This window comes from Psammomys obesus, unplaced genomic scaffold, assembly GCF_907164565.1.
Source record: "Psammomys obesus unplaced genomic scaffold, mPsaObe1.curated_primary_1811, whole genome shotgun sequence".
NCBI lineage: Eukaryota > Metazoa > Chordata > Mammalia > Rodentia > Muridae > Psammomys > Psammomys obesus.
This window is the reverse complement of record NW_026590405.1, coordinates 2,482,117-2,552,732: the sequence shown is the minus strand read 5'-3', so window position 1 is coordinate 2,552,732 and position 70,616 is coordinate 2,482,117. Positions and strand designations below refer to the sequence as shown.

Below are 70,616 nucleotides of genomic sequence, written 5' to 3'. Positions count from 1 at the left end.
GCTAGCCCCGTTGTGAGCTTGACCTCCATCGGTGGAGGTAGAGGGAGAGAGGGTGGGCCTGGATCCACCGGGAGGGAACAGCCAGCTCAGGAAGGCTGCAAGTGCAAGGGACAGAGTAACAGGTGGGAAAGGAGAGGCCTAGAAGGGGCCAGACACATTTATCTGACTTTGGGAAGGAAAGAGTGACCCAGAATAGCATGGCTGAGGCTGTGTGCGAGGCCTGGAGAGCTAGGAGGGGCTTCTGGGAGGGTGTGGCATGGTTCTCAGGTCTCTACTAGACAGGCTGGCTGCCCAGCAGCCCCCTGCAGTACAGACAGAGTTCCCATTACCTTCCCCATGCAGTGCTGGGAAGCAAGAAGGACCAGAGATGACTGGATTCAGATGACTATCCAGCCTATGCTCAGGAAGGCACAAGGCCAGTAGTAGAGTATGCTGGAGGCCTTCCTGACCTGTGCATTTTAGGATGAGCGCTTGGCCTCTCTGGGCTTAGCTTTGGCTTTGTCTGTTTGCAACTTGGAAGGAGCCCTCAGTGAGTCCGCATAGATCCACTTGCTAACTGCTTCCCCAGCTGCCTCAGGAAAGCCTGGCACCTGTCCCCAGGGTCCTCCACGAAGAGCTGGCACTTCCTCCTGACCCTCCCCAAGAGCCTTGCAGCATCCAGGAAGGGAGCAGGGCCACCTGGGCATATGGTGAGGGCTGAAGAAGCTTGATGCCGCTCCGTGTGCCTAGCTGTGGTGCAAAGCCTGTCCTGGGTGTGAGTGACGCTCATGCGTCATCTGTCCGTGCAGCTGTCATGGTGTACACATTCCCCTGCTATATGTGTGTGTACAATTTGTATGTCTGTGAACTTTGTGTCTCTGTGGTGTTTGTCTATGGTGTGTGCGCCCAGTTGTGTGTCAGTGGAGTCTATTTGTCTGTGGAGTTGCCCCGCCCACTCCAGCCATGTCTAGCTCTGCTGGATTGGTGCCTGGCTCTCCTAGGGCCCTGCCAGGGGCTTTCCTGGCTGAGGGAGCTAAGCTGTGGAGGGCTGGGCCTCCAGGGTGAGGATTTTTGCAGGCTTAAGACAGGCTGTGGGGGATGTTTCTTGGCAAGATGGGAGAGTGTCTTCCAAGTACCTCAAGCCCATCTACCACGTGAAGATAGTTGGTGGAGAGGCTTTCTTGACGGTGAACCTGGGCCCAGGCTGGGATGTTGACCTAAGCGCCTTCCAAATGATGATCTGGACCTCTACCCAAGCTGGGCCCAGGCTTCCTCGCGAGCATGTAACCCAGCCCTTAGGCCTCCCCTGCCTCAGAAACATAGGCTGTGACATCCAGACCTGGGAGCCCCTTTCTGCCCCACAGCCGCAGAGCCAGGAAGCTGTCCCAGCCTGCTCCATGGGTCAGGTCCCTTGTTGTCACTGCTGCATACTGGACATATGCCGGGGCTATCCAGGTTTGATCTCAGTGGGGTTTGGAAGCCACCATGGCACCCTCAAGCCCAATCCTGATGGCCTCAGGGGTCCTCGGGATGGTCCATGTCCCTGTCTTCCAGTGACCATAAAGTCAGAGACACCCCAAAAGTTATTCACAGGGCAAATGCCACAGATCTCACCCTGTGCCCTACCTTGCCCCAGAAGGCAAGAAGAGACCAGGCATTTGTTTGGGACAAAATGTGAGGCTACTAAATCCTTGCTAATCGAGATCAACAATGTTTTAGCACAATACTGTTTAAAATTAGGACAAAGGCATAATTCATGATGAACAAACCTCAAACCTCTCAGCAAGTCAGGACGCCCTGCTCCCTCAGCCTCACCCCAAACTGGCCTCAGGGCCCAGGGAAGCCAGGCGGAACCTGCCCCCGCCTCTGCAAGACGGTCTCCATAGTGACCGGTTTGGGGAGGTGGATGAGGTGTCCCTAGGAAGGGGAATCCCTCTAGGAAGAGGCTATGGACTTCCTCCCCCAGGAAACACATGTCAGGATGTGACAGGAAATCCCCCAAGGGGCTTTCCCAGGTCAGACCTGGGCTGGCTTCATCCCAATTTGGATGTGAACATAGTCCGCAGGGCACAGGATAGAAACTCCTGCCTTCCTGCATCCCAAGGCATGCCCAGTGGAAGCCTCAGCCCTCCCCCTGAGGAGAAACATGAAAGATACCGAATTTCCTGTTTGCTCCTGAGTCCTCTGCATAGCTGCTATGGAGAGCAGCCTTCAGCAGGAAGAGAGCCAAAAAGAGTTTCTAAGCTTCTGGATTGATCTCTTGGCTAAAAGTCTTCATCAGCCTCTGGGACGGTGGAGGAAGAGTGAAGTTGTTTCCAGATGTCAACAGCTTGCAGAGGCCTGGGAAGTCTCCTCCATGGCAGTTGGCCTTCGAGGAGAGCAGGACTTCGGGGGAAGCAGGCAGGGAGGGAATCGCTGCTCTGTTCACACTGGAGGACTCGGGCTGCTGCAGGCCTCAGTGTGGATGAGGGAGCTGAGGGGGTCAGGTCTGGGGATTTAGTACTGACTTGTGAGCCCCAGAGACCAGTAGGAGACCCCGACAGCAGCTGTAGCTTCTAGGGAAAGGACGCTAGCAAGCCCCTACCCACTGGAGTGCAGGCTAAGATGCAGGGACCTCCAGAGAAATGAGCCACATGCCTGCCATTGGTGGCCCTCCCTGTCTGTGAGTGGGTTCACACAGTCAGACTCAACCAGCCGGATGTTCAAGTCATCCATGTAAACTGCCAGTGTTTGTTCATGACCCACGCTCGCTGTCCCACGCCCTTTGAAGCTCACTCCATCCACGTGGCGTCAGCGTCAAGTCACTTGTCAGCCTGCATTGTTGAGCACAATTACGAGGAAACAGAGGCTGCACGCACGGCCCCAGCACCCCGATTGCATTCTCCTTCCCTGCCTGGTTCGGTGTGTGGATGCCAAATCGCTGACACCTAGGACACCTTCAATGCACATTCGAATGACAGGAGATGAGATCAATTTATTTTTAAGGGCCTGTGAGTGGGAGATAGCAGAAGTCTGAAGGCCAGATTCTTTCCTAGGAGAAACCTGGGGGTTGCTCTTAGGGTCTCTATTGACCGAGCCATGCCCTGCCAAACACTGGAGGCTCATCCCCTTTCCTAAAGTTGACTGACAGCAGGTGAGAATCTAACCTTCCCAAACAACATCTGGCTAACTGGGTACTATAACTGGGTACAATAGCCTGGCCCTAAAGACCCATTAAATTAAATCATCTCATCCCAATTTTACCTCCCCTGTCCTAGGTTATTCAGGTTTCCTGTTGGCTAGGTACAAAGGAAGTCAGAGGGGGAACTCCAATACTGTTTGTCTCCACAGCCTCACGGACCAAAACATGGCGAGAGAGCGGTCAAGAGGTTAGAGCTCCCAGGAACACAGGGGCTCGCTTCAGATTGACCCAGAACGGCGTCTTCAATAGGGACTCGGCCGGGAATTCTGGGTCTATAAAAACCACTCAGAATAGGGTCACCTGCTGGAGACCTGCTGTAAAAGCTCCTTCTCTCCTGAGTGTGCAGGGTGTGGTTGGGGCCCAGGTGCCTGCTCCTGCCTCCCTCACTTGCCTCCCACCAGGCTCCTGCCTCAGGCACACCCTCGTGTATCAACGCAAGGCTGGAACAGGTCGCTGGCACAGCCAGCCTTCCTGCCAGAGCTTTGAGACAGCATCTTAAAAACCGTTTGAGCCTGCTTTCCTGCTGAAACATCAGGAGATGGGCCTCGTGTACTAGCAAGCTTCGGTGACCACCGTAATCTGCTGTGGATTAGTCAGGAGAATCTGGGTAATGATTCAGTAACTAACACCTCCAACCCTATGGCTCCACGCTGTTACAATGCACTCCAAAGGGCAGTATGGACAGGTCAGCGTTTCCTACACTGGGGACTTAGGAATCCTGATCCCCCTATTTGTGATACTACCCCACAGACATACTTTCCAGAGGCCCACAGCAGGAGTAGAAGATTGCAGTCCAAGAATATTTTAGAAAGAAGGTACGTGTACTACTTTTGCTCACAGCTCATTGGCCATGGCTGGTCATGTGATCCCAGTCTAATCCCAGGGGAAGTTAGGGATCGGATCATGAAAAAGACTGGTAGATATTTAGTAAACACTACTGCTCTTCCTCCATACAATGGCTGCAGTGGGGCCGGGGAGAGGGAAAGGAGAGCTTCTATTACGGTATAGCAAATCTCTCCAAGCCTGTTGGCTCTCATGCTCTGAGTTTGGAAGCCGCCAACTCAGTGGGCCTGCTCGGGGCCTAGCATGAGCGTGTAGCCAAGAAGGCAGACTACATTTCTATGAAGTGTGTCGTGTGGCTGTTGGCTGGAAGCTTCAGACTATCATGGTTGATGGCGGTAGCTCATCACCTGCCACATGGTGCCTGGCATTTCCATAGGGTTGACTGGGTTTCTTCAAATGACAGAAAAACTTCCCTCTGCAAAGGGATCCCAGGTGGAACTAGGTGGAAATCAGAGTCACGTGTGACCTTGTGGCGGCCATCACCATTGTCACATAGAGCAGCAGCCCCTCTGATAGAATCCTACAATGTGTGGCATATTATGTGTTAATTTCCCTGAGCCGGGAGGCACCTGCTTGGGTAGGCATTGCTTTGGGTAGTGAGCTAATGAGGTGGAAATCGAGAGCTGAGAGAGGTGCAGGCTTCCTCACTATGAGGGCCTCCTTCAGTCTGCTGGGGCCCTGGGGTAGACCCAATAGCTGGCCGAAGAGACTCACCTCGTCCTCAGAGTCCTTTAAGGTGGAACATCATGCTTGCTTCTCTTCAGCCTTGGGTTGGAGCCACCCACGGGCCCTCCTAGGTCTCTGGGTGGCTGATTCTGTGTCTAGAACCATGTGCAATCAACCTTTACGGCAGATAAATACATAGCCCGTTGGCTCTGTGTTCCTGGAGGATCTGACGTGTTGTGACGAACACAGGTGAAGAGCCCAGGGGCCATTGTGGAAGACACCCCAAGTCTTGACTTTTACTAGGGCCCAGGAAGTCAAGAGTCCTAGCTAAAAATGTCACAGGTGCCGAGCTACAGGTGGCCCCCAGGACATGTATAATCAGTTCCCTAATATCATGGGAATCCCAGAAAGCCAGCCTCACCTGAAGGGCTCCTCTGTGGGACCTACTTCTGCCCAGCCCATGTGGGCAAGGGAATGGCAAGAGTCTGCAGAGGTGGGCAGCCTGAAGGGGCCAGCCCAGAAGACGGCAGAAGATGGGGGATAAGGGCGAAAGCAGTTGTGCTTGTGCTCCCACACCATGTCTGCAGAGAGTGAAGGCTAACTCCAGAGGAGCCAATGGATGAGAAGTGAAAACTGGACCAGTCCACACCTGCACAGTTAAAACCAGATGTGGGCTAGGGAGATGGCTCCGCGGTAAAGTTGGTAAAGTTTGCCATGCAAACATAAGGACTTTAGTTTGATTCCCGGAACCTGTGGGGGAGAGGGAGACAAACTCACTTCAAACTTGTGCTTGTTCTGAGGTATCAAAGGCAGCTCCCTGTAGCCTAATTCCAGGCCAGTGAGGGAATCTGTCTCCAAAACCAAGATGGATTGCTCCTAAGGAGTAGTATGTCCAAGGCTGATCTCTGAGCAACACAGATGCAAGCATCCACACCTGCCTATGTTCTTGCATGCACATAAACATGTACATGTGTGTACACACACAGTGGCCAGATACTAGGGAAATCTGCCCCAGGAGAAGTTAAAAGAGGGGGAGAGAAGGTTGGCTGGTTGCAGCCACCCCAAAATACAGTGGTTCTGTGCTCTCCCCAGCACGGTTGGTTGCTCTCGTCCTCATTGGCACTATGGGAGGGTCAAATTGCTGCATTTGTCTGTGCCTTAAGGAGAAATGGATAATGAAGAAAGAGGAGGGGTCTGAAGGGCACTCCAGAGAGACAAAGTGAGCCAAAGAGGCTTCTTGCCTCTCCTTGTAGTCAATATTGAGTCGAACTTGGCACATCGTGGCCATTTCTGTCACTGTGGCACCATATTTGGTGCTACACAAGTTCAGTAGCTTGTGTAGAACTGGGAGAACCCGGATGAAGAAGTCACCACTCATGAAGAAAGATTCACTCATCAAATGAACCCAATTCATTTGTGTTCTCTGTTCACCCTGGGGAGTGGCGTGGTTCGGCCACCACAGTGCCTGCTGGGGAAGCCATTTCCATTTAGCCCATAGAGTTTGCCTGTGCTGGCTCCTGGGCTGTGGCATTTGGAATAGCAATGCAAAGTCTTGGCTTCACAGCTTTGCCAAGAGCAGAGCTTCAGGCACGGCCGGATCCAGGAATCCAAATCCTGGTCTCAAGAGTCTGCCCTTATACCCAGGCTGGCTGCAATGATCATGGCTACCAGTGTCCAGGGTCCCTTTAAGCTTGTTGTCCAAGAGTGGACTTTGCACACTATGGCTTTTGCATATGGGCGGTGGGGGTGGGAGGTATGGGGGTCAGAGGTGGGCATGGGGTGTTTGGCTAAATTGCTCTTCACACTATTTTTGTTTTGTTTTGTTTTGTTTTGGTGGTTTGTTTTTTGTTTTGTTTTGTTTTTAGAGACAAGTTCTCTCACTGAGCCTGGAACATGCTAATTTGGCTAGGACTGCAGGCCACAAAGCCCCAGGAGTCCCCTGTCTCTGCCTCCCTAGAGCTGGGGTTATAGCTTCGTGATGCCTCATCCAGCTTTTCAATGCATACATACCAGAGGTAGAACTCAGCCCCTTGAGCATAGCAAGCACTTTACAGCATGAGCCATCTACCTGCTCAGGCCTCGGCTCCTGACTGAAAGATTAGGAAAGATAGTGGGACGGCCCTAGGGCAGGAAGCCCACCTTTTGTTCGAGGTTCGTTCTGCTGCAAAGCTGAGTCCATCTCCATTCAGACCAGCAGGAGAAGAGCAGAGAGAGGTCTGGAACTCCACCTGAGAGTCTTTGTGCTTTCCATGTTCCCAGGCCACAGGCTCAGTCTCTAAATAAGACCCTCCCCAGGGTACGGCGGGCGGGGAGCAGTGGGTAGGTACTGGGCAGGGGCACCGAACAAGGAATCACTTCCAGGGGCTGGTTTATACCCAGGGGTGTGAGGAGTCCAAGCTGGGAGGCCCGGGACATTGCAGAACCTTTTCCTGTGGCACCAAGCTGTCCTGGTCATAGCTCAAGAAAGCTATGACCGTCAGTACGGTATGGATGTGGCTCCTATTACAAGCCTCGAGGCTGTTGGTGTCCTCAAGCCAAAGCTCATCCTGAGGCCAAAGCAGAGCTTTGGGAAGAGAAAGGGCAGCTTTCTTCAGACCTAGCCTGGCCTTGTGGCTAATAGCATGGGTCCAGTCAGTTGCCCCCGGTTCCCAACTCTGTGCTGCTGGCCTACAGCCCAACTCTGTCCCTCTGTCCCTCTGGGCTCAGGGGCCTAGAAAAGAAACCCAAGAGATGGGTTGCCACGTACTTTCAAGGGTAGGCATCATGTCGGAATAAAAATTGGGCAAACGAAGAAGCTAGAACTTGCTAGCAAGCTCTTCCTGGGGACCCCTAGCTGAGCAGGAAGCTGCCCTCCCCAGAGCCTTTGCCGCCCTGGTTCCCTCATAGGAGCCCCTCACAAGCAGGCTTTGTGACAGAGCTGAGGACACGGAGGCTGTAGGAACCAGTTTTAGTTCAAAGTTCCTCTTGCCTGAACCTGCAGGATACTGCTGAGTGAGAAGAGAAAGTCCACACTGGTCTCTGAACTCAGTGGCTGTCCCCCGGTGCTCTCCGTCCACACAGGCCCCAGCCTCCAATTCCCACTGAGTGGCTGAGCCTTGCCAGCATCCACGATGCCCTCATTATCGTGATCAAACTGCCCGGCAACTGGGCAGTTATGTTTGCAACTTGGATTCTTTTGTGCCTTGAGGGACGATTGGAGGGGAGGGTAAAGGGCAGGAAATGAAGCCTGGACTGCAGGTGCCTAAACCACAAACCACTTGGCATGGCGGAGGGCTAAGGGCCGAGGGGCTGGAAGCTCTAAGGTTCCAGGTCGTGGTAGTCACATAGCTTCAAACATTTGCAGACTGGGAGAGGCGGGGTGCGCTGCCCACAGCAGCATTTGCCTCCGCTGCTTGGCACACAGGGCCTTTATGCAGGGAGAACACGGGGCGCCCCCATCCTGCTCTGTAGGACAGACGTCATTTCCCCTGTGGCTGCCTCACTCTGTGGTCACTTGACCCCGTGGTTTCTTTTCTTACCCCAAGATCATCCCCTATGGTTACCTGCTCTGGGGAGATACAGATATGGTTCTCATTCTAATCATCTCCCCTCCTAAGGTCACTTTCTCCCTGGGGTCAGCCCTCCAGGTCACCTCTGCCCCAGGTTCAAGCTGACTACCAGAAGAAAGGAGCCCTTCTTGCCTTTGTTCCCCCAGAAGCTGGCCCTCCCCAGCTCTGGGACACCTGACCTGGGGTCACATGGCCAGCCTTGCCTGGCAGGCTGGATGATCTGCTCTGACTCACTCCTCTGTGCCTGAGCTCCAGCTTCCTCCACAGCACGGGGACAAAAACATTTGCCTTTCCACTCTGTTGTGGTGAGCAAGCCAGAACAAGAGGGAAGACAGCTGGCTGCTGTGTGCCCAGGTTCTTACATGTGCGCATGTGCACTTGAGCGTGTGTAAATTACACACATCTCTAAAATGCCCACTGGTGACTGGGTTTCCAGGCTGCTCTAGGCATGAACCTCCCAGTCCCCTGAGACTCCTGAGAGAAGGGGCTGCTAGGACCTGCATGACTCTGGTGGTGGTGGGCACGCATGGACAGGTGGCCACACGCTGTCACTTCTGCTTTCTGCTGGCTCCACCCAGGACCAGCCTCTGTTCTTCCTAGGGCCTGCATTGGTGTGTGGATTGGCATTGAAGGTCCTCACTGCAGAGACCCCTTTGCTGACAGCCAGGCCAGTCGTGGCTATGGGTCAGCTCTGAGCTCTGCAGCAGGGCAAGCAAGCTGGGGAGCTGCAGGCTGTAACACTTGTGGACTTTCCCGATGATCTCTCAGGACCCACAGCCACAGAGCGCCCGGTACCCCAACTGGACCAGATCCCCTCATTATAACCCCGTCATCACTCTGGGTCCAGGCTTCTGCCATCTGCCTGGGTTGTGCACACTGTTGCCCATCTTCCAGTCTCTCAAAAGGCAGAGTCTCCGTCTCTGGAGGGTGGGTTCTCATACCACCAGGACCTGAGAGGCCCGGCTGAGTCATCAGGGAGGTGGAAGGCAGAGGAGCTGCCTGATAGTGCCCAAGTACTTTCGGGATCCTAAGCAGATTCTGCTCAAGGGCAGACGGGCTTTGGAGACAGAATAGCAGCCTGAGAAAGTATCTGTCACCTTTGTACCCTGTGTCCTCCTGCCAAGGACGTGACCCCAGTTTGTGGCAAACTACTTCTCTCTTCTGCTTCCATTTCCCTTTCCCCAGGAGGGCACCAATACTCTCTGCCCAGAGGCATGGGAGGTACTGTGGGGTCGTATCTTTTCTAAATTCATGTTCAGGAGAGGCACCCCCCTGACCACGGACAGGAAGGAAATGAAATGCAACAGTTTAATTGCAGCTAGCCCTTAGCAAGGGCTATAGAGGTGTACCACAGGCATGATTCCCCAACCAGCCAGGCAATCAGTGCTTTGGAAAAAGAATGGGGACAGCTAAGACTCGGAGATGCAGAGAATATTGCAAAAGGATTTCCACTGAATGTCATGCCCAGGTTGCTAGGCACAAAGCCCAAACGTGGGAGTGAGGACAGGCAGCCAACCCCACTCCTGCACAGGTCCAGAAGGTGGCATGGCCCGATGCCTCCCCCCCAGGCATCTCCTTACAGCTCCCCAACTGTCTGCTTTGCCATGCTCAGGAGATCCTCAACTTGAGGAGTCTACACTGAGCAGGACCAGGACAAATGTCAACAGCACCTGGCCTTCAGCTGATGGGAGGAGGCTTTGAGACTCAGGATCAGTGTCCAGCATAGGGTGAGTGAGCCACGTGCCTTTCTGCTCCTGCCTCCAGTCCCATACGTACACAGTGGCTAGGAACTCCCTGCCAGCTCTGCAGCACTGGCCGCTCACCGAGGTAAGGAGTCAATGGCTCTGCAGCGATGGCTGGAGTGTCATCGGTTCCCTGGGACTCCCAGCTCCGTACTCAGCAGCTGGCCTGACTCACTGCCCCTGGGTGTCACTGCCTGCTCCTGTGACTGGATGTAGTAGGCTCTACCTGGGCTCTCCACCGCACCATCCCAACTCTTCCCATGATTCCAGATACTCACCTTCCACTATACACAGGCCTTCCCCCCGGGACTATCTATCCTACCCTGTGCTGTCCTGTTTGCCCTCTGACCTAGGGTCCAGGTGTCAGGGCTGCCATTCTGTCACCATAGCTCCAAGGCAGAGGGCCCAACAAGTCTGTAGACACTCCCCAGAGAAAGTATTTCCTGGGGTGAAGCTGGGTCATGCACAAGGAGGAACAGACACCATGTGGGATCCGTCCTTCTGATGGTGGGACAGGACAACCCTGCCTTGTCCTCAGGAAGCTGGAGCTAGAGCTCCCAGGCTGCAGAGGACAGGGGGGAGGCCTACACAGGGGCTGAGCTGAAGCGCATCCCTCTTTTCCTAAGTTCAGCCTTAGGAACTAAAGAGTAGAGAGGTCATTTCTGTGGCTGCGGGATGGGAACTCGCTGGCCCCAGTCCTGGGAGAGGCAGCAGGGCACCAGGAGGGAGGTGGGCGGGCGGGCGGGTTTGCTAGTCTGTTTTGCTCCATCTGCCTTTGTCTACTCCAACAAGGAGGGTGTGTTTGTTTAAAGATGTCACTCTTCTGGCAGCGGAACTCAGTCTCAAAGCAGAAACACCACAGTGAGGGGAAGGAGGAAGAAGACTCTCCACTGGGGAAAATATTTCCCCTTCACATGTGAGGACCCTGAAGTCTGACTTCACTGAACCACTGAAACCCAGAGAGGGCATAGCATGCTTGGGTCCCCAGACCAGGGTCAGGGCCAGCTAGCTACTGGAATTTTATACCAAGTTAGTCCTGGTGTCCCCACGCTATACAGTTGCAGATTCCTCACACCAGGAACTTTAGGGTTTGGGCCCCTGTAGGAGTCTCCTGGGTTGAGTTACCACAAACCCTGCGGCTTGTCATTACAAAGATTCGTTCTGCCGAGTCCTACAAACTCGATGTCTGAAAACAAGGCTTATGGACAGGCCGTGCTCCTTCAGTGGCTCGAGGGAAGGGCCTGTTTTGACTTCTTATCCGCTTTATGGTGACCCACAGTGTTCTTTGGCTGGTAGGGAATCACTCCTGCTCTCCCTCCACCGTCACAGGGCCTTGTCTCAACGTGTTTACACAGCCACCTTCTTTCGAAGCCACCAGATATATTAAGCTTAGTGGTCCCAGGCAGGGCTCAGAGCTAGGGAGGCTCCATAGGTTGAAAGGTCAAGGCAACCTGCTGTGCCCAGGGCCATGAGCTCAGCGTGTCACGGAGCCTTGAGACCCACGAGTGTTCTCTACCCTCCACTCTTGCATGACCAAGGGCTTCTGTCTCCGGTTCTTTTTTGGTTAGGTCAGGTGGGAGGCTTGGATACACAGTCAGGGAAGCCCGTGGCCACAGATCCTCCTTCCCCACTAAGGAAGAGCGTGGTTGGCTCTTATTGCCTGCAGAAGCCAGATGGCAGCTCCGCCTCTAGAAGTGGCCTATTTGCACTTCCTCAGTAAGCTCTGAGGCTTCAGTTTCCCCATCTCCACATGAAGGTCATAAGGTCTATTATGTCAGGGGAAAACAAAAATCCATGAGGGAGTGGATGTGCCCTGCTGTCTCCAACCCCAGGGTTCCAGCCTCTCAGACCCATGGTGTCTAGGGACATTTTCTCCCGGAGAAGGGAATGGGAGTAAGGACAACCTTACTCCCCCCCCCCCACCTGTTTCTGACCTGTCAAACAAGGGTCAGCTATGAGAACCTCAAGGTGGAAGGCACCAGGGGCCAGAGACCAGTACTGATGACATGGCTCATGGTGCTCATGGCTTAGGGGCCAGGCCTCTGAGTATAGGGACAAGCCTCTTCCCCTAAGGAGTGGGGAAGAACCTGGCCTCTGGGCTTGGGAAGCCATGGACAAAGTTCTGACAAGAAGGCTACCTGTACTGGGCATGGTGGCTCATGCCTATAATCCCAGCACTCTGAGAGACTGAGGTGGGTGAATCTTTGTGAGTTCAAGGCCAGCCTGGTCTACAAAGTGAGTACAGGACAGCCAAGGCTACACAGAGAAACCCTGTCTCAAATAAAACAAACAAACCAAACAAAAACAAAAAAGAAGGCTTCCTGGAAGCACCTCAAAGCAAAATGAAGCCAGAAGCTCTATGGGAGCTCAAGGGAACAAAGGGGGACCTCCATATGTGCAGCTCCCACACAAGAACCCAGTGCTGAATGACAAGGTTTGGGCTAACAGACAACTTGGCTCAAAGCGCAAGAGGTAGCTTGAGGCTGCGTCCTCACGCAGGTAAAGGGGTCAAGTAGCTGACACTCATATCCCCAACACACAGGGTCACCCTCCATCACATTCTGGCTCCTGCTCCTGTTTGTGACTAACCCGCAGTGGTCATCAGCCTGACCTCACTGAAGCCCAGGAATCTTCCCCCTTCTTCTCATGGGTGGCACACTGAGGTTCCCTTCTCCCTGGCAGCGCTTGGCCCCAGATTCTCACAAAGGGCAGTTCCAGCTGCCATTGCCAACTTTATGTGAGTCCCCCTTTGCCAGCTTGTGACTTCTGTGTGCCCATAATTGGCCTCCTCTAAACCTAGAAACTGACTCTTATCCTAGGACTCTGGGAAGAAGCTCTGAGCAGGGCAGCATCTCCTTTACCGTGTTGTGCCTCATGCCCTGGAGCATTCCAGCGGGCCTGGAGAGCCGAGGACCTCCAGCGTGCCTCCTGAGTGGCCAATAGCGAGCCACGCCCATGAGAAGCGATGATCTCTGTCTGACTCAGGTGGCAGGGACGATGGGCTGTCACGCTATTTCGGGAAAAATAATTATACCCATGCTAAGGGGGGGGGGAGGGCTGGCCTATAACGTGTCTTATGAGCATTGCTCAGATGCCCACCTGCAGCTCTGGGCATGAGTGAAGGTGTTCCTGGGAGCCCCAGGCATCTGGGGTCTCTGAAAGGTGGCAAGCGCATAGCATCTAACAATAGGGCCAGGAGTGAAGTTCAGCCGCTGAGGCCTGAAGTGCTAAGCCCAGGCACCAAGCTCCTCCTGACTCTTCTATTTCCTGTCAGGAACTGATGTACTCTGATTTGAGCCTGGCCTCATGTGTCTCAAGACGAGCTTTATAATACACAACACGGTCCAGGTTGCCAGACATTCCCCGTACCTCATTCTGTTGGGCCTGCCATGTCTGGTCCTCAGGCAGCTGGGCACCTGGAGCTATGGTCTGCTGGCTGACAGGAGGAGTAAGCTGGAGTTCTGCAGCTCTGCCTGGCGTGCGTGCATGCGTGTGTGTGTGTGTGTGTGTGTGTGTGTGTGTGTGTGTGTGTGTATACCCCACCTACATTTGGAGGATTCAGAAACCACATGGTCAAAAGGCCAGCCTTTGTGCTGGGGTCTGGAGGGGCAGAACACTTGAGTCTGACGCCATGCCTTTTGATGGCATCTGCTGGTGGGCTTAAAATGTTTTTCACTGTTATCCTTGGGGTGGTCATAAAAACAAATCTTGTCAGAGTATCATTCTAGAAAATATGATAAGACCTGGTGAAACCCGCAGCCTCTGCCCTCAAATCCCCACAGCTTACTCGAAAATGAAATTGAGACTCTAAATAGCTGTAGATGTATTTCTTAAATTGAATTTGAAGTTTCAAGCCTCCTACAAAGAAGTGCCTCTGGTGACAAATTCCACCAAACATGAGAAAAAAAAAAAAAAACAGAAAGAAAGGAAGGAAAAAAGGAAGAAAAGGAGGCAGGAAGGAAGGAAAGAAGGAAGAAAACCACTTTCTCAGACATTTAAATTCAAGTCAGACACTGGCAAGATGTCGCTAAAATTTATACAAAGGACCTAGAAATAAAACAACAATAATAATAATTCTAAAACACATCAGAATAGACACATTTCTTAAGCAAGATACAAAATCACTATACAAAAAAAAAAAAAAGAAAAAAAAACCAATGGATTTGAATTTGTCAAAACACACAAGTTAAATTTACTAAAAGCTTCAACTCTTTTCAAACAAAAGGAAAGCCTCACATTGAAAGACTGTCCTCCTCTCTCTTCCTACAAATGTATTTGTATACACACACCCACAAAACAAAGAGAGACTTAAGATGATGAATATATAAAGAACTCTAGCAAGTCAATAATAAGGGCTCAGGTAAGCCAGTGAAACACTGGCAAGGAGCTAGGCACGTGGCCCGGTAGCAGAGAAGGGTTGTGCATGACGTGTGTGAGGTTGGGTTCGAATCTTAGCACCTCACAGAGGGAAAGTAGCAAATAGATTTAAATAAACCTGAAAAACAGGGTGGCTATTGATCCATTACATGATTTTAAAGGTCCCCGGTGAAAAAGGAACACATAATGGCTGCGTTGGTGCACATCCTAGATGCCAGGGATGGGGAAGGTGGTGAAGGAGGGTCCTAAGTTTGAAGCCAGCCTGAATTAGATGTTGACAAAAAGGCAAACTAACATCGCACAAAGGTGGTGCTACCCCTCTAGTAGGGACAGCATGGCTAAAGAGAAAAAGGCTGACCATGCCAAATGTTGTGTAGGGTACGAGGGCTGCGGACTTTGTCCGTTGCAGGTAGGGATGTGAGTTGGAGCAGGACAGTGTGGCAGCTTCATGTAAGGTTGGCAGCTGTCGTGCCATACCAGCCATCTGTTGCCCTTTGACCTATATCATCCAAGAGGAATGAAACCATCCCCAGCCCAGACTGGCACACAAACACCGCAGCAGCGTTACTAATAGCCCCAAGCTGGAAACAAACCGCGCTCCAATCGCCAGGTGACTGGGCAAACACACTGTGATGTCTGTGCGCTGGGGATGCCTCTCAGCAATTTAAGGAGGGAGCTAGTGACCCATGTAGCTGCGCTCAGTGAGTTTCCACCCAGTGATGCCAACAAACAGAGCCAAGCCCAGAAAGCCACACTGTTGTGGCTCAGTAGAAAACTTTAGAAAATGCCAACCAACCCACAGCGACAGGAAGTAGGTCCTCTGGCACTTGGGGTGGGGACAGCAGGTCTTACTGCCCAGTGGGAACGGTCCACATGTGGTATGCATTGGACCATCTGTGGTCTATCCTCTTGGACCATCAAGTTAGGACAAAGGCTTGGGGTTGCAGTACAATTTGGCCTCAGTCTCACCTCTCTTTCCTCGGGGGGGGGGGGGTTTCTGGGGTATTTCTTCTGAAAAACTTCAGTCTTTCTCTTCCCTTCTGCAAGCTGGGTGGGGGTGGGGTGGATATGTTCTTGCTTTTCATCCAACCTCTTGCTCGAGGCTGGACAGTTTTTTAAAACGCATCTTTGGAGGCTGGGGAAGTGTTGCTCAGTTGGGAGAATGCTTGCCTAGAAAGGATGAAGCCTTGGTTCAGTCCCCAGCATGGTATTAGCCAAGCGTATGACTCACACCTGTCATCCCAGCATTTGGGACACAGAAGTTCAGGGTCATCCTTGACTACACAGCATGGGTTTAATAAGACGAGATCATGTCTCAAAACAAACAAAAAAAAAAAAAAAGAAAAGAAAAGAAAAATGCATCTTTCCTGCAGGTTGCAAAGAAAACTTCTGGCACCTGTGGGGAAGCCTGGTTCCAACCCACCGTGGAGTTATTCCAGGTCAAAGGGGAAGACCCCAGTGTCACTGGGGCTGGCCACTGGGTCTCCTTAGTGTTTTAAAGGCCTTTCAGTATTTTAGAGGAATCACATTCAAATAGATAGAATACCAATAACGAAAGTGGGTGGAGAGGCAAGCAGTTCTCTGAGGAAGGGGAATTGAAATGCCTCAACCCCACTGAACAACCTCTGCCCCTACCTAGCCACAAGCAGTGGCTGGCCCAGATTCCCAGGCCTTACAGAAACCCTACCAGATGTTCTTCAGGGCCCACACTGCAAGACCAAGGTCATATTTCCTGAAGGCGGTGCTTGGCCAACCACTTACCAGGGTGTCTATCACACCCCACTTCATTCTAGAAGCAAAACTAGTACATCTGTTTTGTTTTGTTTTTTGTTTCTTCTGCTCCCCGGCACTCAGTTCCTCCTCAGGCAGATTCAGTTCCTGCTCTGAAGGGCCCGCCTGGAACACCCTCACGTCCTGGTGCATGCTGAGATATAGGGAGAGAAGAGGGTCCCACTCCTAGAAACTGCCAACAGAAATCCTCCCTGCCTGTCATGTTGCTGAGATGGCCAGCCTGCAGCCAAGCAATAAAAACACCTAATCGTGTCCGGCCAAGGAGCATCTAGGGGCTGCTGAGTGAAACCTCCTGACTCCCGTCAGAGTTGGCACTCTCGGTGTGAGTGTTAGGACAAGTAGGTGGGCCTGCAGCTCTGTGGCCCTTTGACAGCCCTCCTTCCCGAGGTGGGGGGAGGAACGCTCTGTCCTGTCCTTGCTTCTGTGTTTGCTTAACGCTCACTGCATCCAGGCAGGCGCTATGCTGTTGCCTCGGTGTGTCATAAACTAGTCAGAACCCACACGGCCCTAAGATGTGACTCCGTGACCGAGTGTATCACGTTGCAAACAAGAACAGTAATAGTACACAGCCCATCCAGTTCATCTGTCCGGTGTCACAGGACTGGAAAGTGGTAGAGCTGGGATAGTGTGCGGTATGTGACAGCAAAGACCACGTTCTTCGCTACTGAGACACGGTGTGCTGAGTCCCACGGGCACAAGGCTCTATCTCTCGTAAACAGCTGCTGGCTCTGAAGTGGTCACTGCTCCAGGGTATGCTGGACCCTGGCCAGAAGGATCAGGAGGAAGAAAGCTGAAGCACCCCAGCACACCCTGAAGAGCAGCTGTGCGGTGAGGGGTGTGTCAAAGCACCACTTAGCCCCTCTAGTTCCAGGACAGGAACGAACATGTTCCTGATGTAAACATCTTGTGAAACTCCCTGGGAAGGTGGGGCCATTTGCAGAGCAAAAATGTTGGCAGGGAGACTGGGCAGGGCTGGGAAGGGACCTCAGCCACCCACAGCCAACAATGGCTGCTCCTCTTCAGAGTGCCTGGAAAAGGTTGTGAAGAGACCATCTAGCCTGGGACAGAATTCTGGAGTCCCACAAAGTTTCTACAAGTTTTCCAAGGCTCTGATTTCCAATCGGAGAGATATAAATGACATTTTATCATCTCCATCACCCTCCTGGCACACCACAAGTTCTCGAGGAAGCCATGGGGAAAGAGCAGCTGACGAGAGCTACACACATGGGATTGTATTCAGTCTTTCTGGGGCATCATGACCCACATATCCTTGTTTCCCCATTAGGGGAGGACCACCTAGGTGAGGAGCTGAGACATATATATCAGTATACGACTTAGCAAGAATATATGTTGAGAGCCAAATACACAGGAAGGCCCAGAGACAAAGTTTATTTGGAGTTGGGTCAGTTTTCCATTCAATAAGTGGGTTATCTCATCACATTTGCCATGGAGTCAAGAGGAAAGCCTGAATGGAGCCTACAGTCTCAGCCACAATGCCACCAAGAGCGCACAGGGTTGAGATGGCCCTGCCATCCCTCCCAACCTAGGTGCCATGCCAAAGGGCAGCATGACTAGGAATTGGCCCTGCCAAATTTTCTTGGAGGTGTAGTCTGGGTTGGCTTTCCTCATGGATGATTGGCTTAGCAAGTCTGGATGTGGTAACCATTTTTAAACACAGAATGAGCTGCCGAGGCTCACCAGAATTCAAGGAGGCACCCCCATAGCCTCCTGTACGGTCTAGCAGTCTGAGGGGCTGGGCTGTCCCCTGGGAACAATGCTCCTCATGCAGACATTCGAGGGCCCTGGCTCAGATTCTGCCTTCTCACTACCTGCAGTGTCCCTGTTTCGAGTCCATTGTGCTCTGCCGAGGCTCCTTCTGGCTCTTCCTGGAAGATACTGTCCATTCACTAAGTCTTTTCTCTTGAATACTTTTGTTATGGCATAACAAACCCAACATGAAAGTACAGTTCGGTGGCATTAAAGCTCACGTCTGTGCGGCCATCACCTCCAGACGGCTCTCATTGTCCCAAGCTGGATCTGTGTTTCTGTTAAAAACAGACACTGTCTCTTCCCTAACCTGCCATGCTACTTACTGAGTTTGGCTGCCCTAAGGCCCCCCACAGAAGTGCAATCATTGCCTCTGCCTGCTGTGACTGACTTAACTCACTGGGCGAGGCCTCGGGACTCACTCCGGCCAGGGGCTTCACTTTGAAGGCTAAATACTCCACTATGGGGAGGGATCACATTTTGCCCATCCACAAATGGACACTGGGCTCGACCTTCCCCCCCCCCAAACTTTGACCTCTGACTGTGCTCCTGTGAACCCCGTGTGTAAACATCTCTGAGACCAGATTTTGGGTATAGGCCCAAAGAGGGTAGGAACTGTTACATTAGCTTCTGTGAAGTTTACCCACTGCAGGGACCCTGGCCTCCACCCCAGGGCCAGGCATCTACTTGTGAAGAAGTTGAAGAATTTTCTTTACCCAAAGGAGCTGCTGTATGGGACTGCCCTATGCTGGGAGATAGTAAAGACTCTGTTCGGAGGGCTTTTCCTGCGAAAGTCTTCTAAACCTGTAAAGGCTTAAGATTTCTAGAATTTGTAAAGGGATTCAGAGAACGTTTGGAGGAAGGAGGGAGGCCAAAGAGGGTAATGGCCATGAAAAAAATGCCTGCGGTTGACCTTTCGCTAAGACAGGCCACTGTGGCAGTCCTGCACAGCCCAGCCTGCTGAAGACAACAGTCCCCAGGCCTCTGGGGCCTCCCAAGTGTCTCAAAGGAATGCGCTCCCAGAGGTAAACCAATGGAAAGTCAAGGTTTCCCCCCAAATATTTTATTTAAATATTAAATTAAAAAAACATACATCAAACTAATCATTTGGCATACGTTTCTCACATTAACATGAGAATTGAAACAATTCCATCATAGTAAAAAAAACAAATTAAAAAAAACCCATTCTATATACATCTGAGATCACGTAGTGTCTTTTAAATAGGCGATTCCATTACAGTCCAGGACGGGGCTGCGAGGATCTACAAAAACACACCACACACGCAAAAAAAAAAAAAAAAAAAAAAAAAACAAAAAAAAACCAAAACCACACACACACAAAAAAAAACCCCAAAAAACGAGAACTAAAAACCATGACGTTACTGTTCCCTAGGAAGGGTTGACAGCAACTAGAAGACACAAAAACTGCCAGAAAGTAAAGTGCTTGTCGCTTCTGACACACAGCGGTGCCCAGGCCTTTGATCTGTGGTATCCAGACAGGAACTGAGGGAGACGAGGGCTGGCAGCCCAGGATACTGGGGTGCTTCCCCAATCCACACATCAGGTCGGCAGGAGGGCACCAGTTCTGACCCAGAACGGTCTTTCGAGTAAGCGGTGTAAGACAGGGCCACGGGGCCAACAGGGATGACCATGCTGTGACGTCAGGCTGAGCACAGCAGCCTCTTCTTGGCCTCAGGTAACTCAGTCAATCTTTGGCTTTTAGAAGTGCCTCCTTTCCTCTCCCTTAGTAACCTCAGGTTAATACTGAGGTGGCGACACGCCGTAGTCGCGTGGGAGGCAGAGGGATAGTCGCCTGACACAGAAAAGGTGGGAGGGGGTGACGCCCCTGGTTCCTTCCAGAGGTTTTCGGATGGCAGAGCTGTGCCTGGGCCGACCTGCCGAGGTAGACTGGTCAGGTGGGGCCACTCCCTGACCCTCTACCCTGTGCTGGGGGTGGGCAGCCTGCAGCCCCTTCAACACAAATGTGGTGCAGACGGGGACACATCTTAATGTGACCAAGAGAGAGTTAAGCCAGGAACGTAAGAGTGTATACAAAATAGAAAAAATAAGTACTGTCTCCTATTTATATACATATACAGTATTTGCTTAAAAAAGAAACTTTACAAACACTGAACTATACTTCTCATATTCCTGGAATGCGAGCCAGACAGAGCCCAGGCCTGGGTCCCAGACCAAGGGCAGGTGGTTATAAACAAGATGCCCGCTGGCTGCCTGGACCCCTCTTGGTCACAGCCCCTTGGTATTGCACAATTTCCCCAAGTCAGGTGTTCTTGTTGGACCCTGATAATGAAATGCGTAAAAATCTGATAATTAGCAGCGGAGTCGAGAGAGATGGCAGGAAGGAACTTCCTGGCTTTCTTGAGGTGTGAGGGGCCCTGGGCTGAGCGACCATGGGACAGAGCTCCTACCTGCAGGTCCTAAACCCCTTCCAGTCCTCTGAATAAGCCTGGCAAACTGACTTGAGCAGCTAGCTACAAAGTCCAAGCTACGCTACGATGAGGCCGTCCACGGGCTGACAGGAAAAAAAAAAAAAAAAATCCAGATTCTGTGCCCGGCCTTCCCCTAGGCCGGTCCTACTCGGAAAGCAGCAAGTTCACAGTTTTTGTTAAAGCACGAGCATTTCAGAAGTGGAGAGCTGTGAACCCAAACCCAGGACAGTGACAACCAACACACGGGTATGTGCCACACTCGGTGCCGCTCCCCTCCAGGGGTGACCAAGCTCGCCATGTTACGGCGATGAACTGACAAACGGGAGTGTAGGTCCCTGAGCAGCATGGCCCCCCTCTTCTCCTTCACCCCAGCTGCATGGGTTTTTCCTCTCACCCCGCTACCCCTCCCATCCACCCGCCTGTATGACACACCCTCAATTATTATTTTTCTTCAGAAAGTTTCAGTCCCTACTCACCATTGAGGTCACTCAGTGCAAGGAAAAACAAACAACAACAAAAAAAAAAAAAAAAAAAAAAAAAAAAAAAATTTCCTAAAAAGCCCATACACCAAACATATTGCTTGTTTCACGTCTAGAAAGTTCTTGGCTTTGAGTCCGAAACCATCTTCACATACTCTGAAATTATTGCTTGGAAGAGTCAGTCGGCCACGGCGGGGTGCGGCAGGCAGAGCCACCCCCACTCACTGTACCAGGACAAATGTCCCCCGCTGGCCAGAGGTCAGGTCCTCCATCTCACAGTCCCCCTGTGGCAGCCCAGCAGGATCACAGCTTGGGGCCAGCCTGGTGAGGCACTGTGGCAGGGGCCCGGTGGGTAGGGCCACTGGGCCAGCACTGATGTGCAAGTGGGCATCCAGGAGCTGTGCAGCAGATGCCACGGGGGACATGCCAGCCTGGAGGAGGGGTGCCGGCAGCAGTGGGATCCCAGACATGAGGAGGCCATCACAGGGTGCGAGCACGTATGGGACAGGGGATGGCTGGGGGCCCTGCTGGCAGCTGGATGAGGTGACTGAATGGTGCTGTAACTGGAGCAGCCTGAAGAACAGAGAGACGGGGAGGGAAGAGGTCACTCTGTTGGCTCTGCCTAGAAGCTCTCCGGTTTCCACACTGCCCAGGTGGGTCCCGCCCACCTCAGAGCTGCTCTTGGCAGATGAGCTTTCACACAGCTTTGCGTGTGGCGTGACACATTCCTGAGCAGAGATGCCAGCTCAACAGGAGAGTCTTGGTCATCACGGCCCTCCACCCACAGAAGGTTACTAAACCTGCCCACTGCCTCTCCTCACTCTATCCTGAAGGTCCCAGGCTGCAGGGACCTCAGCGAGGGGCCACATGACAGGGGACATCTCAGCACACAGGGAAGGGGGGATGCCTGCTTCACGAGCTCCTTAAAAGAAAGGGTGAAGAACACAGGAAGGGCGTGGCAGGCCTACCTCTGCTGGTGCAGCACCTCCTCGAGCAGGCTCCTGCCCTCCCGGCTGCTAGCTGTGCAGCCTTGCAGGCTTGAGCTGGGGGCTGGGGTGTGGAAGGTACTCATGCCTCCCCGGGAAGCACGGATGGAGGACTGGCACACCTGGCGCGCCAGCCCTTTGATCTTGTTCAGTCCCAGGAACCCCTTGGTCCTCGCATTCTTTCTCAGCTGCTGCCGGAAGGCCTTCAGCCCTGTGGAGACAAGAGCAGGGGTTAGCAGGCCTGGCTCTAGGTTACGGCCAACAGCCTTCAGCCTGCTGGAGTTGCCATGCCCTGAGGTGGAGGGAAGGAAAGGATAGCCGGGCAGCTATGGCTGAGGTTCCCTATGGGGCCTGGCAAGTGCCACCTCCTGACCAACATCCACGCCTCCTCCATGGCCAGCCTTCTTTGCAGGTCTGGGGCTGTAGTCCCTCCCACAATAGGACAGGTGTGTCTAGGTACTATGCTATGGAGGAGGGTGTGTGCAGCGCACTGGGCTCTGGAGGCTCCCAGGACTGACACAGACAGAGAGGGCCTCACAGCTACCCCTGACCCTTATGTCAAGAGTCTCTCCTTGGCCCTCGCTCTCCTGCCAGGCAGGAGTTGTTGCCCCAAATGGTTGTCCCTCACACTCAGGGCCAGGTCTGAGTCCACCCTGCAAGACAGGCTGCCTAGAACTGGGGTGGGGCCTCCATTCTGTCTAAAGGGCACTGATGGTCCTCTCATGCTGGGGCTGGGGCAGAACTTCCACCAAGAAGAGAGACGGCCTGCCGAGACAGCAGCACTACCTGGGGCAGGAGGGATGGGTAGGGAAGGGGGCCTTACCTTGAGTGAGTGAGGTATCTGACGCTCTCCGTCCCTCCTGGAAGCTGACAGGAAGTAGGACAGCTGTGCCCAGACCTGCCTGAGCCTGTAGCACAGGGGTGGCTGACTGTGACCCCAGGAAAGGGGAGGCCAATCTGACTGGAGAGCTGGTGCCCAGCAGCCCTGGAGTGGCCAGGCCGCCACCGAGCCCTGCAGGACCTTCACTTGCAGAGAAGGGGAGGCAGCTGTCAGAGCTAGTTCCTTCTGAGGGACTCGCTGTGGCAGAGGAGGAGACGATTATGCCTGTGGGAAGATCAGCTGCCTGAGAAGGAGACCTCATACCCCAGAGTACAGCCTGAGGGACGGGGTTCACACCTGCTAGTGAGGGGTCCAGTAGCAGTGGTATTCTGGGCCAGCAGAGTCCAGCGGCCCTGGATATAAAATAAGCCCATGGATGCAAGCACAGATGAAAGGCTAACAGCATCACTCAGACCCCAGGACAGGAAGAGGCCCTCCAGTGCCCGGGCAGCCAAGGGGTGGCCTGTCACTGAGAAAGGTACATGCATGCCCAAGGATGAACCACGGGGTCACTGAAAAACCAACAACAAAACCCTTTAACTGGAGGAGTGTGGCAGGCAAAGAGCCCACTTCAAGTGAATTCAACTTGGACTTGACCCTCAACCTGGATGCCGGGTATTTGGACTTACAAGGAGGATTGAGTGGGGAGAAATGGGTGGAGACTTCAGCCAGCGTGTGCCTCCGGCCTGTGCTGCCAGGCAGGGGTCCCTGGACCTCCTGCTCCTCCTCCAGACCAGGACCCTGCCTGGCCTCCTCACTGATGGCTGTGTCCAGCAGGCTGCTGGGGGAGACGGAACGGTGACGGAATGCTCCGCTGCAGTTGGTATCCACGGGGAAGAATAAGGGCTGCAGGAGAGGGACAGAGGCCGGTAACTTCCAGGGCCCTAAGACCGATGCAACCCGGCCACCAGGAAAGGGCGAGTCACCCACAAGGGACCAGCACCCACACACCTGAAGGGAACTGTGCAGGTCACAGTCCATCTCGGCCTGCAGGACAGACTGAGCCAAGGCCTGGGGCTGCGGACACAGCAGAGAGGGCCGGAAAGGGTCACACGGGAGAATTTCTTGAGGCACCTGGGGCCAGAGAGGAGGGAGGAATTGTTAGGAAGTGATTCCAGGGTCAACTATCCGTGGCAGCAGGCTGGTTCCGCAGATGAAACCGACAGAGGCCAGAAGCTAGCAGAACGGGCTTCGGGCTCGGGATCCGGGGCCTTCATCTATGACCATAAGCATGTGCAGGTGGCCAGGACCGGGTGCTAGGAATGGGCTGAAGGGCAGGGCCTGGCCTAGAGTGCAGCAGCCATAACCCGTCCCCTGATCCCCAAAGCCCCTCTTTTTCCCACAGCCTGTGGCTGAAGCACAGCTGGGGGTGCAGTGAGGTCCAGGGGCCTGCCCTGAGAGTCAGTGCCATGTCTAACTAAGCAAGGGGCTGCTGGCTCTGAGGGGACAACAAAAGGGACAGGAGCAGGGCTTTGGGTGGGAGCTCTTCCTCACCTCCAGACTGCTGAGGTCCGGGCTGCGGATCCTGGGCTGTCTGGGAGGTGCAGGGCCGGGCCGGGATGAGGACTGGGTGCTTCGGTGCTCCTTGAGGCGCTCAAGGAGGAGGTAGTAAATGGCAGCGAAGTGGTTGTAGCTACTGTTCTGCAGGGACTGGGGAGCAGGGGCAGTGGGTCAGACCAAGGCCCCGGCTGCCCTGGCCACTAGGCTTGTCTACGAGACCGTCCCGAGGTAACTTCCAGGGGGCCAGGAATATTCTTAGAGAAGGGGACAAGCGGCCCTTAAATTAGACTGGACTCCCATTTTAATCCTACAGGCCTGCTTTGCCCGAGAAAGCCCATCCTGTCGCCACCCCAGGACGTGAGGCCTAGTCAGGGCTAAGCGCCGAGTGCTCACCTCAATTGTCCTCTGCCGGTCGATGCCTAGGGCCAGCATGATACCCAGCACCTGCTCGTTGTAGTCGCCCAGGTTGGAGGTGTAGCCCTGCATGGAGAAGGCGGGGTCGTCCTGCTGCAGGAGGGTGGGGTCGGCCTGCATCCACCGGTGCTGGCGGATCTGGGCGATGGTGATGCGCTTGGCGGGGTCCACGACCAGCATGCGTCGGATGAGTGTCTCGCAGTCTGCGGAGGTGAAGGTCGCACACTGAGGACAGGGGTGCTGAACCGGGGGGCTTATCCCCACCCCCGTGAAAACCACCCGAGTGATAGCCAGGACGCCTGAAGCTGCCACTACAGTCTTCCCCCTGCTGCGGAGAAGAGCCACCGAGTGGGGGGCCAGACCCAGGGGACACACTCTACTCTTTCTAAATGTCCCCTGTGGGAAACCATTCAGACTCTCCCTCCTGTCCTGACACACGTGAGGTTAAGGCATCTTTATAAAACAGAAAGGCTTATGTGTGTGAGAGGGGCGGGCACTGTTGTGCCTGACGGTGGGGGGGAATACAGAGATAAGACTAACAGGACACAACTGTGGGGGGGGGGGGGGCTCTTGCCCACGCTGTAAGGAGGGGCAGTGGGAAAGCAACTGTGGGTTGAGTTTCTCTTGCAGCCTGATCGCCTGGACCTAAGTCCTGACCTGACGGCAGACTTGCCAGACCCACCCACCACCACTCCCCTACCGCCAGGGCGGCCCAGCTCCACGCCCACCCACCTTGAGACATGAAGAAGGGGATGCGGAAGCGCCCCTCCAGCACCCGCTGCCTCAGGGTCGGCAGGTTGGGTCCGTCAAAGGGGAGGGAGCCGCAGACGAGGACGTAGAGCACCACTCCGAGGCTCTGTGAATGACAGGAGAGCAGCGTTGGTTGGTGCTGCGCTGCCGGCTCCGGGGGGATCGGGTAAGCAGGCGTCAGGGTCCAAAAGGGGCTCTTACCCAGATGTCCAGCTGGGGCCCTTCGTACTCCTTCCCCTCGAAGACTTCAGGGGCTGCATAGGGGGGGCTCCCACACCACGTGGACAGAGGCTCGCCTGGCTTGTAGAAATTCCCAAATCCAAAATCTGTGAGGCAGAGGAAGAGGCACCGGCATCAGTCTGGGACTGGCGAGCAGCGCTGCGCTGGAGGGGACACCGGAAACCCCACGGGGCCTCCCGAGCCACATAGTCTTGCCTGCCAGCTTGATGTCCATGTTGCTGTCCAGCAGCAGGTTCTCCGTCTTGAGGTCCCGGTGCACTATGTGATGGTTGTGGCAGTACTCCACCGCTGACAGGATCTGCCAGAACTTCTTCCTAGCCTCGTTTTCGCTCAGGTGCCCATTGGAGGTCAGGTAATCTGAGGGGCAATAAAACTAAGTCACATCCCAAGATGCCGAGCCTGCCACGACCGGGGGCTGGGCAGGGATACACACTGAGAACCACAGGGGAGACAGGCACACACGAGGAGGCAGGTTTCGCCTGACGCTAAAATGAACGCGACTCACCGAACATTTCTCCATTTTTTGCAAATTCTGTGACAATGTATAGCATATCTTTTGTCTCCATAACCTGAAACAACCAAAAAGGAAAAATTTAAGCCGAGGAGAAAGGATCACACGGAAGCCATCATGGATGCACCTGAACCCCAAACAACCTTTGACCTGTCCAAGAAACTGCTTCCATCATTTAAGGAAGGAGAGACGGAGGGGAAAGAAACATAATGCAGGGAGAGATACAACTTTACATGGCTTCGGATAAACCCCTCCACCCCACCATCTCCTGGTCCTGTCTGTCCTGGCAACTCTGCTCTTAAAAGGGAAAGAGCCACAAACAGGGCTATACAGGGCAAGCCATTTGCCTTGCAATGCCTCCTGGGAGCTCTGGAGGGCATGAACGTCAGAATCCTAGGAGCATCCTTTCAGAAGCCCCATGGACAAATGGTCATTCAAGAAAAAAAAAAAGAAAAAGAAAAAAGAAAAGCAAACTGAGTAATCAATACAAATATCCTACCCCCCACTTGCTTTCCTGACGAGGCATTAAGCCTTAAGAACATGGGGACTGCTCTTTGTACAGCGCATTGCTTGGCATGTGTCAACAGGAAGGGCCAGGGTCAACATACACCTTCAGAGTTCATTCATTGACCGACAACTTTGTTAGCTAAAAAAATTTAAACCGTAACTAAGCAACAAAGTAAAATTCGATTTTTTGGTTCTGAAACAAATTAAAAGACACCCATGTACGTGTATAGTTTAAATGTTCCAGAGGAGCCAGGTATGGTAGCATACACCTGTCATCCTAGCACTCGGGAGGCAGAGGCACAACTGCCGGAAGTTCAAGGCCAGCCTGGACTACATAGCACATTCCAGGCCGGTCAGTCTACATAGTGAAATTGTCTCAATACAAATAAATGAATAAAACATTTAGGGAGAGAAAGAGAATGTACCCTGACAGAAAGAAAGCTTTCTTTGGGTTCAAGACATACTGTTATTCCTTTAAAAGATATTTTAAAGAATCTTTTTGAGTCATAAATTTACTAAGAAAAGTGTTATTAAAAAAATAGCAATTTGGCTAAAAATTTATCTGTCATCTCCCCTCCCCACAGTGCGGCAGAAGACCTCTGCTTATTCTTCTTCTTGATAAAGGAAAACGAACTTAAGAGTCTACATCTTTTAACCTTTTAAAACCCTAAATAAACCAAGTGTGGCGGGAGACATCTGTAATCCTAGCACTCAGGAGACTACAGCAGGAGGACTGCCACAAGTCGAAGGCCATCAAGACACAGAGAGCAGCGTGCCAGCTGGAGCAGCAACACAGCAAGACCCTATTCTCAACAAATGAAACCAAACAAACTCTCCCCACTCCCACCCACAGGAGAGAATAATGCCTCAGCAGGACTCTAGGGCCCAGGCCAGCGGAATGAATGCTGGACACCAGTGTCGAGAGCAGCCCACCCAATCCTGAAAGCTGAGCCACTGAAGACAGGAGTTAAAATATCCACGCTGGCAACCATCGCCCGGGTAACATTTCCTCCGTATGGCACGGCTTTGACCTGGTCGACAAGTGGAAAGCAGGGAGGAAAGGAAGGTTCTGCAAGCAGCAAAGGTTGGACTCCATGGGCAGGAGCACAAGAGTGGGCCTGTTCCGAAGGTCAGGGGAGGCATCTTCCCGGCCCCCTCTCCCAAGCACTGGTCATGGAGGAAACTTATCTTGGAGCACAGCTTAAAAGATGAAAATTGGAATACAGCATGACCCCTGAGCACACAGCCCCGGGCTCTGTGCTTAGAGACAGGAGGGAGCCAGCACCACAGGCCAAATACGAGCTCCAGCGACTTGTCTGCCTTTGTTCTGAGAAGGACGGCCAGAGGTAATTTTAAATTACAGTTCTCTCCCCTGCTGCACCGTACACACAGCTTTTCCAGCTGCACAGTTGCCTGTAGTCACCTCAGGCACACGGGGATTCTGAGGGCCACCGACAGGATTCACACAGCATCATTCACAAGGCCTGGCTCCTCTGCACATAGACCCGTTCCATGGCAGCGGGAGCCACGGTTTATCTATCACTAGGCAGATCGAGGAAGATTGTCAGGGAGCAGCCAACAGACAAACGGGTGAGGCACATTCTCACCCGAGATTAAATGTCAGGTTCCTAGGGTTAAAGTATCACCCTGTCTTCCCCAGGCACCACCGGTTACACTCCCTGGAGGCAAGGGCTGGCCACTGCCATCACAAAGATACATTGGGGGAAACTGGAAAGAACAGCTGCTGCTTTTTTTTTTTTTTTTTTTTTTTTTTTTTAAACATTTAGTCCTCATCTGCAAAGGCGGAAGTTTCGAGTTTCCCTCAAGTTTGTCCTTCTGCACTAAGCCTGATCCTACATGTGGCTATTCTCACAATGCCAGGACTTCATCAACAGACCTCAGTACATCCAAAACTGCAACAAATCACAATACTTGACAAAACGAGAGGAAATCAAGTATACCCCAGAGCAAGAGACTAAAACCATCAATAGAGCTACACAATCTAAGCGAGGTCAATGCATTTACTTTGTACCCCCTGGGTCCTGCACAGCAGCAGAAAGCCAGGCCACCTTCAGGGACCACAGGCTCGGGGTGTGGCACGTGAAAAGCATTGCACATGCCCATGGAGCAGCGAGGCACCCAGGCTCACCTGGTACAGCTTGATTATGTGCGGGTGGTTCAGGAGTTTCATGAGCTGGACCTCCCGGTAGATCTTCTCCAGATTGCTAGAGTCTAAGCGGGTCTTGTCAATTATCTTTATTGCAACCTGCAGATTTTAAGAAGAAAAGGGGGTAAACAGATCTCATTTGCACTTTTTTTTTTTTTTTTTTTTTTTTGCAAATGAATTTCTCAAACATTTGATGCCTTCAAAAGGTCACAAGAAATTGGGAGAAAATAAAAAGTAGCCAATAACCTTGTGCTTACTAAGGAACCACTCATTTCTGGTCCCCCCCCCCCTTCTCTTTTTATTTTTTGGCGGGGAGGGGGTGGTTCTGGTCATTATTATCTTTGCTGCTCCCTAGTAATTGTACAAATTATGCAGAAACATAATACAAAGCTTCCCCCCCTTTACCAGACTAAACACTGCCATCGTTTACAATTGTGACAATCAACTCTGCAGGACTGAATCAGCAAAGGGGTCCACCCCCTGGCTGGATCCACTCACCAACACCCCCCCTCCCCGGGTTTAGTACTCCCCCCCACACACACACACAACACGCGCGCGCACCTGCGTTTTGGTGACTCGGTGCCGCGCCAGCTTAACCACCGCAAAATTGCCTTTGCCCAGGGTCCGCTCCACGTCGTAAAAGCCCACCCGGAGGGGCTTCTGCTGGCCCTGGCCTGTGCCTGAGGGGACCGCGCTGAACTCCGACATGATCACCATGGCTTCGGGCCGCACCTGCGGGTCAGCGAGGAGTGCGCTCAGCACCGGCCGACGCCGGCCCGACCCCGCTGGGCCCCCCGCCAGCCCCAGCCTCCACGACGTGGCCACCGAAACTGCGTCCGCCAGGCCCCCACGCGTGCGTCCTCGACCCCGTCTTCCTTCAGCCCGCGGAGTGGCCCCCGACCCTGGATCCCAGCTCGCACCCCGACTCGCTCATTCCTTGACACCGTGTCCCCGGCTGAAGCCCCCACGCACGCAGTCCCCTACCACGAATCCCACCGGCCAGAGCCCTCGGATCCCGGGCTCCCAGCCCGCGCCCCCACGCGCGCGCCCCCACGATCCCAGGTTCCCTGAGCGCGGGGCCCCCACGCACGCGCCCTCCGACCCCCGGTCCTGGCCGGGCGCGCGCGCCAGCAGTCCACCCGCGGTCGACCCCACGCCAGTCCCTAGACACCCTGGGGTCCCGGGCTTTCACCGCGCTCCCATCCACCAGCGCCCGCCCCTGGCTCCCCAGGACAGGCTCCTCAATCCGGTGCTCGCGGACCCGCCTCCGGGCGCCGACCCGCAACAATGGGGAGCCCGCGAGGCTGGAGTCCTGCCCAGCGACCCCACGCGCGCACCTGCGGGCCGCGGGGACCCGAACCCGCGCCGCCGCTCACCTCCGCCGCCCTCCGTGCGCCCGACCCGGGACGCCACCCGCTCGGCTGTTCGCTCTGCTCCGGCGCCCGCAGTTCGCGCCGCCGCCACCAACGCTGCCGCCGCCGCCCGGGCCGCGCCGCATGTCAGCGCCCCGCCGCCGCCGGCCGCACGCGGCAACGCCCCGCCCCGCCCCGCCCCGCCCAGCGTAAGCCCCGCCCCGCCCCGCCCCCCGCGGCAGGCACAGCCCATTGACGTCGTTTTGACGCCAGAGCGACGCGCGGCCCAGAGCCGGCAGAGGGGGAGCGGAGATCGGGCGGTTGCCAAGAGACTGGAGGCTCTGACGCGCGCGCCGTTGAGGCCGTCGCCATGGCGACCGCGGGCGGTGACGTCAGGGGCCGGGCTCCGCAGCCGCCTGAGACTGTCGGCGCCCCCTGCCGGGCACGGGCGACACTGCTCTGGCCCACCGACCAGGAGGCCGAGCCTGCTTGGGGACCAGTTCTCCCGGGGCCTCGGGGCGGGTACGGTGCCCCGCGGGTACTCATTGCCCCCTTCGGACGCAGCAGGACGGGATTTTCGACGTGGGGCTCTAGAGCTGATGGCTCTGGACTGATCACTCCAACTATGTCGGGCGTTCGGTGTACAGCCAGCAGTGGTTGCCCTTTGACCTTCACCTCTTCCCCGAGAGGGCCGGCCAGCTGCAGGAATGCCTGGCATTCTCTAAGAAACGGTTAGTTGAACGCCAGTTACTTTTGTTACAGAAAAACAAAACAAACAAACAAAAACCCTCAAAATAATCATCAAGTTGGAAAGTTAAAGCCAGATATTCTAATGGCCCTGAAGGAGCCCCTCCAAGACTAGCCCACCACACTGGTCCTGAGTGTCCCGGGACAGTTGAATAGGAGGGTGCTTCAGACCCAGGCAGCGGAAGGACCCAACCCCTGCCAACATTCCACCCCACTCAGGGCTGGTAGGTGGGGCCCTAGGAGGACTGGGCACTTTGCCCACTCCCTTGGCGGCTGATGCTGTCTGCCAGTTGGCCCACCCTGTCTGTCCCCAAGCTGCTTCCAGACAACAGATAGGACACAGGGCGCCTAGGACCTTGGGACTGACCCTGAGAGTGCCTGCCGGAAGCAGGGCCCATTAAAGGGGAGATGGAGTGTGGAGGAGAGGGAAAATGGCATGTGTGTGACTCCTTTTGTTTGTGGTGGGCTGGTGCTGTGTTCCTTCACACCTCATCAGAGAGTAAGACGTGTTCTAAGGGGCAGCCGACATGAGAGTCATGGACAGACGATTTTTCAAGGCTAGGAAGGCAGACGTTGGGGGATAAATTTCTCTGGATCCTTTCCCCGTGGCTTCTTGTGTGAGAGAGAACTAATACCTCCTCAAGGGAGGAAGCATTTAGGGGCAGATGGGGGTGGTGCAGGCTGACCTGAGGGAGGCCACAACCCCCTCACCCTCGTGCTACTGTTGCCACACTTCTCAGCCCCAGCAGGGTTTCACCATTCTCAACCTTGCCTTTCCCGGACGAGTGTGTTTTGAAGGTCATTCAAGGACCTTCATCCTTGAAGGCATCTCAAAGTCCCTTTAGTCTTCCAGCATGCTCCCTTTATTTGTCCCAAATCAAGGATTTGGGGGAGTGTTTTTAGTTTCTCCCTTCGGGGCAGCTTACCACTGGTCCCCTCACCCCTGGGGGTCCTAACGTCCTGCTCTGTTCCTAGGAGGGAGCTGTACAGAAGGTAAGAAACCAGGTGAGAAATCCCCTTGTTCTCACTCACCGGCCCTCCCTTCCCAGCTTGTCCTCTCACTGGCTTCAGCCTAGCCAGAACCTTTCAAAAGGTCTGAGATGTTTGCAAACACGTCCTCAGCGTTAGGTCCCAAAGAAACTAAGGACGAATGGCTAACAGGGGTGCCTAGTAACATATCAAAGAGGACACTGGCCACCAGTCTCTCTCAGTGTGGAAGTACCTGGTACAGACGCTGGCTCCTCTCAGCACCTCTCACTACCACCCGGTACCCTAAATCTCATCAGCTCTTGAGCTCTGTTCCCTCCTCTCAGCTTCTCATTCCTATATAACCAAAACCATTTTGCTTCTTCTCTTGGCCCTCCTTCCCTTGGTTTGTTCTCTCTCTGTGTCTCTCTGTCTTTCTCCCTCCCTCCCTCCCTCTGGTCTCCTCTGCTCTGTTCTTCTCTTGGTCTTCTTCACTTCCTCTCTTGCTCTTCCCTCTCTGTCTCCTCTCATGACCTAGTCGGCTGTACTGGCCATGCCCAGTCTGGACCCTTCTAGGTGCCTCTGGATGTTCCCTCCCTCATACCTACAATAAAAAAGCTTCTCTTCAAGTACACCAAAGCGCTGCCATGTCTTTATTTTCATTCAGTCAGCACCAAAGGAAAACCTGGGGTCCAGACCCCATGGAGGGTGCTGCCTCAGGGGCAAACCCGGATCTAGGTACGCTTGCTATCTGGCTGCTCCTGAGTGCCCACCTCCCATAACTGTCCTGTGCCAGCAGTGGCCATCATATCTGTCCCTCCCAGCTCCTAGAAGAGGAGCTTGTCCACAAAGACAGAGGGTGGGGAGGAACAGGCCTCCTGGGCCCACCTGGGACCTGGCACCCTCCTAGAACCCCGTCTGCCCCAGGCGGTTCTGTGTCATTGATCCATCCAGCACCTTCCATCGAGTTCTGTGGTAATGCTTTGGCACTTGAGGAGGAAGAGAACACCTGGCATGAGATTCTAGAGACGCGAGCAAATGACTCAGGGATTCCTCACCTAGAGCAAGGGAGGGCCTGTGCCTCGCTGTGCCTCGCCGGTGAGGCATCTTCTTGAAATAGCATTCTGACTGGCAGATGGGAACCACTCTTTTTTTTTTCATTTGGAATTCTCATGCCTGTCCCGGAGGTGCGATGGTCCCTGGAGGTTGGTTTTGTTGTTTGGACCATGAGACCGAAGGCTCTGACGGAACCCTTCAGTGTTCATGATTGCACGACCGTGCGAGGGTCCTACCTTCCCAACGACCTAAGTCGACATGCACAGAGAGCGGAGTTTTGCACTACTTTGAGACTAAGTAGGAGTGGGCCTGCTACCCTGAGCTGTCTGTCCCTTGGAGGTACCTTGGTGTCCCTCTCAGGAGAGGGGTGGCTTCCTGTATCATCAAGACTTGGACAAGGCACCTTTCTTTCTTGGCCTGCTCCTCTCAGTACTGAACGGGAGTTCCTCCGCCTTCATGTTCTGTTGTTTTGTACAGCTTCTGCCTGGTGGCTTCTGAAGCAGTCAGGAAAAGTGGGCTACCTCAGCCTGGTCCCTTGCCTTGGTTTGTTTGTCCCCTTTCCCCTTACTTCCGGACTTTGACAAACTGTTGTGTGTGCTAAGGCAGGAGTAACAGCCCAGGTTTGGGAAGACAGCAGGGAGAAGGCCTAAGACCAGGAATCCCCACTCATGGGCCAGGAGCTCAGTGAGCAAACCCACCCAAAGGCTGCCTGGCTTTGACCTTGACAGCATCCGACCTGCACAGCAGCACTTGGCTAGAGCGTCACTGTTGTTGGAGTGTGCCTGGGCAGGGACCCCGGCCTCTCAGGATGGATCAGCCAGCAGGGACCACTTAACAGATCGCCAAAACAACAAAGCAAGGTGGGACCCTCAGCTCCCTGGAGGGAGGTAGAGGACCTGGGGACACTGGGATGAGAGTGGGAGCTATTTGAGTTCTGGAGAGGTGACCCCAGTATACAGCAGATTCAGAAGCATCCATGACCAGCACCCGTGACCAGCTGGCCTTAATTCCAGAGCACTGGAATTCCTGTTTGTAGTGGGGAACTTAATTAGTTTTTCAACTTTTGGATCTTTTGAATTTCATTTTTCATTAATTTTTGTAAGATTTGCACATGAAGCAATAGGTTTCGCCGTAAGGCTTTCATACATTGTCTTACTTATTCTCGTCCCTCCTGTCCTCTCCTCCCCCACCCCTCCCCCCGTCCTTTCTCTCCCCCCTCTTCCCTTCCCTTCCCCCCCCCCGGTGTTCTCTTTTACCCTCTGTCCCCCCCCCCCCCCCCCCAGTCTTCCCAGAAGACCTCATTGGATGCCCTGTACTCATATAGACACACACATATATGTAGAGGTGACTTTCATTCATATCGCATTAAGATGTGTCTCCGTATATTGCTGAACTGGTAGAGATCTAAATGCTAACAGATTCGGGTAGAGTCATTGCTACTGAGGAATCTCCTGTCTCAATGTGAAAGAATTATTCCCCGACTATCTCTGATTGGCTAATAAAGAAGCTCAAGAGCCAATGACTGGGCAGAGGAGACAGTAGGCGGGACTTTCTTTCTCTGTCTGGAGGGTCCCAGAGAGGAGAAGGAAAAGGTCGCCATGCCATGAGGAGGAGGTCACTATGGAGAAGTCACCATGGGGACAAGGACGGAGCAGAGGCGGCCAGGGCAAGACTAGAGGACAGGTAACAGGACACATGGCTGGGAAGTAGGCCAGGCTAAAAGAGTCGAGTTAGAATAGATCCGTACAGTTCAGGTGTGGTGCTTGGAGCTTATTATGAATCTACCAGGTTTCTGTCTCATTAATTGGGGGCTGGAGCAGGCATATTAAAAAAACCTTTTTACATTCTAACACATACAGAAATGAAGTCCAGAATGTAGATGTGAGAGAAGGCATGTATTTGTCTTTCTGAACATGGACATTTAAGAGAATATTTAGTTCTATTCATTTTGCTATAGATGTCATGAATTCATTTGTTTTTTCCACATCTGCACAAAATTCCTCTGTGTATATGGACCACATTTTCCTTAGCCGTTCACCCATTGATGGACAGCCAGGCTGCTTCCCCCTCCTAGCTGCTGGGAACAGTGCAGCTGGAAACATGACCGTACAAAACATCTGTGCTATGTTCTCTTGGAACGGTATGGCTGGGTCATTTCACAGTTCTATTTCTAGGGTTTTTGTTGTTTGTTTTGTTTGCTTGTTTTAGAAATCTCCTGTGCTGGTTAGTTTTTGCTGACTCGACACAAACTAAAGTCGATTGGAAAGAGGGAACAAGATGCCAACATCAGATCGCCTACAAGCATCTTCTTGATAGACAGTTGACGTGGGAGGAGCCCACCCATTGTAGGTGATACTGGATGGTGTGTGGAGTCTCCATGGCCTCTGCCTTAGTTTCTGCCCTGCCTTCCCTTCATAATGGGCTGTACACTAAAATAAAACCCTTCCTCCCCAAGATGCTCTTGGTTGGGGTGTTTGTGACAGCAATGGAAAGTGCCTCCATACTAACCAGTGTGGCTACACAATTTTGTAGTCCCACCCATCAATAAATAAAGGTTTTTTTTACTCTCTGGGAACTCAGGCCTTAAGTGTGCTAGGTAAGTGGTTTACCACTGAGCTACATTGCCAGCCCTAGTGAGGCATCATGGGTGCTTGCAGCTGATGGTCTTGCTTGATGGTCAAGCAAACCTATTCCGAACCCGAGGATTGTGAAGCCTTTGGATGCCTGTGTCCCTAACCTGTGCTACAAAATCGTGAGACAGCTGGAGACAGAGCCCAAGATGAGATCAGTGTCCAGGAGGGTCAGCAAGGACCAAAGCGGGAGCATCAGAACCTATTTGGGGGAGGTGTTTCTGAACTGTAGCATTGACACCTGCTTGGGCCTGGTTACCTGCCCTCAGGAGGCATGTCTGGAGGAAGTCCTCTGTGTCTCCTTCAGGGGAAGGGAGCTGCATCACTAAAGATCAGCTCTCCACTGTCCCATCAGAGGTACCAAGCCACTGGGGAATGTTAGTCTGTTTTCTGTTGCTTATAACAAAATGCCCGAGACTGGAGCTGCCTTGCTCCAGGCTTCCTTGGTCGCTGAGGATGGTTTATCGTTTATATGGCTGACGGTTCTAAAGGCTGAGATGTCCAAGAGCAGGATGCTGGCTTCCCTCCAGGGCCTTCTTCCTGCATCGTGGTGTCATTGTAACTTGATTCAGGCAGCAAGTGTGCCAGCGCAGACCCCGTATCTTCCTCTTCCTCTGAAGCCACTAAGGTGTCAGGGGACCCTTCCTCTGTGAGCTCATCTCATCCCAATTACCTCTCCAAAGCCTCAGCTCTACCAAACATCAACATAAAAATTTGGGTTGGGGAGGGGGCGGCGACAACAGCACATTCAAGCAGCACAGGGAGTGACTCTTTCCACGTGGCAAAGCCTGGGAAGCCCCAGGCCCGAGCTGGCCTTGCTCTTCACTCTGCGCTCTCTGCAGGGCTGCACAGGGCACCGTGGCTCCCACGACAGATGTTCCGTGGCAGCTCTCCTCCTCTCATCCATCAGCCTTGCACGCAGCAGGCTGCTGGTTTTGCTCTATTTATTTATTTATTTTTTTCTTTAGTCATCTGGAAAACATACATACAGCCTTCTGCAATCTGTAAGAGCTGTGCTAGGTGCCGTGGGTATGAACACGAGTGAGACTGCCAAGAAATGGTGACAGACAGGAAGACTCCCTGCCAAGGTCGAGGTGAGAAGGAGCAGGACAACCCAAGTATGATTTTCACTGTCAGGAAGTCTGGTATCAGGCGGTCCCCAAAGGCTCATGGGATACCTACTGTGGGCCAGCACTGTTGGGTGTTGGAAGCCCTGGGGTTGGATGCCACAGATATCCTCTCTACAGAGCATTGGTTCTAAGAAGACAGGCAATTGAAGGGCTTGAGAGATAGCTCGGTGGTTAAATGCACCGGCTGCCCTTTCTGGGGGTCTTGTCAATTCCCAACACCTAGGTGGCAGCTCACAGTAACTTCAGTTCCAGGGAATCCGTCACCTTCTCCTGACCTCTGCACACACGAGGTGCTGATAAACACACAGACAAAACAGCCATACACATATAGCTAATAATATATATTTAAAAAACAGATGGGCATTTGGGACAGGAAACCATAAGCAAGCTGCTTGCAGAGGCTAATGATGCAGTACAGTGTAATTGAGGGCTTGGCAGGGAGAGAGGCCTTGGATGGACACTGCCTGTGAGGTGAGGTGTGGGCATTGGCATGGGCCAGAGGGTGCAGACAGGAGACAGACATTTGCCTCTTCCCTGTGAATTCTAAGCTGGGTATGGGACCTGGGACAAACTCTGAGGTCAGGGTGGAAAATCTGTCATTGACCTTGAGTGTGGCCAAGTGTCTATTTGCAGTGTGTTGCCCCAATGTTTGTGTGGCTCCTCCAGAGGTGCTTGAGGGCAGGTGTGGCACTTCAGGTTTACCCAGCCTTGGGGTAATTGCTGACAAGGATGGTGGGGAGGATGGAAAGCCAAAGAAACTGGGCTTTGACCTTGACAAGCAAGCTGGGGAAGGGAGGGAGGGGGAGCCCAGAGCTGGGAGCCCAGTAGTTTAAGAGGTAAAAACAATTCCTTGCCATTTCTCACAGCTCAGACCCTGAGAAAGGCGAGGACCCACAGCGATCTGTTGGTAAGACCCTCAGTGGTCTGAGGAGGAATAGTAAGACCTTATGAACTTTCTATGTCCACCCCACCTCTGAATGATGACATGGAGACTTATGTTTATCTGTAGCAGCTTTAGGCCTTAGCTTGCTCTTGTTCCCAACTAGCTCTTATAACCAATGCTAACCCATTTATATTAATCTATGGTCTGCCACGCAGCTGTTACCCCTTCCTCATTGAATCCTTTTCCTACTCCTCTTCCCCAGACCTCCTATCTGCCAGGAAGTCCTGCCTTTGCTATAGGCCGTTCATCTCTTTATTCAGACAATCAGAAGGTGATGGAGAACAATGTTTACCAAATACTGAGCCGGTAGATGATTCATAAAGATGACAATACCTAAGTCTGACCTGTACTCGAGCCTCTGGTTACAGAAGTCAGCATTTGACTAATACAGGGACAACCTTTACCCGGTGCACAGAAAGATCATCCCAGTGGGACAGTCAGAGACCTAAGGGCCAGGCTCTGTCTTTCCCCTTGTTTGCTGGATGGGTCTCCAGCAATTCCAGTTGCTTGATGTGGGGAGAAGATAATGGCCCCTTAAGCATACGGGTCTTTCATATAAAATTACAACCGTCTCTTTTCATGCACAAAAGACCTTCTTTTTTCTGAAACCGAGCCAAGTGCCAGGCCACAGATAGGCTGTGTACACAGCTGTGTCTCCATTTCCCCTGCGGGTGTGCATCGGTTCTTTCCTTGCTGCTGTCACAAAATCCCCGACAAAAGCAAGGAAGGGAGGGTTTCTCATGAAGCTCAGCTTAAGGCTACAAGTCCATCACAGTGGTGGGGCTCTAGCTCTGAGCATGAGGTGGCCGACCATGTTGTCTCCAGTCGGAAGCAGACAGAAACAAATGCTGGTACTTGCTCCCTTCCCTTTCCCTTTTGATACAGTCTTAGACACCAGCCCACGGCATGGGGCTGCCATATTCAGGGTGGGCCTTCCCTTCTCAGTTAAGTCTCTCCAAAGATGCCTGCAACTGTCATCTCCTCGGTGATTCCAAAGCTCACCAAGCTGACGGTCAAGATCAAGCAGCATGGTGTACACACAGATATACAGGCTTGCCCGTAATATGTTATTACGGTATAACACAGAGCCATGTTTCTCTGCATATACGGGCCTTATATATACACACATATATATATATGTACACATATACACACATACATATATGTACACACATACATATATGTACAAATACACATATATGTATATGTGTATATGAACATATACACACACATACATATATGTGTGTATATATATAGTATAATTTAGGCATAGTAAGAGATTAACATCGACAAGTCAAACTACAGCAGAACAGCATCAAACACAAGCTATGTAATGTCATCTGTCTTCCCCGAATACCACAGGGCTGTGCTCACCTTTCTTATGAGGATGATGGTCCATGACCATGGGCCCTTGGAATGTGATGAAGTGAGGGAAGTGACACAGACATTGTGACCACGTGGGATTTGGCATGGGCCCCCTAAACACAAGCACTGGAATTCTGAGCCAGTCTCTTTGAAACTCGGTGGGACAAACGAGTGAGTGTCGTATACACGGCGGATACACTGACTCGTGAAGTCTTGGACAGGGTGGGACAAGGTGGCCTGAGGTCTCACCTTTGGTGCTCAGGCGTTGTGCAATGATTTATTTCTAGAGATTTTCCATGAGGCATTTCCCGACCACGGCCACAGGTAACCGACATCATGAAAGTGAAATGAGGCTGGGGAAGGGGGAAAATGGCTTTTCTGGGAAATGTGCAGCAGAAACCGGAAAAATGCAGAACTCCATAGAGATGAAAACAGGCACAGGAGACGCCGTTGGTAGTCAAGGGACAGAGGCTGACAGTCAACCAACAGCCAGGCCATGTCACATGTGGAGGCCTGTGCCTGGGTTACCAAGGCAATACCCAGGCTCCCACCTGTGAGGAAGGCTGCAGGGGTTGACAGGCATTTTTTTTCTTGGCCAGCAGAAGGATACTCATTTTCTTTGACCTGGTTTCCATGGCATCAGGAATTGTTGCTGTTTGTTTAAAGGAGAAATGCACCAACTTGTGTCATGAGATGGTGAAAACATCCTTGGATCAGCTAGTAAAAATGGCTACGCTATTGTCACACCACACACCCCCTGAAGATCCTACACAGGGACCTCATGACAGCCAGGAGCCATGCAAAGATGTGCAGCAGTGTGGAATAGAGCCAGTGGCCTCAGCACACACTGTCAGGCTGGCTTCGTCTCTGTGGACTAGTCTAGGGAAGCCACAGAAGACAGGAAAAGGACAGGCACAGAGGAAACGTGCATTGCCTATGGTCCAAGGCTCCGTGTTAGTGCTCAGATCAAAAAGTCTGGAGCCACCATGAGCATCCTGGAAACAGCGGCATCAATGGTATAATAGGGCTGATGGTCATAGCCTGGGCATAGCATGGCAGATGTGTCTCCAGTCTGAAAACCAGAAACTCACACTTGTGTTTCGGGGCCAGGAACCCAGAAGATAGTCTTCAGCCAGACACAGCACTGAGCTGGGATAGAATGTAGAAGGTGCTTGATAGGCAAACCTAAAGCAGGGGCAAGTCCAGTGATAGGACAGTGAGAAAGGCTGGGATTATAGGGAGACCAAAGGGGCGGGGCTTGGAGAGGGACACAATCCTGATGGTGCCTAGTCCGTTTTTTGCCAGGCTCCAGGGCCCCTAGCACAGGCTCCTCCACTCAGAGAGAATGCCCAAGAGTTAGGCACTGGGCTAGTGAAGTGTCCCCGGAGGTAGAGTGTCTAGAGACTGGTCTGCTATACCCATTCCATCTCCCATTCCCTCACCCCCGCTTTTTTTTGTGAGTCCCTTAGTCCCAGGACTGTTCTATAATCCCATCATCCTCTTGAACCTCAACGTCATCCATAGTACTCCTCCAAGGTCACTAAGAAGAGTCCTTAGTGGGATGGGATGTTCTCCCAGGCCTGTCCCCAAAACCAAATAAGAAAGGAAAGATGAGCAAGGAGAAACTCAACACCTCAGAGGCCGGCTCCCATGTGGACCCCAAAGAAGCAGGTTGAGGTGGGGTCTGACACTTCTTTCTCAGGATGCTGAGAAGTGACAGGCCAGTTTTGACTTCTTGGGCCCCTGGGAGGCTCAGCCCCTTCCTCACTTGCTGACTGTGGGTGAAGGGAGGCAAGGTGTGTGATGGTTCCCTCAGCCAGCTTTTCTGTTGGAAGAGCACAGGATCCCGCAGGACAGTGGGCTGAACCTGGCTGCTCTTTCTGCCACATTCTCCACACCAGGAGGATGGGGGATAGGAGAAAATTCCTGAGCAGAGACAGGGAAGCCGTATTTGTTGGGGGGGATCCCGGAGTCCCCTTCCACCTCCCACCAACTGCTTTCTCTTCATCCCTTTTAAAGAGTGAGGTTTATACACATGAGGACAACCATTGGCAAAGCACAGTGGAATGGAATAAGTTGAGCCCTAGGCACAGGAGGGATAGGCATGAAGCTGCCGTGGAAAGGGTCCACACGGCACAGTGTTGAAGTAACCCAAGTGACCATCTGTGGACAAGTGGAGAAGCAAAACAATTCACACAACAGGACAGGTTCTGCTTATGGAGGAAGGGAATTCTAGTCCGCTGTTCGACATGGCTGGACAGCAAAGGTGCCATGCTCGGTATGATAAGTCAGTCCGAAGAGGCCACTGTGTGATGCCACTCATACGAGGTCCCTAAAGTGTCAATGTCATAGACGCAGAGAGTGGAGTGGCAAGGGTTAAGGCTGGGGATGGAGAGGAGAGCTGGTGTTTAATGGGACAGAGCGTCCTTCAGTTGGGGGATGGGAAAGCTCTGGAGGTGGATACAATGCAGCTCAACCGTACAGCTCAACCGTGTCCTCAACCATGGTTAAAGGTGGCCAGATGTGGTCCTGCGATAATCTCAGCCCCTGTACTCAGGAGGCTGAGGTAGGAGGGTCATCAGGTCAAGGACAGCTCCAGTTACACAGCAAGACCCTGTGTTTTTTTTTGGGGGGGGGCAGGGGCCAGTGGTCGTGCACGCCTTTAATCCCAGCACTCAGGAGGCCGAGGCAGTCAGACCTCTGAGTTTGAGGCCAGCCCGGTCTACAGAGCAAGTTCCAGGACAGTGAGGGCTACAAAGAAAAACCCTGTCTCAAAAAAAAAAAAAAAAAAAACCAACCAAACCAATAAACAAATAAGTGGCCGAGTGGTGTAATTTACATTTTATGTTTCACTGAAATGTAAAAAGCATCTAAGGTCAAGTCCAAGAATTCGGAAGGAATGCAAAATACCCAAACCTCCTAGGAGTCTCCATCTTGTTTTTCAGAGACTCCAGAGGCCACAGGGGTGCAGAGGTCACCCAAGTGCCCTGAGATGAGGCTCCACCCTGCAGGCAGATAGGCTAGGACATGTAGGCTCAGTGTCTGGCCTGAGGCTGCTCACTCTCAGTGTTTGGCGGGGGCCAGCAACTACACGGGACACAGCTGCAGCCAGGGCTCTATGCTTCGTTCATTGCCCGTGCAACACAAGCACATCAAACCTAACACAGAAACGAACAAAACTCAGGCTGGACAGACAGTTGCCAAAGCGCCCTGCACCCCAGGTGACTGGCTTCTCTCGGGTGTCTGCTGTGTTTACAGGTGACGGTGGACAGAACAGAGAGTTCTATGTGCCACAGTTCTCTGTGGCTTACTCTGGTCTGGGGTCCTTCAGGAGACAGAGACCCCCAGGAACTTATAAACTCCAACTCATACGTCAGAAATGCTAATTGATCCGGGGGAAATGATCTTGGGGTTCTGAAAAACTGGAGCACCCCAATGTCAGGGCTCCCCTTTGCACACAGCAGGTGCAGGCTAGCGACCTAAAGGAAGTGTTCTTCTCAGCTAAGACGTGGACTCTGTGGAGAGCAGGGGCTGCTGGGAGAGACTTGGATCTCAGCCACGCCACGATCTAAGCTTCAAAAGGCCCCTGGTGTCTGCTGCATCAAATCCACACGGAAGCCAGAGGTTGAGTGGCCAGATCAGCAATGTGTGTGGATAAATAAGTAAGCAGGTACCTAATTGACCCGGGTTGGGTCACGTGACTGTGTCTTAGTTAATGGCAACTATGGCAGCCTGGTTGGCCACACTGCACCCAGTAAGTCCATGCCACACTAGGGTCGGGGTGGGGGACACTTGCAGCCTTATAAAACCCTAAAACCCGATGTGGGGGGTGAGGCCATAGGCAGCCTGGCCAGGCCAGTAGAGACAACTGGGCACTGAGGACCAGCACTACAGCAAGGAGACATCTGGAACTTCTCTGAGTGTGGTCTGCAGTGAGAGGTCAGCATCTACTGCCACAGGGCAAAGGTGGTCCTGGGAGACTCAGGCACCTGGCAGGATTAGTCAGCCAAGAGGCAGACATGTCCCCTTCCTTCCAGAGAGGCTCCAAGGGACTCTGCCAGGCCCTACCCACTCACCCACTCATGCTGGCAGAGAGGGTGGGAACGATGAATCAGCTGTGGGGCCGGCCCTGCCCCGCAGCAGGTGACCCGGTTGTAACTGCCACAGCCTCAATCTGGGAGGACCTCAGGACAGGAGATCTGTCTACGCTGAGGTCAGGAAGGTCTCAGAGAGCCTGTCACATGACTCTGAGAGGATGGTGTTGGAGGGCGGGTGACACATTTCCCTGGACAGTGGTGCTGCTCCTCCAGAAAGGGACCACAACCAGGGGGAGGCTAGCCAATTTGAGCTTCTCTCCAGACTATCACTGACTGGTTCTTGGCCTGGGACAAGCCATTCCACCTTGTCAGGTGTAGGTGCTGTCCTGTGTAAATCGCCCCTTCTGGAGCATAATCTGTGGAATACAGGTTATGCAAATATGATAAAAGAGTGGTGAAACTCAGTGGCCAAGGCTGGGGTTGGGGCACAGAGAGGACCACGGAGAAAAAGTGCAGCTCACCAGAGCTGGGGTGCAGCCACACCCCAGAGGGTTTAGAAGAAAGCCTCCACTATTTGTTTTGCCTCCCAGATGTCACTTAGAGACACCAAGCCCATAAGGAGACCTTTGCTACCAAATTTAAATTACTTTATGACTTGGAATACGCAGGGAGTTTGCCGAGGTTGGGGTAGGCAGGGTTATCTCGGCTCTGGGTCTTCCATGGCAGTTTCAAAGATCAGTGTGACTGCCCCAGTATGGAGCACTGAACCCCCTCACCCTTCCCAACCCTCCCCATGATGAAATGGGATCTGTAACCTGGGTGTGGTGATATGACACCCACGGTCCCACCTACCCCAAGGCAGGGGGATTGTTTGAGCCTACAAGTACAGAGCTGGTCTGAGGAAGAAAGCAAAACTTCATCTCAAAAGAGAAATTTAACATATAGTTATGAGAAATATATATATATATATATGAAAGAATAAACAATAAGGGCATCCATATTTCACTGTTCTGGTAATGTGGCAAACATGATACCTTTTTATATTATACAAATTCATATATTAGAACTTTAGAAACTCATATTTAGAACTTCCTATTTTTAGAAAGAAGATCCTTGCGCCTTACATTGGAAGCATTGTGATTAGCATCTAATATTTCACTGTGCCTCACATTTTATCCAACACCCTCCTGCGTTTGGATGGATGTTGGGTGCACGCCTTCTGAAGCGGGGCCACGATGTCTTTTGCAGCACACTGAACTCCTGTGTGACTTTTTCCTTTGGAGGAGGGTGGCTCGAAGGATTCTCCAGACCTTATGGTGTGCCGGTGCTCAAGAACTGAGCCAAGTCTGTATGGCACACACCTCTTGAACTACAGGGTCTGGAGGCCTCAGAAGGCCCCAGAGGCCTCTCTGTCTTGCTGGTCTCTTCTCTTCTCCTCGTTCTCTCTGTCTCTGTCTGTCTGTCTGTCTCTTTCTCTTTTTCTTTTGAGACAGGGTTTCCTTGTGGGTAGCCCCGGCTGTCTTAGAACTAGCTCTGTAGGACCAGGCTGGCCTCGAATTCACAAAGATCGGCCTGCCTCTGCCTGCCAAGTGCTGGGATTAAAGGTGTGTGCCACCATGCCTCTTTCTTCTTATGAGGGTTCGAGGTCAGTTTGGGATTTAGGATATCCCACTGCTCCAGGATGACCCCATCTTGATTGACCAAGGACACTGCAAGAGCTCTGTTTCCACATGGGTTGGGGACTTAGGACATCTTTGGGACGATACAGTTCAGCCAAAATGGCACCCATTTGAACTTTCTGGCAGCCATGATGGGAGTTCATGCCACTGGCTGAGAGTTCTCACTGGACGGTCACGCCACTGGCTGCGTGTTAGTCTGAAGGATCAGCTATCATCTTCCACCCAGGTTTCTCTTACTGGATCTCAGCCAAGGCCTCTCATTGAAATGCAGCCCAGCCTGTTTAACCTAAAAATGAGAACTGGCGGTTAGCACAGGCAGGAGCAAAAGGTGAGATAGATCAAAGCACTCGGGTCCCTACCCCATGCTGTCCTGCTCCCCTCCTTTTCCCCAGCATCTCAGCCCAGCTCCCGGTGTGGACTTTGGTCCCACTCTCACTTCCCTTCATAGGAACTTCATGCTTTTGCTGTGTTCCCTACGACGTATGTGTTGAAGCCTGATCCCAACGCTGTGTGTGGGGAGGTGTGAGGGATCTCCCACATAGAGGGATCAAGATGATCAGCAAGAGAGATTCCCTTGAAAGACAATGGTGTTGCTGTCCTATCTTGCTCTCTGCCTCCCACCCCAGGCTCACACATAGGTAAGGCCTTCATCGGGTACCCCTGCCTCCATCTTGGACTTCCCAGTCTCCTGCATGGTGAGACGGTATGTCTGCTCCCAGGAGATGGCCTGCTTTGCGCTTGCTGGGTGTCTGTTCACAGCAGAGTAGAGTGGGCTCGGACAGGTGTTCCAGCTTTATGGGCTACAGAGAGATGTCTATGCCCATAGCTCCGGTTTGTCTTGGGGATGACTTTTATCAGCCAGGGAAAGTGGCATTTAAACTCTGGGAGTGGTGTACGGGTCAGCCGCCCAAGCCCCGGAAACACGGTGGCAAAGAGTTTGTTCCTGGAAGCTATTACCAAACAAAAGTCCCAGTTTTCTTTGGTTGACCCAAAGAAATACATGCTTTTCTTATTTATCCCGAGAGCTCTTTCTAGATTGGTCCTTTACAGCTTTCTCACCTGTGTTTTTATTTTTTATTTTTCTCATGTTTTCTAGGTTTGCCTTGGTGGGTTCCTTCCCCCCCTATGAGGCCAGAGGCTGCCTTTGAATCCCAATGTGACCATGATACCCTTGCTCGGTAGTCTCATTACACAGAGGTTCTCACCAGACCACGTTCTCAGGGTATGAACAATGCCACTGGAGGGAAGAGAATGCGCAGCCAGTGCTTCAGTGCGTGGTTGGCATCAAGAAGCTTATCGTCATTCACACAGACGTCACAGGTAAACACTGGAGCCAAGCGGCCGTGGCTGCCCCTAATGAAGGTCAGCGGGGGGGGGTGGGGTGGGGAGGAGGAATAAAAGCTCCTATGTTTGTGCAGAAAGAACAGACACCAGGGGCCCCTCCGCCCAGTACACAAGTCCTCACTCAATCTTAAAAAGCGATAAGAAATGTAACTTTGATCCGGTTAGCCTTTTGATTGAGCTGTGAACTAAAGGCAAATAGGTGATGTGCCAACCTCTCCCGGAGGCTGGTACTGCCCTGCGTGGGAGGAACCAGGTGGAGCCAGGGAAGAGACAAGAAGTCTGCATGGCGTGGTGTACCCTCCAGTCACGGGTCTGGTCAGGATAGATTCCGAAGCATCTCTGTTGGCACCCGGCTTTTCCCTTTCCGTGATTTAAAATCAAGAGTCACAGGAGAAGAGGAGGAGGAGGAGGAAGGCTCTGTTGCCGAAGGCCCTTGAAGGACTTGCTCCTCACTGCATAGCTTCGAGTGGCTGGGGGAGCATCAGAGAAGTGTCCCCGGGGAAAGCGGCCCTATCCGTGCTGGAACCATGTCCCCCAAACTTCAGGGAGGCATCACTCAGGGTCCAGTTGGCTGTGGCTGCAGGGGCTGACCCGTTCACTTACCATCACTACCCAGGAAGGAAAGATGTCAACGCTGACTGACAGCAGCCCCTGGGAGGTGACTTAGTGCAGGACATAAACAGCAAAGAGAGGGGCAAGTTAGAGAGCGGGTGTGGGGTGGGGTGGGGCACCAGTGCAGCTGGAGGTGCCTGCGTCTCCTGTGCTGAAGGAACACCGGAGGGAAGAGACAAAGAAAGAGGGAGGGGGAGGACGGGAAGGAAAGGAAACCTAGCCCAGGCGCCTCTCAAGGGTGACGGTGACAAGGGCCTCTAATAGAGTATGCCCTGTGTGCACAGCCTCATGCTGTGTCCGTGGCTCACACAGAAACACGGGGAGCCTGAAGCCGGCGTGAGGAGGCTTCAAAGAGCTCCTCAACTAAGGAGGGTAACCTGCTCTCTCAGGGTGAGGGTTCCAGCGCCACCCCTGAGGGAGACTGGAATAACTCGGCCTCTCTTGTGGGTCCCGTGCAGAGTCACACACAGCTAGGTGGGCGAGGCAAAGCATAGACACTCAAAGCGTTTGCCATTTTGTTCGGGGGGCCTGTTGGCAATGTGCGGCCTCAGGGTCCTCTCCCTCATTTTATTTGTAGTCTCTCAACCCTCTGGGTGGATGCCCCCTGCTGCTCTCTACCTAGATAAGGCCAAAATAGATGCTGGCTACCCTATGCCCTGTGTGTGTGTGTGGGGGGGGGGGGGCTTGGATGAGACACGCCATACCAAAGCCACCAAGGCACAAACACTTTGAAGGAGCAATAGGAGAGAAAGAGACTCAGCTGAAGGTCATGGGCTAGGGTGAGGACTGGGGGCTGGGACACTGGGGAGACAAGTTCCCAGCAGGATAAGCACAGTACACTCAGTGGCCATGACTTTCCCAACAAGTACCAGCCCCCATGTTTTGCAGAAGGGTGCCCTGTTCCTAGCAGCTCTGCTCCTTGTGGTCCAAGGGAAGTCAGTGCTGGACGGGATGTGGCAGGCATCACCAACTCCAGGAGATTCCTTTTATGGGGAAAGCCTTGTATCCTTCAGAGGAAGCCCAGGGTGAGGCCAGGCACAACCAGGTGCTTCCTGGGGGTCTCCGAGGATGTCACGATGATGGCCCTGTGTTTGCTGCTGGCTTTGGTACCCGGAGTGCTACTCCGGCTTTCAAGGCCGCTGACTAATGGATGGTGAGTTAGTGCATAATCGATGCACAGATGAGCGTCTGCGCAGGCTTGCATGCTTGTGTTTCTGTGCGCACGTATGACTGTGCGCGTGCCTGCTCATGGGTGCCCATGTGTAGCGTCTGTGTGTCCACAGGACTGTGTGTGTGTGTCATGAATGTGGGCTTGCTGTATACCCGTCCCCGAGTACATGCGCTTATGCGTGTAGCGCACTGAATGTCTGAGTTTGCCTGTGGGCATGTGTGCTCCTTTTATTTACCCTGGAGCCTGGGTAGAGCACCCAACTGCTGGGGTGACTGACCCGTGGAGGGGTCAGGGTGAGTCAGCCTAATTGGAAACGAACAGGAAAAAGGGTGAGATCACCCAGTTGGACGAGACACAGCTGCACAGAGGGCAAGGGTCAGCGCTGTGTACTAAACTTCCGTATCAAAATAGGATCCAGGAAAGTGACTGCGTTGGAGATCCCCACCCCTGGATGGGGATAGGAAGAGCCCCAGGCAACTAGGCCAAATGTCCCTCCCTCCTTAGTGACCAGTCCTCGTGGCAAAGCATGCCTCTCTAGGTACTGTTTTGACCGAGGGGTGGTGACCCGAAAACTCATCAGGGAAGCTTTTCTCTGCTTCTAGCCTGCCTCACCCTTGTGGCCTGCCTTCTGCCCCTATCTCCCTGTCAGCCCAGGGAAGTTCCCTCAGCTCGAACAATTCGAACAGTTCGAGAGCAGCACAGGGGACGGAGCTTTTGTTAATGAGGTGAAAGAAAACGGTCTTATTTGGTCCGTGCCCAATATGTCCCTGCTTGATGCTAATCTGTACTCAGCCTGTCTGAGCCCCCAAGAACAAAGGTCAGCCAGCAGGACTAGGAGCTGGTCATGCCTGGCTGGCATCACTGTAAGGCTATAATACAGAGCTTTTCTCTACCACTCCTCCATGGGACCCCCCGAGGGCAGACACTGTTTTTGTACACAGCGGTCAGCTGTTCTCGAAGCTTCTCTGTCCTTTGGTCTCCACGTTCCCCTTGGGGATCGGTTGGATTCCTGGGATGGACTCCAAAAACAACTTCCTTTACCCTTTGGGGGAACCCACACCTATCCAAGCTCTGTGTGGACAAATGAGGCAGCTCAGAGAAAGGTGAGTTATAGGGTCACGTAGGTCTACTGGTTTCTGGCCTGTTTGACCCCAAAGGCAGGGAATGGCAAGGGCTGTGAGAACTAGGGTGAGTGATGGCCTCCCCTCTTGCCCTGTTGGCTCAGCCAGACAGCAGAAGTTCAGCAGGAAGCACCGACCCAGAGACCAGGTGGGTGGCGTGGGCAAGGGAGGCAGAAACAAATTTCCACTCCGCCCCTTTGACCACTCAAGGCCATCATCAGGGAACTGATGTCATCACTGTCAAGCACTCCTGTTTGTCTGTTTCTTTTCCAGACCTGACCCCACCTGAAGTCGGAAATAATGTCAGCTAGAATTAATGGCTGTTTTATCAGTGTTAGAGCTGTGGAATGTGCTAGAACTCAGATTCGTAATGAAGTCATCCCTGGTGGCTGAAAGTAGTTCTCTGCCTCTGGAGGCCTTGATTGGGAGCTCGGTGTGGGGTGGACCCTTACCCCCACACTGCTAGGTAGATGCACTCCTATCTGCATCTCTGCCCAGCCAAGCAGAGCATGCTGGGAAAATCCCATCAGCAGCTACATCTCCTCCAGGGTGACCACTGGGGTTTCCTGGGGAACCCAACTGAGGAAGTCTGACCTGTTAAATTCTAAATTGAAACACAATGAAAATTACTGAGAAGTTAAGTAGTGGTTTCCAGGAAGTATGGTCTGACAGACATTGTATTCTCTTCTTCGTACCACACGTCACTTCAGCTGGGGTCCAGCGGGGCACGCCAGGCTTGACACGGGGAAGACCTGACTTCCAAGGAACTCTGCATTCCAAGGGGACAATCAAATGGGTTGCACACTGGGAGCCTCAGGGCACCAGTGATTGGCTGTCTCACAAACAAAGCCATCAATTTTAGCCATGCTGTGTTGTTGCCTGGTCCCTGCTGTAGTTGGGCATCACTGACAGCCAGGAAGGTGAAGGGCACCCTCAGGCAGAACGCATTAGGCAGAAAACACCATGAATTCCACAGAAAGCAAGGGGACAGATGTCCCAGCATCGTCAGAAGGCAGGATCTGGGCACTTGCCACTACCTTACTGAGATGGGAGGTGAGTTTCCTGGACCTACAGAACCAATGGCCACAAAGCCAGGTGGAGCTGGCAGGCCGGTAATCCCAGCCCCCTCACCCACAAAGGAAATCAGCTGTGGGACTTCAGAGGCCTCCGCAATGCAGACTACAGAGCTCACCCTGCCTCACCCGACGCCATCAGCATGGTGGGGAGGGATCCCGTCCCAAGGGAGAGAACTCTTCAGAAACTATCACCATGGGAGGGAGACCTGTGCAAATGTTCTGAGGCTGCACAACGAAGCACCTCACACTGAGGCCATCAGCCAGGTTCACCATCGCATCCTGAGGATCCTGAGGATCCTGAGGCTGGAAGTCCATGGTCAAGCTATCACAGGGCCACATCTCCTGAGGCAGCTCTCCCTCGCCATGTCCTCACGGGGGGGGGGGGGTCCTCCACTCTGTGCACCATGAGAACACAGTCCTGATGGCTCAGGTCCACCCTAAGGACTTTGATTCACCTCAAGCACCTCTGTGAAGATTCCACCTCCAGACCAGGCTGCGTGCTTGGCCCTACGTGGTCTTGAACAGACAGACTTGTGTTGTGGACGTTTTGGTTTCTTTAAAAACTCAGTTATGTTATGTAAACGGGTTTCTGTTTTAATCCCAAGTGTGGGATATGGAGCTGCTTTTAGTTTATCTACCACAGATAACTGTCTCATCAGGGCCGTGGTCTTTGCCAGCTGGTAACAGCCTCGTGTGGCTCAGAGAAGGGCGTGGTCTTTGCCAACTGCAGATAGTTTAATTCTGGGGACTTGGAGAGGGGATAAATGATGGAGCCAAGAGAGACAGGGCTTCCAGGATGATTTGAGGAGACAGTCAGAGGAGGAAGGCTGCGGCTGCATTTTGCTGGTTTGCTGGTTAACTGGACTACTAGATATCCCGATGACTGAGATTAGCATTTCCCCAAAGAACCCGACAACCCCAAACAACTGCAAGTAGCTGAAGAGAACTCTGGCCGCTCTCCCCAATAACCTTTCTCTCCTACCTAGTGTTAGGGTGTTGGGGGTATAAGGGATGGAGAAGGGAGGTAGAGGAAACCCTATTAAAATAAGATTAAAAAAATAGCACCTACAGACTTGTATGGCCTCACATGAGACAGCTGACAAAAATGTCCCGTTTTGTGACTCCATGACAGGGTGTGTCCAGCTATGGGCAAGAATTGAGATTTTCACTGAAGGCCTAGGCTGAAGCTCCTACACTCCCAAGAATGACGCTGATTGAGAACTACTTCAACCCTCCTGTCCTTCTGCTTTGCCCCTCAGGGTCCAAGGTGGGATGGGCAGTGGGGCTCCGGCTTTCCGGGTCTGATGTGGCCTGAGCTTGCGGTGTAGGTGGACAGTGGCCCTGAGGACAGATGTGTGTTCTCCTGTGGGCAAAGGAGCCCCTGCCATCAGCTGGACAGTATGGCAGGACTTCCTGTGGCTCACCTGCCGTGGAGACACCAGCAGGGCTCTGACAAGGGTCACCCTGGGCCTGTCTGATGCCAGGGAAGAGCCAACTGTGTGTGTTCAGCTTCACATCAAATTAAACATAAAATGCAGCTGGTGGCTCCTGCCAGGCAACAGATACTCTGTATCTCTTCCTCCTCTCCATAAGGAATAGCTCTCTCAAAAGAACAAACTCTATTAAGGCCAGTGTGGGTAGTCCCACAGATGGGCAGGTCCTGAATGGGCTTGCAGAGCTTCCAATGGCAGAGACAGAAGCCTCACCCAGGCTGGCCAGCCATGTAAGATACCTAAGTTGTGGCCACAGAAACCTGGGTTATACCGAACTCTTTTTTTGAAAGTTGTTCTTTGCACAGTGGCTTGGGGTTGGGGGGGTGGGGGAATCTATTTGAATGAGCCAGCACATCCACAGAGGACAGCGCAAGGACCAGCAGCATTGGGTCAAGGGTAGAAAGCCACGGCTAGAGTCCAGATAGGCAAAAGGGCATTCTACATAACAGTCTGTCAGCCTGGCCCCCACAGTAGCTTCCTGGGCCAGAGGCTGGGTACTCTTGGCTTCCCAAACCACTGTCTCTCTGCTCCTTCTGCAAGCGGGCCTGGATGAAGGGTGGGAGGCAATACGGAAGGGTGTGCTGCATTTCTAGAAGGTTCTTTCTGGATAGTATGAGCCTGAGGATTTCTCTAGCTTGTTTGGTTTCCTTGTTGAAATGGCTCCTGTGTCAGCAAGGGCTTGCTAGATCCTGCAACACGGCTGTTTCTTTTGCTGTGCTGGGATTCCAGCCCTCCTGGTAAAGCGTTCTTTCTGATACGTACCCCTTCCTGGTGGAGACAACCACTCCAGAGCCCTCCTCTCCCTGCTGGCTCCCCCACTCCTTGGAGCCTCTGCTGCTGCAGCACCCATGGCAGCCTGTGTTTACTCACACCTTCTGCCCAGCCCCAGCTCTCAGTCTCCCCAGCTCTCTGACGAACGCCTGCTGTCCTTTCTACTTCACAAGAGAGGAAATGGAGGTTCAGAGAAGACCAAGAATGCTTCTCGGCTGAAGTAGGCGTCGTTAGCATTTGCACCCACGCCACTACACCTCGCCCCAAACTTCCGTTTGGCCATCTGTCTTCCAGAAACCCTCTGACAGCACATCCGGCAGATGCCTTAGGGTGTTCCTCATGGGCCCGTGTGGAAGTCAAAACACTGCTGGGGCCCCAGAGAGAGTTCTGTCACTGGGGAAGCCTGCAGGCACTCCAGGCTGGGCTGTGTCCTGGCTGCTGGTGAACGGCTGGCTTCCCCGATGCCTGAGGCAATTCAGCCCCCTTTTACTCCAACCACACCTAGTTCTAGGCCCTGGAGAAAGAGAAGGAGGCTGGTGGCAGGGCCATCTTTCAGGGGAAAGCCAACAGAACAGGGAAACCCCTCAGCATCCAAAATGCTGTTCTGGACATGCTGGTAAGGACTGGGGATCACCCATGCTCCCCCATCTCCATTTGTGGATGCCCGCCAAGCCCTTAGAGGGTCAGTCCTGAGACCCCCATCCTCATTCAAGATTCTTTCAAGACATTTTGAGGGGGAGAATGAGCCACACAGGCCCAAGGCCCCATTGTGGGATGGGGCAATAGGTTCCGGTGAGCACCAGGCCAGATGCCAGCATATGGGATAAGAGATGTTTATACAGGTGGAAGCCTGCACGGCGCTGACTGCTGGCCATGCCCATCACTGGCTATGTCAATCACCTGACTGTTGCCTCTCTTCCAATCACGCTAGTCTCCCAGGCCTGGAGAGGAGCAACTACATTTTATAACTTCTTTATCCCTGACATGGGCCCCGCTGCCCCTGGAGAGACAGACAGTCAGACTCAGGATAAGTCAACACCTAGAGACATCCAAAGGTTTCCCTCCAGAAACACTACCTACCCAACCACAGCCCATAGCCCCCAAGCTGCCCTGATCACCATTGCTCCTCACTCCCACACCACTCCGTTCTCAGCTGCTTGTTTGCCTGGCCTCACTAGTCCCCGCGCACAGGAACCACACAAAGCCCCTGCCCACCTTTCCCCTCGCTCCCGCTGCTTCCTGGCTAACCCCTGGCTACTCCGTGTGGCTTCCCTCAGGGATGGCTCCTCTTAGAGTGTAACAGTCAAGTCCTTGTTGCGTTGGCTTTGCCACCCACTCCTCCATAATGAGAAAGCTATGCTTTACCTGACTGTGGCACACACACTGTGATCTCAGCGCACGAGGGACTGGGGCAGAAAGATAGTGAGTTTCAGCGTTTCAGACCAGCCTGGGCTATATACAAAAACCCTGACTTTAAAAAAAAAAAGAAAATACAATAATGATGATGATGATGATGATAATAATAATAATAATAACAATAATAATAATAATAAATAGGGTCTAGAAACTTCTGTCCAGGAGCCATATGTTTGGGAGCAAAATCTTGGGATCCCTGGCCCAGGTAGACATGGGGGCTTCTGTAGCTAGGGCAAACATTACCCCACAGGGATTCCACTGATGTCATTCTCTATCTTCTCATATGTTCCTCTCGCCACAGCCCCAGCTGAGGCACCGTGCAAACCCTGCTCACAGTCCTGAGCCACTATCTAGGCTCTCTTTGGGGTCACAAAGGGCAAAGGGCCCAGAGCTGGCTGCAGACTTGGCAAGATAGGCTCACAGTCTCAGCCGTAACCATCAGAGGCCTCCCAGGATCTCTCCCTCGCCCATGCTTCCAACCGTCACAAGACTCCACTGCCTCATTCTGGTGGGCGGCACTCCTGCGGGTCCAGTCCACTAATCTCTCCCACATTCTCTGGCTCCAGCCGGCCCTAGAACGGAGCCTGGCTGGCCAGAAGCATCGTCACCTGTCATCCCGCCCACCCCCTCCACCCCCAGCCCACACTAACTCAGTTGCATTAACCGTCAGGGCCTGTCCTCTCTCTGAGCCTCTTTGCAGTCTGCACTTTCACCCTGCACCTTCCATGACCTTATCATCAAAGCTATTCTAGCCCACTGGGCAACCCCCTTCCCCAGGTTCCTGGGCCTGACCTTGGTCAGAGGCAAACACTGGCTCCACAAGTCCATGGCTCATTTACAATTCTGTTCTCCCTCTACAGGGACAGCCCTGTCATTTCCCCCTCCTCCCTCCGCACTGCCTTCTTGGATCTCAGGGGTCACTTTCCAGGATGCAGGACCCACATGGAAGGCTCTTCCTACAGAAGGCTGAGCGGGTTCGTGGACCCAGTGTGACCTGTTCTCTTTGAGGGCCCTTGGGTGGACTCAGGGTCCAGTGCAGGTGGGTGGGACTGCTCTGCGGATGTCACCCGGCTGCAGTTGGCTGTCGGGTGCTGGTTGCTGAGGGACTGTGTCCAGAATGGTCATTCCAGACCTTTTCCTAAAGGATGATGTCAGCTGCCCCCCCCACCCAGCCCCACCCCCATGCCACCAGGATGTCAAATCCTTGTGACTCTACTCAGTACTGTCAGTTCCCTTGATTTCAATGCTGCGACTGTTGTGAAGTCAGAGACTGCCGTCAGCTGCATGGGCACAGGGGGAGTTTGCCAAGGAATTTTTTTTTTCTAGAGCTTTCCATGGCTGTTGGCCGGCCAGCCAGGGGAGCAGAGTCACTGCTGTACCACAGCAACGAAGAGACCAGCTTCTAGTGGAGGTTGCTGTCCTACCTACCACCCTCACAGGGGTTGGGTCCCCATAGTCACCCTGTCCCTGGGGACACGTGTGGGCTGGTGAGCCCTGGCCCTGCACCAGGTGGGTGGTTAGCAGAGGAACAGAGAAAGGTCCCTGAGAATGTGACTGTCGTCAGCTCTACCGCTGTGGAAAGAAGGCCACAGATGTCCCTGACAGGTGGAGGAGCAATGTTCAGGAGATCCCGAATGGCTGAGTGTCTGTGTGAGCCAGTTGCCACCAAATGGGGGCTCCAAGCAGCAAGAACACATTCTCTGTTGTCCTGGAGGCTCTGGGGAGGATCCCTCCTATCCCTCCAGCCTCCTGTCATAGGTTGCCTTCCTTCTCCACGTGAGACTGTCGATCTAACATCCTTCTTCTCAGAGGGATGATCATCGGATTCGGGCCACTTCACTCCAGCGTGACCCTGTCTGAAGCAACACTTCCGAAAAGACCCTCTTTCCCCATGAGTTAACGTCTGAGGTTGTGAGCTGACTTGGATTTTTGGGGAATTTTACTTAATACAGTATGAGGGTTTGTTTGTTTGTTTGTTTGTTTGATTAAGATAGGATCTCCTTATATAGCCCATAATGACGTCAGCCTCAGAATACTCCTGCCTTTCCTTCCCAAGTGTTGGGATTGTGGGCCACCATGCCCACTGTAGTGTGTATTTAAAAAAAACAAACAAACAAAAAAAAAAAAAAAAAAAAAAAAAAAACAGTACTCATCATGATTCACTCAAAACCCTGGGTATGGACCTGGATTCCAGCCCTTGAGGTCCATTCAGAACCACACTGGGTGAGCCAGCATCTCCCCAGCACTGTTGTTTCGGGGGTTCCTGGGACCTCAGAGACACATGCCAAGGTGCATGGCACCCATCCACTCCCCAAGTCCAAGGCAGGCCTAACAGATGAACCAGGGTCATATATCTACGGCAGGGTCCCGTGTAGCAGAGCCACGTGTGGCCAGCAACTCGGCACCTAGGACAAGCCACTGCCACTGCCACTGCTCTGCAGCAGGACCAGCTGTGAAGAGGGCAGTGGGAAACGCCCTTTGGGTCTCTGTCTCTGCTCATCTTCGTCTTTCCAGCTGTCCTTTCAGACACGGGGCGGGTCTTCCCTCTGATGGGCAGAGAGGCACCACACTTCCCTAGCACCCTACAAATGCTGGGAGCAGAGGGTCCACAACGCACTCCTCCCCACATGTGCCCATGCCTACCCTAGTGTGCGCTCTACTTCACGGGTCTGATGTCACAAGCAAGATAACCAACAGACACCCCAAGAACTCCCCAATGGGGCCAATGCTATTCTGACTAAGGAAGAAGTAGGGGTGACCCCTGTGTGGGCACTGGCCAGAGAGTCACACACCAGGACACATGCACAATAGTGTCCTCAGGTCTGTGGGCCCCAGGCTCAGAGTAAAAGTTGAACTGTGGATAATCGCAGGGCAATGAGAAAGAGCCACGTGGGTGAGGCTTGCATCACCTCAGGGACCCAATCCTGGGTGAGGAGTGCCAGCCACAGGCTCTCTGTCACCGGCTGTGACTCTTTGGCAGCTGTAAGTGGAGCAGAGCTTCATGGGGTCCTAATGGGGGGGTGTGACGGAGGAAGGAGGGCATGCCTTGTCTTTACCGGATACTGAGGATCTTCTCAGGTGGCTGCATGAGGTCCAGAACTTCCCCATAGACGCAGTGTTCCTTTGGGTGCTAGTCAAAGGAATGTCTCTGCCAGAACAGCCCACCTTTCACGCTCACTCAGATGAGCACCTGTTTGGTGCTGGTGTGTAGCTTCTGTCTCCAGGCTCTGTGGGAATGTGGCTGGCCACTTGTCGAATGGTCTGTCAGGGCCTTGCCCTGGTCACTCAAGAAGAGTGGCCTCCCTCTGAGGTCAGAGACGCTTCCTCCTTGCTTCCAGTGGGACCGACTGGTGCCCAACACTTTGAACCAGATGCTTTCTGACTGGGGTCTTGGATCAGGAGTCTGCTGAGGTCATAGGCTCAGCCTTAGGTCATAGTCAGACACTCATGGAGAGGTGTTGGACACACAGTGGATGACAGAGGTCAGAGAAAAGAACATCCTAGGGGACCCTGAGGGGTCAAGGGGAACTCAGGTGTACTGGGAATCCTGACAATGTTGACTCAATGACCCAAAATGGGGTGGCATGGTGCAGGTGAATGCAAGAGTGCCAAGTGGACCCCCATCTCCTGCCTCTTATGGTGTGAGCTAACACAAACACACACACACACACACACACACACCTGCCGTACGAGCTGTTTTCATGGTGCCTTTGCAAAATCCAAAGCTCCCCAAGGAAAAAGCCTCAGAGGTGCACTTGGCAAGTCAGGCAGGCCCTGTGAGAGGCCGCTCCAGCGCCCTGAAAGCTCTCTGCAGGGGTTCCTGGAGGCAGAGCCACGCAGGAACCAGCTGCCTCATTCAACCTCCTTGTCCCAGGGTGGAGCAGGCGCCATTTTTAGTGGTGTTGTGTGTATGTGTAGCATGTCCTGAAGCCTCATGGTGCTGGGTGTCATGGACAGTGTTGATGAGGAGGTGAGCTGGAGAGGGAGTGGAGGACCCCAGAGGGCATTTTGAGACCCCTGCGGACACTTCCGCTATGGGCAGGGGAAAAAAAAAAGCCTCCATTGCAAGGTGCTAGTGAGAGCTGGGAGTCACCCAGAGGGCTGGGGGCAGGATGCTGCAGGGTGATGTAAGACAGGAATCCGGGGCTGCTCCAGGGTTCATGAGAAGGTTCTAGGGTCAGGGATGATGTGCCCATCTCTGGCCATTCCTCTGACCCAGTGAGCATACCAGTGCCCATGTCCACAGAGATGCCAAGAGATGTTGAGCACAGCACTGGCTCACCTCCGGCCCTGCCATGAGTAACCCACTGGGCCTTTTAGATGCGATAACTATGCAGCACCTCAAGCCCTGGCCTGGGCACACTGAGAGCTGCATGGTCAGGGCACTGGGCTTATCATTCATACATGGCTTGGGGTCTGGATGTTTTTCTATTTGGGGACTCTGGATTGTGGGCACCATAAATGGTCAAACGTGGCCTGATTACACAGCCTCAGTATCAGCTGTGTTCCATCACCTGCCACATTTCACTGACCCCAGAGACTCTGAAGGTGGCCCGGGCTGTGCTTTGGAGTCGCTTTCTCCCGTGAGTGCTTCAGCCTGTGGCTGTATTTGACTTTTTTTAAACCACCCATAGCCAAATAAATGAAGCCCCTTCATTGTTCCTGCCAAAGGCTCCTTTCAGGCTGGGGGAAGCCTAGCTGGGAAAGGCAGGGAGGTGTTTAACTTGAGGGCTAGCAAGTGGCCCCAGAACTGCTCCTCCCTCCTTTCCACTCACTCAGGTCAGTCCTGTCCTCCGGGTGTAGCTGTCATAGCTCCCATCTGTCTCAGAGGGCTCTGCTTTGAGAGAGAGATTACAAAGCGCCAGCCTTGAGCAGACAGGCGGAACCCTCTGAGCTGGGAGGGTCCTTTCCAGGGTCTCCTTCAGGATGCCATCCCTAACAGCCAGGCAACTGCACCCGGTAGGGAGGCCCCATGTGTGGCCAGAACACACAGGATGCCTTGTGCTTAAGACCTAGAAGCTGGTCCCTGTGGGAGTCTGGGGGAAGTGGGGGGGGGGGGACGACCCAGTGTTCATGAAAACACTTAGCTGACATATCTAGAAACCTAGGGCAGAAAAGGCTCTACAACCCCTCCTCACCACCCTTCTCTCATCCCTCCTCCAGCCTCCAGCCTCACACCCCAGCCCCTCCCCCACATGCCCCCCCCTCACCTCCTCCAACCCTGGCTCTGTCTCACACCCCACACGCTGGGTCTGACCTTCAGAGCGAAATTACTGTTTAAATATTAAACTATCCTTGGAATGCTTGGACTTTCATTAAGACCCTGAGTCAAAAGAAGAAGGAGAGGGAAAAAAAAAAAAAAAACCTGTAAAGAGTTCTGAAGTTTTGAAACACTGAATTATTGATGTTTGTGTTTCTGAGGTTCATGGGCCGGGCAGAAGGCTCCACCTCCCTGGCCTCCAGGGCTTTTCCTTTCCACAACTCAAGGCAGTCCATTGGCCTGCCCATGAACTGACCATCAACTTGCAGACCTTTGGGGTTCTGGTGCACACTAACAGACTGAGAAGAAGCCCTGAGAACCCCAATACCACTATTGGGTCATGAGCAAGTGATTCCAAGGACTAGCAGCCAGAACAGAGGCAGAGACAGGAGGGACCCCAGCCCAGCTCCATGTCAACACCAGCAGCCCTACCCTCAGGTGAATGCTTTGCCTCCAGAAGGCCCCGCGCCAGCCTTTGCCCACCACAGAAGCCTTGTTGACATTCAGTGATTCTCCTGTGGGGATTGGTACCCCAGCCCAGTGGGAGCCTGGCCTCTGCCCCCCCAGTATCCAGGAAGCAACAGCCAAAGCCAAATAACCCCCTGGCCAGGAAGGCAAGGAGGCACGATCTTTGCAGCCATTGCTGAGAATTTAGTTAGGACCTCCAGAGAACAACGACCCCGAGCACAACACTTGCACCTGTGCCCACACAGAACTCTTTTGGAGAAGGAACCGTTTTGCTTTTCAGCCACGGCGATGGAGCTTGACCTCCCAGCACCTGGGATGTCTCCATCCCCCCACAAACACATGGACTCTCTTTCTCTCTGTCTCTCTCACTCTCTTTCTCGGTGCGTGTGCATGTGTATTATCTAAGACACATCCTCACTCACCTTTAAAGCGCCCTGACAGATTCAGCGCCACATTCGGTCGGCACATGTGCATTGCACACACTCATGAGCACACTCACACAACACACCCTGGAGGAGCTGAGACCCTGGAGGAGCTGAGGCCCTGGAGGAACTGAGGCCTTGTTCCCTTTCCTCATCTATCTAAACAGCTTTCTGAGACACCTCCTTCGACTCCTTGCAACCCCAGGAGTAACAGCGGCCTTGGGATCTCAGATGGAGTCTAGGAAGCCAAAGAGAAAACAAGACTGGCTTGTACACATTCGAGTGCCAGAGAACAAAACTCCAGGGGAGCCTGAGACACTGACACACCCCTGAATGTCTTTAGAATTCCACATGCTGTCATTTGAAAAGAACCAGGCAGGCTGCAACGCCGTGAGATTGTAACCACAGGCCACTCTGGAAAAGGCAGATCAGCACAGACAGTAAACTTGCCAGTGGTTCTCTGGGATGCAGGGCAGGGGAAGGAGGTAGGGAGAGGGGGGGGCGGGGAGGAAGAGATTCGAGCTGGGAAGTGACTCTGCAGTCACTGTCACTTGGGACATGCACTTTCCTAAATGCCTAGCATATCTACTCCATCGGTGTGTTCATGTCCCTTCCCAGGGCAAAGTGGCAGGCATAGAGAATCCGTATGAGGAGGGAGGGGAGGAGCTATGCGAGTCTTTTTGTACTCTCGTTTCTGTAAAACTAAAACTACTCTAAGAAAATAAAGTCTTTCCATTTCCAACAGAAAACGGAGGAGGAGGAGAATTAGCAGGTCAAAGACTTTTTTATTATTTTTTTTAACAACTCCAACTCTCTGGGACGTGGGTAGCTTTCAGAGTCCAGGCCTGTGTGCCCTGCAGGCGTGGGAGGCTTCCCTTCAGCAGAGTCTAGATGAGCGGCCATGCTCTGGGCTCTCAGGACGACCCTGTAACCTGACCACCTCCTGGCCTCATCAGGAGGCACCCCTGGGGCCTCCTCGCCTCCCTGACTCCAGGCTGTGCCTGGGGCAGCCAGCCAGCTGGGGCCTGTCTCCAGTTGCCTTGACAAATCACCACTTAGTCTGGAGGTGCCAGGACATGATTCACTGCGGCACCGATGACTAAGACTCCTCGGCCGGCCTTCCCATCTCTCTGTGGCGTTCTGAGTGGATGCCACCACAGGGTATTGCCAGCTGGCTAAGACCAGAAGATCTGTGGTTGAGGTGCGGTACCTACTCCACCTGCCCACCAGAGCTGCTGCCCAGCAGCCAGCCCTGGGTGGAAAAGGCCATGTCCGGTTGATGGTGGCAGCACTGTGCCCAGGAAGCGTGTCAGTAATCACAGCCTGAGGGGCCCACAGAGAGAGTGAACAATGATGAGCTACTCCCCTTGACGGCAGTAATTGGGGAAATAACAGAATCTTTCCATTTCACACCCAAGCCTCATCTTTCCTAAAGAGACACAGACAGACATACACACACACAGACACATGCAAACACATACAAGCAGACACAGGTGCTCACACACAAAGACACATGCACACAGAGAAACACACAGATAAACACAGACACATACACAAAGACACACACACACAGACACATTGACAGACACACACATACACACGTACAGACACACATACTTAAACCCATTTCTCCCACAGTTCATTCCACCAGCTTTTCTCAGTCATCCTTGAAGAGAATGGGCTTTATAGGAAATGGTCAAGCAGCCAGGTCCTCCGTGTGCTGAGTTAGTGGGGAGCTGGTGTATTTCTAGGTGTCAAGAGAAGGAAACTCAAGGACATCTCGGGACATCAGCCCCACTTCCTCCTGGATCACTGCAGGGAATGGTGTCACAGTCATGCTCCTCCTCCCAGCCGCACGAGTGCTGACATTAGAGTAGAAACTGCTCTTGGACTCACTGACATGATCCCACCTGTTGCCCCTCACGCACAGGCGTGGCCTGCCGCAGGAGGGCCCTATCATGGCCCTGCTGCTGACGGTAGGGTCAGCTGAGAACCCCTGAAGGCCCTGCCCTCAGTTCATGCCCTGATGTCCTCCCAACTAGGCATTTGAGAATTTCCCCATGATAGGACACAGGAAGCTGCCCGAAACCCTAGGAGCCACGCCCACCCTGTAAACACCAGCCTCTGTGACTGCTTCGCTGCTCTCATCCTGGGGTCCTGCACCCCAGCAGCAGGGACAGCTCTTCCAGTAGGTGGAACTGAACCCTAATGTTGGCCAATAAAAACAAACAAACAAACAAACAAACAAAACCTGAGTTTCAATAAGAATATGGAAGGCCTGCAATATTCTAAAGCGAAATGGAGGAAGAGTAGACAGGTGTAGGTAGGGGCAGAGGGAAGAAGCAGGGGGAGGGCCTGGGAGGAAAAGATAAAGAGGAAATTACAGACAGATGTAACACACACACACACACACACACACACACACACACACACACACACACGAAAGAAAGAAATATACATAACTAAGAAGAGCTGGGGAGAAGGCTCAGTGTTTAGATCATTTGCTGAGTGTTCACACCCCAGCGTTCATTTTGCTCACAGGCACCTATAACTCCAGCTCCAAGAGATGCCCACTCCTGGCAGTCATGCACACATATGTACGTGTCGCCACAGAGACACGTGCACGTACGCATAGAGTCTTTAAAACAAGTAAACAACCGGCTGGGTGCGGTACCACGTGCCTCTCATCCAAGCACTGCAGGAAGCAGAGGTACTTGGATCTTTGTGAGTTCTAGGCCAGCCTGGTCTCCAGAGTGAGTTCCAGGAGAGCCAAGACTACACAGAGAAACCCTATCTCAAACAAACAAACAGAAACAACCCCAAAACAAACAACAACAATAAAAACTCAAGTAAACAATTAATGAAATCTGGAATGAGGCAATTGTCCCCAGGGGCAACTACACTGGCCAGCAGGAGGACAGTGGCAGCTTGCACAGTGGTGATCCTGGACCCTCACAGAGAGCCACCGATCTGAAAGGGTTAGGCTAACTTTGTAACCTATATGTCTTCTAAAGCCTATAGTTTTGAGCTTTAGGTCCAGGTTAAGCTAAAGCCTCTTAGTACCTTTCCAGAGAATGGAGGAATGTGACCCTATCTGTGAGGACAGATATAAAAAAAAAAAAAGCAAGCAAGCAATGACCTTCACTCAGCAAAAAGAACGACCAGACCCTTGTCTTCAAGATAGTGTTTCTTAGCAATGAACCCAGATGGCCTCAATCCTTCTTGAGTAGCTCCTGACCTCCAGCCAAATCTTCAAGGATGAGCTAACCACCCACCTTCAATTGCAGCTGCATCCACACTTGGCAGGACTGGCCAAGCTTGAGCACCTAAGACTAACCAATTATCTTACTTTATAGCTTCCTCATCCAATCCTAAATTGCCAAAACTGCAACTTCAAATTTCCCACAATTTTTCTTTTAAAAACCTAAGGCCTTTGTCTCCCGGTGCCACTCTTTGCTGACCGGCAGGGGTGGCCCCATTGCGCAATGGTTAAATTAAACCTCTTGCTTTTGCAATGAGTTGCGTGGTCTGTGAGAGTTTCTGGGAAGGGTGCGATCTCCTGACCTGTGAGACCCCAGGTCTTACACATCCAAAGCAACCAGATATGATTTCTTCCTAATGGAGAAACATAGCACCTGTCAGGATACCTCACCATCATCCCTATCATCATCTCCATCACCACCACCATCATCACCATCTCCATCATCGCCATCACCATGACCACCATTACTACCACCATAATCACTACCACCTCCATCACTGTCTCCATCATCATCATCGCCATCCCCGTCATTAATAGCATGGCCACGGTGGAATATAATTAAGAGGAACACATTAGACAGCGTGACAGGAGTGCAGTCAGTGTCCTCAGTGTGGGAGACTCTAAAGGACAATGGCCAGGTTTCTTCAGCGATGCCTGATGGGTAAAGAAAGAGGAGTTGAGAGCAGGGTTGGGAGAGCTGGAGAAGGGGTGAGTGGGAATGGTAGGGCCCAGAAGGGGGTGAGTGGAGCTCAAAGAAAACCGCAGAGTCATGTCCATGGACTTTGTACGCAAACAGACCAACCTGAAAAAGACAGTAGACAATCTGGAAACTTTCAACAGTGACTGCCAGATCATATCAAAGAATCCGTTGATATATGAGGTATGATAAGGACACTGTGATTATGTTTTTTTTTAAGAGCCCTTATTTCGTAGATCATTTTCCTGATGGTTTAAAGAACTCAGGAAGAATTTGGAGGGAGGAAAAGGCACTATGGGCCCACTGAGATGGGCTGTGATGTTGCTCTCTCTAATGTTCTCCATGTCTGAATAATAATAATAATAATAATAATAATAATAATAATAATAATAATAAAGGTATCATAAAAGGTTTCTGATATGTGGCCAGAAATGCAAACTATGGAGAAAACCTGAACTATGCAGCACAGATCGATCTATGTCCCATAAGCAGAGCTGAGGGTTCAGCAGGGAGGTGAGAAGTATACACCTAAGGGATGTGTTGAGGTGGCAGGAAAAACTATGCTTACACGCTTAGATTCCAACCTCGGCTCTTTGGAATGCGCAGGGTCCCTTTCCGTCTCTGTCCATAGGATATTTTGGTGCATTTGTTCATGTGGCATTTGTCAAAAATACGCACATACTCACATACTAGGACCATGTTCTTCACACCGTATTGCTGAAGGACGGGATAGAGGCCGAGAAGCTGGCTCAGTCTGTAACATATTTGCCATACAAGCTCAAAGAGCTGAATTCGGTCTCTCAAGAACCCATGTGAAAAAAACCTGGGCATTGGGAAGGTAGAGGCAGAAGGCAGAAGAGCCCTGGGCCTCTCTGAACAACTAGCCTAGTCTACTTGGTGAGCACGCACACACACACACACACACACACACACACACACACACACACCTGTAGCATGTCACAAAGCTTGGGGACCATCCTTCTCAAGAACTCTGGAACTCCCACGGCACAGTGCTACTCTAAGATCTGCCTTTGCCAGCCTGAAGTCACAGTGCCAGGGCCACAGAGCAGACAGGTAGCTGAGCACCTTCCACACTGCATCAAAAGCTGATGTCCTCCCAAAAGTGGCATCTTCCTGGAGCTGCTCACTTGGCCTTGGGGTCCGGGCATGGCTCCCCTGACAGAACAGAAGCACCAGAGTTATACTGTGACTTGCAGTATAACCTTGCAAGTACTATCAGCCAATGGAATTGGGGTGTAATGCCATTCAGTCGTCTGGCCCAGCAAACCTGATAAGCTGTTCTCTTCTCACAGTGCCTCCAAGTAACCACATCAAAGTCCTGTCCTGGCTGAGGGGTGTCCCTCATTGCAGCACTCAAGAAGCACGCCCTTGTTCTGGAATGACTGTCACAAAGAACAGAGGTAGTGGTTGGTCTGGAATGTCTAGACACACAGGAGAGCATTCCCAGGCTGCTCCTACCTGCCTGGCGGGTGTGTGTCTGCCTCTTCTATTGTGAGCTCTTGGATGCCTCTGACAGGGCTCTGAGTGTGGGGAAATCAAGAGGGGGAGCAGAGTTGCGTTTTCTTAAGTGTGAGCCTTGAGTGAAGTCTCCCCCACACTGGTCTGGTCTCGCCACCACATTGCAAGGGGTTTCCATCTTGTTTGACTCATTTTATCTTGGGCGAGAGCATACTTGGTCTGGGAGACGAGGAGAACGGGCTCCCGGCTGCACGTGTGCTGACATCAGAGTAGAATCTGCAGGCATTCCTTTTTGAGGAAGGTCAGATGGCTTGGCAAGGCCATGGCCACCCAGTGAAGGGACACCCCCCGCAACTCCTAGGTTGTTGGTCCAGAGAAGCAAACTTTAGGTCAGGCAGAGCTGGGCACACCCCTCGGTTTCCACCCCGGCTGAAATTTCCTTGCAGCTGCCAGGTCTGCTCCCATGGCTCAGGAGAAAACTAGGCGGCCAACACATACTTCAGGGCCCCAGAACATTCCAGAGTCTTGGGCACAGCAGGCCTGATTGCTCAGGGCCAGAACATGCACTGACCGTATCCTGACCCCAACATGGCTCCTTGAAGGCACTTGGCCACATTTATTAGACAAGTCCTTCACAGCTAAAAACATCGAAGAGTCCAAGTACACTCCTTCGTTCTCAAAACAAGTATTTCAGGGCTCAGCTCCAGGCGCCTCGGCCCCTGGGAATCCCCTTGCCTGCGCTTGACATCAGCAAGCAGGGAGAAAAGCCACTGGGTACCACCACCAGAGAGCACACTGGATCCAGATCACCTGTGACACTTGGGGTGTGAGACACCATCTTCCTGTGAGCCCTGCTGCTGGGCCCTCCTGTCAGGAGGGTTCCATGTGGGTCAGCCCAACACCACACAGTCTGACTACAACCCACAGGGCCACAGACACAGACAACCCTCCATGCCCCTCCCCTCCCCTGCTCCAAGTAGGCCTCGTTGCCTCCCTGCCACAGCTGCATCCACATTCCTTCCCTTCTCTCCCCTCCCTCCAGCCCTCCCCTGCAACCGCCTCCTCTCCTTCCCACCACTCACCTCCTAGCCACAGCTGTATGACCCTCTGAACCCTTCCCTCCCACCCACATCTGCATCCTCCTTGCAAATGCTCAGGCTGGCTGAGGGGCCCTTGCCTTTCTTACAGCATGCTCCTTCTGGGTGGTGGGCTTTGAACAGTTTATAGCAGTTTATAGGGCTCTAAAGAGAGCCAGCATTGATTCCTACCGCAGTCTGATAATCAGCTTCAGAAACCATCACCACCTGCTAACATCTGCCTGGTTTCCACGGTGACAAGAGCATCTTCAGCAATCCCAAGTCCTCAGCCAGATGTCCTGGGACAAACCACATGGGGATCCACTGAACAGTACTCTGCTCAGAGCCAAGGCCTGCACCAGGCAGTCAGCTGGGAGTGACCACGCCGAGAAGGAGAAGGTAGATACCCCTTACCAGCAGGGGCACATGGGCATCTTGGAGAAGTTGGGAGGTGCTTCCATGAGCCTGTTACAAGAGGCTGTATGTTCTGTGAACCCCATACATGGTGCGGCCACGTGTGTTTTCTCTCTTGCTCCATGTCCTATTCTCCACCCAAAGCCATGGAGCCACAAAAGGACATGCAGCAAAGCTGGGGTTGTGATTCACATGTCCAAGGCCCTGGATTCCATTCTTGGCACCACAAGAAAAGAAAGGAAAAATTAGGAGAAACCTTAACCCATGTCAGTATGTAAAACATGCCAGGCAGGCTCAGAGTGCACCAGCCATATGATGCTCACTACATAACATCCTGGAAACAGCTAGACAGAAACAGTGAGAGGTCAGCATGCAGTGGTGAGCGGTAGCTGACACCTTGTCAGAATCTAGAACCACGAGGGAGATGGGGTCTGGCATGCCAGTGGGGGACTGTCTTGATTATGTTATTTGAGGTGGGATCCTGGGCTGGATAAATAAGGAAAGGAGTCTGGGTGGCAGCAGCACTCTCTGTTTCCCCACCATGGATGTCACAGAGCCAACTGCTTCAAGTTCCTATTGCCTCCACTTCCTTGACATGATTGATATACCCTTGAACTGTGAGCCAAAATAATCCTTTCTCCAAATTTTTCTTTCCTCTTCTTTTTTTTATTCACTTTACATCCTTGTTGTATACCCATCCCTCCTCCCTTCCCAACCTCCTCTCCCTCTCTCCCCCTCCCCTCTTTCCAAGTTTTTTCCCCCAGAGTATTTTTATCACATGAGCAGAAAAAGAAACTACGATGCAATGGTTGTCAGGGTTAAGGGCGGAGGGAGGAGTAGGCAGAACATAGGTGACAGTAAAAAGCCTCAGTGGTGGCCACATGTCACTACATCTTTGTCCAAGCCCACAGGATGTGGGTGCAAGAGCGGACCCAAAGCTACTGGACTCAACTCCAAAAACATTGTTAATCATGGTTCATGAGCAGGGCAGACACCCTACCTAAAACAAGGCTCAGCAGGGCTGGGAGCAGAGCACATGAAAATTCTCTTACCTGCTTCCTAATCTTTCTATAACCATAAATATGCCCTTTACAGGCCTACTGACTTTTTTTTTTTTTTAAAGCCAGGGACAAATTAAATGAGCACTGAAAAAAATTAAATAAAAGCATTAAAGACAAAATGTGGAGGTCAGGTGATAGTGGTCATCTTTAACAACAAAATCTTGAAGACTGCTACTCTAGATGTCCATGACCAGGGGAAACCCCTCAGGGACAAAGCCAAGTGAGGATATTCTCACACAAAAGAAACCGGAGACTTCACCACCAGAGAACCTCTTCCAAAGAAACTCCCAGGCCAAATGGAGATTACTCCCGGAGTATCTGAGACCTTTAGGATTGGAGGAAAGGAAAAAGAAGTAGTGGCATGCCCGAGTCTCAGGGGATACTGTGACACTAGACGTAAAAAAATTCTCAAAAACATAAATATCTGGTGAACTAGCACACCGTGCTAGTGGAGCTTTCTGTGTTTGCAGACACAGTTGTTGCTCTCTGATGTGACAGTGTCTGAGAAATAGCTCACGGGAGGAAGGGTTTGCTTGGGCTAAAGGTCTCAGGGATTTCCACCCACGGCCAGCTGGCTCTCGTGCTTCTGAGCCTGTGTGTGGGAAGGCAGGACATTGTAGTGAGGAGCAAGTGGTGGAGAAACAGACCCACCTCAGGGCAGACAGGAAGGAGAGTGAGGAATGGACCTGGGACAAGGCAGAACCTTCCGGGCCACACTCACAATGATGCCACCAAACCATGAGTCCATGGACAGATCCACAGCCTTTACCACACGAGCGATTTTTTTTAGGACACTTCCTATCCAAGGTACAGCTCTTGATCCCTGCTCCTCAAAGGCTCACGCTCATCCTGCAGTGAAGAATGCATTTGGTCTGTCTTACCCGCTGAGTCCTCTCTCTTGGGCTATCTCTGCTTACCGCCTGTGACCTTCCTCAGCAGACAAACCATGTTCCTAACAACCACAACTCCCTGGAGTTTCCACTGCAGCACCCTTACAGTGCAAGCACAACCTCTCTTGGAGATCCCAACCCTCACAGGGACCCCGTGCCACACACAGGTCTTCCCGGGCCTTCTGGTGAGGTTTCCTCGGAAGCTGTAGTGACCCCACAACTCCTTGCATTCTGAGTGTTTTGCAAAACCAGCACCAGTGGATAACACCAAGTTCAGCCTCTAACACGAGCAATAGCTAGACACCCCGTGGGCTCATGATCCAGTTGCTCTCCTAAGGCCCATCAGCTGGAATCCAAGCCTCAACACAAGCCTGGCGGGAGTAAATTTTATATCTAGACTACAACACTTAGATACACACACACACACACACACACACACACGCCTCTGACAGGGCTGTGTGTGTTATGTGTTTTTACACTTATTTAAAGAGACACTGAGATGATCACATAGGTCAAGACTGGTCTCTGAGAAAACACTAAAAAGACAAAAGGAAGAGGAGACTTAGGCAAAGGCCAATAGGGAACATGAAGAAATATTTGACCAAGGAAATAGGAAAAAACAGATGAAGCAAACGGCTAAGTAGTGGACCTGAGTCCACTGTGCAGTGATTATGTAACGGGTGAGTGGTCTAAACCCAACAACCCGAAGTCCAGAATGTTGGCTGAAGCTATTGCCAAAACACTCAAGGACTGACCGACGGCTATGTATCGATACGTAGAGAATAAGGCGCACAAGATCCCAAGTAGAGTCTGGCAGGAGGAGACAGAGCAAGCAGCAGGTTCCGGCACCAAGCTGTTGGGGCACACGGCGTCTGAGCCTGTGTCCTGGGACTAGGATCTAGGGCTGGACTTCAGGACCCAGGAAGATAGGAAGGTGCTACTTGAGAACAAGTAGGTCTGCTGGTCACAGCACGGGGACGCTGATAACACCTCTCATTTCCTGCTGGCACCTTAGAGTCCAGCACCCCTCCACAGTTACAGAGATAAGGGATCTGCTCAACTGGTCCCAGTGTCCCCGTGAGTACTCTTGCTTTTTTTCTGAGTTATTTCCGGGACTTCTGAGAGCATTCCTCAGATAGCCACCTGTGGGAGATAACCATTTCCAGGCTCCCATCCAGCCACGGAAGGGAGAGTGGGGGAGGGGGCTGCTGGGGTCTTGCCTCTGTGTGCCTGAGCACCTCCTCAGAAATGGCTACTCCAAGGCCTCCTGGGGAGTGGGCTGGGTAAGTTGAGAGCTTCTGTGTCACCCCTGGGCACCACTTCAGCTAACACTCTACCCTGAGAGAAGAGCTTTAAGCACCTGGCATGTACACCAGGGCCTCGGAGGAGGGGAGGGACATATACCATGTGAGGACAGGGTGGAGCCAGCATGGGTGGCCAGGCTGGGTTGGACAAGCCTGTGTTTAGAAGATGGGCTTAGAGAAACATTTGCTTTTAGGCACTTGCTAAGATTGAAGGCAGTGCCTACCAGAACACAGAGGCAGACACTCCCAGTCTCAGGATCTTGGTTTCCTCCTGTTCAGAATAGTGGCTAGATAGTCCAAGTGTAGGGCCCTGTCAGCTAGGCTCGGGGACTCCATAAGGATGGAGCTTTGTGGCATAGGGTGAGGTTATCTGAGGGTAGCAAAAGGTATGCTATGTCTCCAGGTATTCACAGAGATGGCGGGTCCTCTTCTCTGCCCTGTTCCACACGCCATCCTCACTGTCTCTGAGGTCCACCTGTGGGTTGGCAAGCTCCAAACCCCACTAGGCACGGGTGGTAGTCTCAGCCTCTGATCACGACCCACTGAGCTGCAAGGAGGAGGGAAACCCCCAGTGGCCCTTTGCCCATGGGGGTAGG

General features: G+C 52.7%; 1 protein-coding gene across 2 annotated transcripts; it reads right to left on the bottom strand.

The window, feature by feature from the left end:
- Positions 1-18,933: 18,933 nt before the first annotated feature.
- Positions 18,934-30,264, bottom strand: Sik1 (salt inducible kinase 1). Of its 2 annotated transcripts, XM_055607243.1 has the most exons (14): positions 30,155-30,264; positions 29,340-29,510; positions 28,761-28,877; positions 26,099-26,162; positions 25,789-25,950; positions 25,555-25,679; positions 25,336-25,459; positions 24,583-24,806; positions 24,184-24,339; positions 23,641-23,763; positions 23,319-23,535; positions 22,633-22,914; positions 21,792-22,020; positions 18,934-21,396 (listed from the first exon to the last, which is right to left on the bottom strand). In XM_055607243.1, the coding sequence occupies exons 2-14, from the start codon at positions 29,493-29,495 to the stop codon at positions 21,045-21,047; spliced, it is 2,331 nt and encodes a 776-aa protein (XP_055463218.1). In that variant the 5' UTR covers positions 29,496-29,510; positions 30,155-30,264; the 3' UTR covers positions 18,934-21,044. The 2 variants fall into 2 exon arrangements, with proteins under 2 accessions (XP_055463218.1, XP_055463219.1); XM_055607244.1 differs by lacking the exons at positions 18,934-21,396; positions 21,792-22,020 and having other exon boundaries at positions 22,855-23,042.
- Between the last annotated feature and the right edge of the window lie 40,352 nt (positions 30,265-70,616).

Excerpts from the sequence above, each read along its gene's own strand:
- Sik1 (XM_055607243.1), bottom strand. The coding sequence starts at position 29,495 with ATGGTGATCATGTCGGAGTTCAGCGCGGTCCCCTCAGGCACAGGCCAG. Across the intron at positions 28,878-29,339 it reads ACCGAGTCACCAAAACGCAG|GTTGCAATAAAGATAATTGA; the intron begins GTGCGCGCGCGT and ends TAAAATCTGCAG. Across the intron at positions 25,460-25,554 it reads GGCCCCAGCTGGACATCTGG|AGCCTCGGAGTGGTGCTCTA; the intron begins GTAAGAGCCCCT and ends TGTCATTCACAG.